Below are 72,089 nucleotides of genomic sequence, written 5' to 3' on the forward strand. Positions count from 1 at the left end.
GCTGCACCAGTTCACATTCCCACCACCAGTGCAAAAGGGTTCCCCTTTCTCCACATCTCCCAGGATGGGAATTTCTTTTATGTTTTTATTTATTATTAATTAATTAATTAATTAATTTATTTATTTATTTATTATTATCCAACATTTGTGGTTTCCTATCTTGTTGATTTTCACCATTCTCACTGGTGTGAGGACATACCACCTCACACCAGTGACTTGTATTTGATTTGTATTTCCCTGATGGCAAGTGATGTGGAGCATTTTCTCATGTGCTTGTTGGCCATGTGTAAGTCTTCTTCTGAAATTTCTGTTCATGTCTTTTGCCCATTTCATGATTAGATTCTTTGCTGTTGAGTTTAGTAAGTTCTTTGTAGATCTTGGATACTAGCCCTTTATCTGATACGTCATTTGCAAATATCTTCTCCCATTCTGTAGGTTGTCTTTTAGTTTTGTTGACTGTTTCTTTTGCTGTGCAGAAACTTTTTATCTTGATTAAGTCTCAATAGTTCACTTTTGCTTTTGTTTCCCTTGCCTTCATACATGTATCTTGTAAGAATTTGCTGTGGCCAGGTTCAAAAAGGGTGTTGCCTGTGTTCTCCTCTAGGATTTTGATGGAATCTTGTCTCACATTTAGATATTTCATCCCTAATGGATGATATTCTAACTGACACACAGACTTTCAGTGTGGGAGCCTCCCAGAGCTCAGTGATTGAACCTCTTTTCTGTCTATACTGACTCCATTTAAGTGCTTCAACCCCTATCACTCCTTTGAATTCATATATCCAGCTGCCTAATGACTTCTCCACTTGGGCATATTTAATGGACATAAACAATTTAAAATGTCCAAAATGTATCCCTTAGTGTTCCCCTCCAAAGAAGTTCCTCCTCTGGTCTTCTCCATTATGGAAAATGGTAACTCCATTCTTCTAGTTACTCAGACCAAATAGACTCCCTTCTTTCTTTCCTTTCTCACATCAGATCCAACACCAAGTCCTCCCAGTTTTATTTTCAGAATTCAACCACTTCTCATCATCTTCATTGCCATCACCCTGCTCCGATCATCATTATTTATCCCCTGAATTATTAAGATAATCTCTTGTCTACCTGCTTCTGCCCTTAACCCCTTTTGTCTACTTTCAATATAGCAGTTTGTGTGAGTTTGTTAAAATGTACATCAGGTCACATTACTGTTGTGCTTACAATCTTCCAGTGGTTTCTCATCCCCTCAAAGTGAAAGCCAAAACCCATGTAGTGGTTTATAAACCCTGTACAACCTGGTCCCCTGTGATCCCCGACCTCACTCACCTCTCCCTCATTTATTCCACTGAAACCATGCCCCCCACTTTGCTTTTCTACCAACACTCCAACATCCTCATCAGGGCTTCTAATTTGCTGTTTACTCTGTCTTAAAACCACTTTTCCCAGATGTCCATGAGGAGAGATCCTTTCCTTTCTCCAGTTCTTCATGCAAAATTACCTTATTAGCAAATGCCTCCCTGTCGCCTCTTTAAAATATCAATGCCACCCAGCTTTGTATCTTCATTGTACACTTTGCTTTACTGTTTAGAATTCATATAACACACTGTACATCTTACTTACTTTGCTTGTTCTACATCCTCTCTTTTACATATTCTCTCTTCTACATCTTTCCTCCATAAACATTTGTTCACTGAACAGTGAGTGTTCCTGTTCAGAGACTCTCGGGGCAATTGCTTTTGGGATATCCATTCCCCTAAATCCCTTTATATCCTCTGGACCGTCCCTCATTTTCAAATATTAAGCTAGGATTTCTGCAAGAGATCAGGAGTAATTTGTTGTCTTTTCAATAAGAAGCTTCATTTTTGGTAAGTGACTATGATTTTTCTTCACCTAAAGACACAGGAAATCATTTTCTCAGTGTTAGTGTTCTAGTCAGCACAAGATGAAGTAGAGACTTTGATTGATTGGTGTGTGGTTAAGACCTCCGTGTTGGCAAGGAACCTCTAGAAATTTAGTGTAGTGACCCTAAGGACAAGCATTTGTTTACTGTTAAGCTTACTTATATTACAGTGGGGCATATGTGTACTTGGGCTGGGGATGAAGGGGAAAGTCACCAAGAATCACGAGGCATGTAGTCCCAGCATCTTCTCTCTGCACATCTGCTCCATTTTCCTCTCTAGGTTAACTTACTAACTTCCGCTGCTTACTCATAATTTCTATTTCCTCTTCAGTTTGCAAAGCCTTTAGTCTACTACAAGGCTTCCTTTCACATCTGCTCTCAAACCTCACTTCTGACTGATTCAGCCTCTATTTCTCAAAATTGGCCACCTCTACTTTCCCATAGGGGATAGTTCATGGATTGCTCTTGTCAAGGCCCAACTCATGTCCAGTCTGTTGATGCCAGGGTTTTGAAAGGGTCCCATACATCAAAATATATCCTCAGGAACTTTGAGAAGAGAAGGTGAATAGAATCCCCCACCCCCATCACCCCACCTTGTTTAATGCTATCTCCAGACAGATTGGTTCTGCTCAGGTTATTGTGTATTTAACTCTTACAGCTCCACTTTTGACTTTGAAAAGCACTCTGGGACACTGATGTTGATTTATGATTTCCATCTTCGATCACCATATCTTAGCACCAAATGTTAAATATACAGCCTGAGTTAAACTTTGGTTTTAGAAACTCCTGCTAAAGTTTGTCCAGCTTCCTCTCAAGCTCAAGGGACAGAGAGTAGTCTCTGTTTCACTAGCGTATTTAGTGTATATTTATTTTTGTACTGTGACTAGTTTAGGACCATAGTTTATGAAATGCCTTGCTTTGTATATTATTGTTTCTGGAAAGGAAGGTTCTATTAAAATTGCTTTAATTTGAATATAGAATGATTTTTTTATGATTAAGGCAAATTTGAAAAAAAAAATCCTGAGTTGAATTCAAAGGTATGCCAATACTTTCCCAGGTCAAGAAATTTTAAGAGACTGCTGTTCTCCATCAGATGGCAGAGAGAACTTTTTGCTATATTCATATTCTCAACACACACAGATGAACCAGTGTTGGAGTCTTGTCTTCTGCCATAAAGAAACAGATATGGTTTAATATATGGATAAGAGCAGAACCCCAGAAATTGGATATCTGAGTGTTCATCACATGTGGTTTTGACTGGGAATATCATCTGAGACAGGAAAATAAAATGAGCTCCTGTTATACTATATTTGATTCCTAATGTTCTGAAAAATGCTCATCTGTGTTTTTCACAGTACAAACTAAAATATATATCCTTTAAGGAAACAGCAGGCTGAACCCAACTGTAGAAATTATATTTACTTTGTAAATCAAATTTGGTTCTAACCTCTGCTTCTGTGGTCAGAGATCGAAACAATTTACTAACTGCAAGAGTCACTTCCTCATTCTTCAGGGGGTGTTAATTTTTATGCCCGCTTATAACCACTGTTTCCCTCAAGTGCAAACACACAGTGTCAAAGAATCTGACATTTAATTATCAAATATTTTACATTGTAGTAAAAAAAATGTTTTTTAAAAAATCCTAAACCAAGCTGAATGATTCCTCAAGTCAATAGTACCTCCTTTTTATGAGGGAAATAAAATTAAGTGTTCTTGGATCATCATGAAGAACTAGGATAGATTTGCTCCAAAAGAAACTGATATGTGGTGGCATCAGAATCGTCCCCTCTCTCTCCCTGTCACTTCATGTCTCTCGGGTGGGGAATATTTCCTTCTCCCACCACAGCCTTGGGTTCCCATCTAACCTTCACAACTGCTTCAACCACAGAACTGCGGTCATTGTTCACCACTGCTTCCTCCCCTCCCCGCTCCATGGAATGTTCACCTCCCACACTGCTCATGGATGAACAAGTCTCCAGTGTTTGTTTGCCTGCTTGCCTGGCTTTACCTTCCCTGGGCTGCAGGCTGCATGAGGGCAGGAGGGGTGCTTACCATAGTCACCTCTGTATACCAGCCCTAGTACAAAAAATATGGGTTGACGAATGAGAGAACAACCCAGCCTTATTCAGCACCAAGCAGTCATGTACTTACTATCTTTCTTTTGAAAAGCTCACCTTACTAAAAACTATTACCATATACACTAAAAATTATTACCAAATGCACATTATTACCATATACACAATTTCTACTTCAGTCAAGTAACCATGAGAGTCTGAGAACAGTTTGTCATATGTATTGCTCTCTGCCCTATTGTTGGCTTTATTTGACTGATCTGGTGGTTTAAACAGGTGTTCATTTCTGTACCATGTTTCTGCACTCTTCCCTCGCTCTTCAAACTGAGCCATACTGGTCTTTCAGTTCCTCATATGTGCCAGCATCTCTCTCGCTTCAGGCCCTTCGGCCTGCTTTTTCCTCTGCTGGGAATATTGCTCTCCTTGACTTGGCTAACTCATACTATTCTTTCGGAGCCCAGCGGAAATGTCATTTTCTCTGAGTTGCTTTGCCAGATACCCTGATATCTATTGCTTTCCCTGTGTTCTTCATCTCACACCTCATTTTTGAATTCTGCATAGCACTTCTCGTTTTGTGATGATATATTTATCTGACATTTTCGTTCTGTCTGTTTAATATCTGTCTCCACTTGGTTGGAAGTTCCATAAGAATAGGGTTGAAAATGCAGTGCCTGGTACACAGTGAGTGCTTAATAAATATTTGTTGGAATAATGAATACACTACTGGATGAAGAGTATCCTCTTCCTCCTTCACAGTTCCATGTATGTTAAAAGGGTTGAACTCCTCTTGGAGAGAGGGAAACCATTTTTTTTTCTGATGGCAGTATATACACAATATAAATCAAGCAATGAATACAAGCAAAATTAGAGTATCAATATCCAAAGACATGTGGCATTTCATTTCAGATTACCTTATTTACTATTAATCACCACCTTAGATGTGTTTCCTCATCTATTTTTAGGAGAAAGCTTAAGCCTTTTCTTTATGGTTTGTAAACTTCCATAGTAGTCTCCATTTCCACAATGCATTTGGCTTTAGTACCAACGAGTATACATAACTTTTTTTCAACTTTAACTATATGTAAGCTAAGAAGGTAACATATATTTATTTACCTATTTATTTAAGATTTTATTATTTATTTATTTATGGGAGGCACAAAAAAGAGAGGAAGAGACATAGGCAGAACTCGATTCTAGGACCCCAGGATGACGCACTGGGCAGAAGGCAGATGCTCAACCACTGAGCCACTCAGGCGCCCCATATATTTAAAATATGTTATTTTACCCTTACTTCCAAATAAAATTTGGAAATTACATACTGTAAGATATTTCCCAGACATCAGAAAAAGCAATTAATATGAAGAGTAAAAGAATGGTCAGAATTTTAATAGAAGTAAATTTACTGCCACAGAAATCTAACATTGTATTACTAATGCAATATAATATATAAATATAATTTAACCTAAACTTAGCAATATATGTTTTTTAATTTCCTGGTAGACCAGACCAAAAAGGAAGCTTAGTGGGTTCTAGAAGTCTCTTTAGATATTATAAAAGAAATACATATATATATATATACATATATATATACACAGTAAGAAAACAGTATTCTTAACATCATATGGCAGGCAGGAATTATATTCCAGGAGGAATTTCTTACTTGGATCCATACAAAGGAGCAGTTGATAACACAGTGGCATTACCTTTAAATATCGTTTTATAGAAGATACAAAAAGTTCTTATGAATGACCATTCTTATGTATTGACCATTGACTGACACTGAAAGCATACTATTAAGCTTTCACAAAGGCTTTTCAGTGAGGAGGTAAGATACTATGTGGATGTCGCTTTCTGGGAGCTGAATTAATCTGAGAGAAAAGCAAAGTTTATTAAGAAAAGAGGTAAGTAGATATCGATATATACTTTTTCAAATATCACTTATGATAATGGAACCCCAAAATGTACAGAAAAAAATCATTCTATTCTATGCCTCCTACTCAACTTTCCACCCTGAATTTCTGGGTTCAGTAGGGCATTGTTCTAAATCTGATTTTGGTTAAAATTATGGTTTAAGAATGATTTGCCAAATACACCATTATCTGCCAGATGAACTGACCTGACAGGTAGAGTTTTCTTCTTATTGTGAAGATGGCCCATGTGGCCATCTTCCTATTCAGAAGGTTGGATAGATAAACATTACTTAACTAAGATCTAAATAATACCCTTTACACACACACCAACATACATGCATACACATAAATCAGAAGGGCTAAAATGCACTCAATTTTAAAAACATTAAAATTAAAACTCTCTTTCAGAATGTTACTACTCTTGTCTATTCTCATTTTGCCAGAATGGTAAGATACCAGCTGGGAAAGAATTCAGGCTAGTTTCTATACCAAGAACACCATTCAAAATTATTAATAAATGCCAACATGATTCTGATATTAATTTGAATATTTCATGAGACTGAAGGGAAAATAAAGTAGTATTTTGTGGGGAGATGGTCATGTTTTTTTCTCTTGCAGAAGAGTAAGAAACCCAGACCTGGCATCTGAAATTTGTAATACACTTTCAAAACAGGAAATGGAAAAACTTATAATTTGGAGTGACAATAGAATTATCTTTTGCATAGAAGAGTAATTCCACAGAGTCCATTCTGAGGAAACTATCCCTGAGATATTGAGAGTAAAGAATTGGCCAGGATTGAGACTTGTCACTTAAGATAGTTTCTTTTTTTTTTTTTAAAGGATTTATTTATTTATTTATTTATTTATTTATTTATTTATTTATTTATTAATGAGAGAGAGAGAGAAAAAAAATGAGCATGAATGGGGGGAGGAGAGAGTGAGAAAGAATCACAAGCAGACTCCGTGCTGAGCATGGAGCCCAATGCAGGGCTTGATCACATGAACCCAGATCATGACCTGAGCTGAAATCAAGAGTTAGACGCTTAATTGACTGTGCCATCCAGGCACCCTTCTTAGATATTATCTAGAGGATTCTATAAGCAAAAGATTACCTTTTGGGTTTCCATTCCTTTTGAGGGGACTGAGTAGATATCACCACTCAGCTGTAAATGTTTGTTCATAAACTATTAAATGGGAAAATGTGTTGGAGCTATAGATGGAGAAGAGACGGTTATGGCCTGTAAAGCTGAGTAAAATCACAGTAAAAGAGGTGGTCAGAATTGGAATTTGTGTTTTCATGATGTTCTTGTGAAAGCCGTAACATGGGAACTATGTTCCTAATCTATCCTTGTTATTGATCCAATTGGCTATATTCAAGATCCTTCTTTTTAAAATATATATAAATATTTGAATTTAATATATCACAACTTTCCTATAAAACTGATAATTTATAAATTTATAAATTACATAATTTTATAAATTACATAATTTATATATTACATACATAGCTATTTATGCTTTTAGTTGTTTGTTTTCTTTCAGATTAATGAATGTTAACAAATTAAAAATTTGTTTCTAACTATAATTTAATTAAGATATAAAATACACCTATTGTTTCTTGAATAGTGGAGAAGCTCAGATGCCAATTGGGATTTTTTTATTGCAAATATTTAAAGTTTGAACTGACTTAGCATTTAATCTTTCTTTTGATAAAATGGAGCTTACTTTAGATTGCTTGATTCTGTGCTCCAACAGTACCACTAAGGTCCATTTTTAGGTTCTACTCTATGGCCCACAATAGATTCACATCCATATTATTCTACTCTTAAATTCTGCAGAGGGAGAATAACTTTCTGTGGCTTCCTCGTAATTCTCGAGATGCACACACACTTTTTCTGTGTCCCACTGTGGGTTACTGGGCCCATCTCATCCTTTAACCAGTAGCTGTGGTTGGGCAGGGAGTATGTGGCAAAATGAGCAGCTTGGCTTAGGCCTCACATCTGAAGTAAAATGGAGTGATTCTTCCTACACACATGTAGGGGGAATGAGTTTTTTCATGCATAGGAAAATTGGGATACTGTTACCTACCTCCATAAGTGGAACTGGATGCTCTAGGCAAAAAGAACAAATATGCACTTTAAGAAGGAATGTGGATGTTCCAGGGGCAGGGCTGGCCAGAATTTGATGGCAATGACCTTATAGGCCTCTTCCTCAACCCCTTCTTCTGATCTAGGTCTTCAGGAATAAAGGACATAAATGTTAGTTGAAATTTTAAATATTGGTGTATCATTTTCAAGAAATAATGATTCAAAGAAATTTTCTTACTAGCTTGAATATTTTTTGGAACACAGCTGTTCTGGAAAAGGTAACCAAGTGTTCCTATGGTAAGAACTTCCATATACATATAAAGTTTCCTTCAACTGTTGAACATGTTTTGCACGTATCAACTAACATTGATACGTGATAGGTATTGTGCAACTCAATTTGTGTCTTGTGGACAACCACAAAGTATCTTAATTTGGAAATATGTGTACCACTTAATCACATTGACAACATTATCCAATCACTTAGAGATGTATTTTATGAGGAAACTAAAGGTCTCACATTTCTGTCATTTTGTCAACAAAGTCTCTATCTGAAGTGTTCACAAACGGGGAGAAAGATTATTTTTCAATATCAAGTTTAAAATGTGAAGCATTGGGATACCTGGGTGGCTCAGTGGTTGACCATCTGCCTTTGGCTTAGGTCATGATCCTGGAGTCCCGGGATCAAGTCCCACATCAGGCTCCCAACATGGATCCTGCTTCTCCCTCCGCCTGTGTCTCTGCCTCTTTCTCTCTTTTTGTCTCTCATGAATAAATAAATAAAATCCTTAAAAAATAAAAAAATTTAAAAAATGTAAGTATTTCTTTCACAGCCATTATTTACCAATTTTTTTCTCATTTTTAATTCTTGACTCCCAGATTCCAAGGATGAAGCAAACAACAGAATTAAATTAGCTGATTCTGCATAAGCCCAAAGAGAAGAGTTTTTTTTTTTTTTTAAGATTTTATTTATTTATTCATGAGAGATACAGAGAGAGAGGCAGAGGCAAGAGGCAGAGACACAGTCAGAGGGAGAAGCAGGCCCCTTGCAGGGAGCCCGATGTGGGACTCGATCCGGGACTCCAGGACCATGCCCTGGGCCAAAGGCAGGCACTAAACTGCTGAGCCACATTTCGGCATCCCGAGAAGAGTTCTATTTTAAAAAAATAATTTAATTCTAAATCTGTGTCTGAAGAAATGTCATGTATAGGTTTTAGCTGTGAAACTGTTCTAAGAATATAGTGGTATTCCCTATGGTCTTGATAGTGTTCTTCCTGAAAAGTTTCAATTTAATCGGAGAAAGGTTTAGGTCTTTTGAAAACAGCAAGAAAATCAATTATCAGAGTTTCAATTTTCTCCAGGCAATTTTCACCATTTCAGCATGCCCAAGAGAGAAACGGCCTATAATTTTGTTATGCTGAAGAATTTGGCAAGCCAGCTAATGGTCTTACTAAAAGTAAAGAAATCCCTTTGGTGGCATATGCAGGAAGTTATGTCTGAATCATTTGAAGCCATTGTAGAGAAGCTTTTGTTCTTGAAGAGATCCATGGGGATTTTCTTGAGAAGAAAGGTGTCTGAATATTCTTAAACCTTGGACAGATTTATCAAGTTTGCTGTTTCATTTAAACCTTTGCCAAATGTGACTCATCTTCTAACAAACAGACCTTTCCCTAGGCGTCTTCATCCTCAAAAAATCAACACTAAAAATCATCTTATGTTTCTTTCATGGCTGCGATGATGAAATCTGTCTCAAAAGAAAAATATTTGTATTGATTTTATCATCTTAGAGGCTATAACATACGGGTAAGGCTGTTACTTAGAAACATACTGTCAGAAAGGTTTTTTGGATGGTTGTTTTGTTTTTGTTTTTGAGGAGAGTCAGGGAAAGCTAGATGGTGAATGGAGTGGCCTGAAAGCATGAATCAAGGTAAAACATGAGAATAAATCAAACTGAAATCATTGAACACTGGTGAATATATAAAGAGATTGAATCAGACTGCAGAAGAAAATGAGTAAATTTCATATCCAGGAATACTTTTAATGGGAAGTTCTAGAGTTGTCTCCCAACAGAAGTACGTGAAGTAATAGTCTTCAAAAGGTGGGGCCATCAGCTTTGTAGGCATTTAGAACTTGTCCAAACAAAGCCCCTGCAAGATTTATGTGACAAATAACACTGTAGACAGGAGCTGAGAAAGCAAGTATAAATATTCTGACTCCCTCTGACTTCCACCTAAACATGTACAGCCCGTTCAAAAATCCTGCTGCCTCTTTCTCGCCAGTTTGAATACAGTTCTCCTTGACTGGAAAACTGATCATTAAGTATGGAAAGCCTCTGGTTGGTTCCTCAGGTTCTCCACATACCACCTGACATTCTGCTAGATGAGTATATAATTTTAAAGAAAAGGTGTTAAACATGTGCTAAGGTCAGATATTTTCAGGTGCTATCTCATATTTCAAGATCACGGTAATCTCCTCTTTTATACAAGAGGCCATGATGCTCAGACACTAAACTGGTGTTTTGGATTTCAAACCCTGGGCTACTTTTTCAGAAAGAGAGAAAACCTGGGTTTGGATTCAGATAGACTTGGATGTGAATCTGGGTTAGATTCCCATTTCTGTCCCAGAGCCTTCAATTCGCTTGTTCTATAACCTCCTTTATCCTTGCAGTGGAATTATTTTAAATTCTAGCCTGAAACCCTTATCTAGGAGCTTGTAGGGGTTATTCTATTACTGTCTGAATGAAACAATCCAGGAGCCTGGTTCCTCCTAGCAGAAAAGGATGCTGTTTCAGTGGATGCAAATGTATCAGTCTGTGACCTAATTGTGCATGAAATAAAGCTTTAAGAATTTTTTATAATCAAAATTAATTTCTGTCATAAATATTAACTTCTACCAGATAATGATAAATTTAATTTTGCCAATTCAGAATAAACCTAATCAAATCAGGACTTTAAAAATACTATTTCAGAGTAAACTCATTCAACTTACTTTTCTTCCCCCAAACCTTGCCCACACTTGCCCTTACCTAATTTTAATGAGGTGTCGTAGATTACATAACTCCCGGTTTGTGCATTCCAGCTTCTTCTGAGAAGGGGGGTAGCAAGGTATAAAGTGTTAAAGCAATGGTTACTAATTATAAAGGAGTGTTGAGAGAGGTCATTGAGAAGATGTGACCACCAGTTGACCCTGAGCTGAACCTGGGAGATCAGTTCCCCCCACCCTTCCTGGAATGCGGGTTCCACTTGCCTTTCTTGCTTCCAGAGGCTGCTCCACGGGCACAGCCTTGAGACAGTGCTGTGGTGTGAGAACATCTGCAGGGTATACATGACTGAACCCACTTAGGGCTTCTTTGTAAACTTTTGAGATTTGGCAGACAGACCGGATCCCCTCATCTTGCTGCCCAGGACAAGCTTTGTAGGTAAGTTCCCTTTGCTTTTTAAGTCTGCCACTTACCAACCTGGAGAGGTCACCTCTTTCTTCACGTTCTTTCTGCCCTCTGAGTACAGGGGCCCTTTTCAGATTTCACCCACGAAGCTCCAGAAAGGGTTTCAAAGCAACAAGGAGTAGGCAAGACTATCTTATAGGATATAAGCCAGTTTGCTGGAAATGTGTATTTTCAGTTAAGTGCCAAATTGTATAGCATCAGTTCCAAGGAAGACCTTGAATCTATGCCAGCAGAAGCCACCATAAATTTGGCAGTGGTTGCTATAGCTCTGAGGCAAGGTAGGGCTTTGCCACTGATCAAAAGAGTTTCTATTAAGCTATGTGCTTTTGGCGTTTCCCCTGTAATTAAAGTTATTAGAGGATTGGAATTTTGTTTAGAAGCTTCTCTATGGCAATCAAAAAAAAGACAGTATATTTAACAGTAAGTGTTTGCACATTTGCTTTAAGATGAGTCTAAGATGGACAATTTTAGGAAATACTAGAGTTCACCCAAAGCGATCACTGTGATTCCAAATTATCATTGATGAAATAGTGTCATTTTGTGAGACATGTGCAAGAATATGAGTGACAGTGATACTGCATATAAGGAACAGTAGGGGCTTGGCAGATGTGCAAACTTGAACTCGAGCTACATCTGGAAAATTATCATGGTAAGTTTAATGTGTTGATTCCATAGCTCCTACATCAAGCCCTAGGCCAGTGGTGGTCCATCTTTGACAATAGTTTTGATGATCTGTGGTCTTCAGCAGATAGAATTGTGGAGATTTACCTCTCAGATTAACTCCCAGGGTTGTAAATGCAGAAAAGAGGAAGAATAAACTTTGTAAAGTTTTTGGATGGTGACCAAAGTAAATTTCATTCAATGGGAAATGTTAGCTTACAAGATTTTTATTAACAGCTTTATTGAGGTATAATTGTCATACAATAAAATGCACATAATTAAAGTATAAAATGTATAAGTTTTGACACATATATAAATCAATGAACTAATCCACAATCAAGATAATAAAAATATCCATCATTTCCAGAAGATTCCCCATGCCCCTTGGTAATAGATTATTATAAATTGAATAGATTATTATAGATTATAGATTATTATAGATGAGTCATTGTTGGCTAAACATTTACATAAATGGCGTATAGTATGTATTCTTTACACTCTGGCTTCCGTCACCGACCATAATTATTTTGAGATCCATCCATCCATCCATCCATCCATCCATGTTGTTGTATATGTCACAGTTTTTATTTTTGATGTGTATCCCTTTATATGGTATACCACAAATTATTTATCCATTCACCTCTCCATGGACATGGGAGTGTTTTCCAGGTTTTTGCTGTTTGCAACAGCAAAAATAAACTTCTGTGCACATTCGTATGCAAGACTTCATGTGCACATATGCTTTATTTTCCTTTGAGTAAATATTTAGGTGTAGAATAACTGCATCGTATGGTAGGTATACATTTAGTTTTTAAGAAACTATCAAGCTGTTTTTTAAAATGGTTGTACAATTTTACATCATTTTACATTTTTATCAGCAATATCTGGGAAGTTTTTTTTTTTAAGATTTTATTTATTTATTCATGAGAGAGAGAGAGAGGGAGGCAGAGACACAGGCAGAGGGAGAAGCAGGCTCCATGCAGGGAGCCCGACGTGGGACTTGATCTCTGGTCCCCAGGATCACGGCCTGGGGCTGAAGTCGGCACTAAACCGCTGAGCCATCCAGGCTGCCCAATATCTGGAGTTTTAACTCCTTTATAACCTCACCAACACTCATGGTCAACGTTTTTAATTTTAGCCATTTTATTAAGTATGTGGTAGAGTCTCATTGCGGCTTTAATTTGCATTTCTCTAATGACTAATGATATTGAACATCTTTTGGCCTTATTTACCATCTGTGTATTTTCTTTGGTAAAGAATTTGTTCAATCAAGTCTTTAGCCCATTTTTTAAATTAGGTAATTATAGAAGGTCTTTATATGATCTAAACACATGTGTTTTTTCAGACATATGATTTGTAAATATTTTCTCCTAGTCTGTGGCTTCTCTTCTTATTCTCGTAGTGTCTGTCAAATAACATAATTTTTTAACTCTTTTAAAAAGCGTATTTTACTTTTGGGGTTATATTTAAGAAATCTTGCCTAAACCGAAGATTACAAAGATATTGCTCTGTTTTCTTCTAGAAGTCACAGGGCTATAGGGGATCCCTGGGTGGCTCAGTGGTTTAACGTCTGCCTCTGGCCCAGGGCTGATCCTGGTGTCCTGGGATCGAGTCCCACGTCGGGCTCCCTGCATGGAGCCTGCTTCTCCCTCTGCCTGTGTCTTGCCTCTATCTCTCTCTGTGTGTCTCTCATGAATAAATAAATAAAATCTTAAAAAAAAAAAAAGAAGTCACAGGGTTGTAAGATTTAGATTTATGATCTCATTTGAGTTAATTAGTATACATAGTGAAATGTGTGGTTTGAAGTCCATAATTTTGCACATTGCTATCCAATTATTTCAGTGTATTTGTTGAAATGATTATTTTGTCTCCTCTGCACCTATGTTGAACATCAGTTATCCATGTGCCTGTTGGTCTCTATTCTGGACTCTTCTGTTCTGTTAATGCATTTGTCTGTCATTATGCTAAACACATACCATTTGATTACTGTAGCTTTGTATTAGGTCTTGAAATATGGTTGTGAGAGTCCTCCAACTTTGTGCTTTTTTCAAATTTGTTTTGGCTATTCCAGTTCCTTGTACGTCCTTTACATTTTGTAATGAAATAAATGTGGCCATTTCCACAAGAATGTCTGCTGGGGTTTTGAATACGGATTATATTGAATCTATAGATCAATTTGAGGGGAATTAACATCTTAGCAATATTGAGTTTTCCCAATCCAGGAACATGGTCTTATCACTTGATGTTTCTAGGAGTTCTATTACATCTCACAGCATGTTTTGCGGTTTTCATTGTATAAGTTTCTCATATCCTATGTTAGACTTCTCCCTATTTCACATTTTGATGCTGTTGTTTGTTAGTGGCATTGTTTTTTAAAATTTCTGATTATTACCAGTGTAGAGAACTTCAACAGATTTCTGTATATTTTTCTTGCATGCTGAATCCACTTGTTAGTTCTAGTAGCTTTTAATTGATTCCATAAGATTTTCTACAGACAATCATGTCATCTGTAAATAGACTTTTACTTCTGCCTCTTCAATTTGGATACCTTTCATTTATTTATTTTTTTCTTTTTGCCTTTTGCACTGGCTAGAATCTCTAGTAAAATGATAGTTTAAGTGGAGAGGGTAGACATCTTTGTCTTATTTCTGATCATAGGGGAAAAACATTTGTTTTTCATTACTAAGAATGAAATTAGCTGTAGGTTTTTCACAAATGTCCTTTTTCCCTTTATTAGGTTGAAAAAGTTCCCTTGCTGTGAACTTTTATTAGGACTGAGAGTCAGGTTTTGTTAAATGCTTTTTCTGCATTTAATTAAATTATCATGTGTATTTTTTCTTTTTAGTTTGTTGATGTGGTGAATTACATTAATTGATTTTTGAATGATAAACATTGCTGCATTTGTAGGATAATTCCCACAATTATCCCCCTTGGTTATGGTAACATTTTAACATATTTTTGAATTCAATTTGCTAAAATGCTTGTTGAGTAATTTTATGTCTACGTCATCAGAGGTATTGCTCTGTAGTGTTCTTTTCTTGTAGTCTTTTTTTTAAGATAATGCTTACTTTGTTGACTGAGTTGGGAAGTACTCCTTCTTCTTCATCAGCCTTCTGCAGTATTTTGTGTGTGATTGCTATTGTTTCTTTCTTAGATGTCTGGTAAATTTTTCTGGTAAAAATACCAAGGCCTAAATTGTCTCTGTGGGAAAGTTTTTAGCTCCAAATTCAATTTCTTTGAGAGATATAAACCTATTCAGGTTACCTATTTTTTTCTGAAGTTTGTGTATTTCAAGGAATTTTTTCCATTTATTTTAAGTTGTCAAATTTATTGGCATAAGGTTTTTCATAATATTACATTATTGTCCTTTTAATATTTGTAGAATCTAGACTGTTATTACATCTCTTTGTGGATATTGGTAATTTTTTACTCTTTTCTTTTTTTACTGATTAGTCTGGCTAGAGATTTTCTAATTTTATTGATCTTCTCAAAGAACCAGCTTTTTGTTTCATTTATTTTCTCAGCTAGATTTGTGTTTCTATTTCATTGCTCTCTGATCTGATCTATTGTTTCTCTCTGTTACTTGGGTTTCACTTTCTAATTCTATAAATTTCCCCTAAGTACTATTTTAAACACATCTCAGAAATTTGGAAGTAGTTTCTTTTGATTTTTACTCAGTTTAAAATACTAATTTTCTTATTGATTTATCATTTGTTTAATGGATTATTTAGAAGTGTGTCATTTTAGTTTCCAAATATTTGAAATTTTCTAGAGATCTTCCAGTCATTAATTTCTAATAATTAAAAAAAATTTCTAATAATTATATTATGGTCAGAGATCATCCTTTGTATAGCTTGAATTTTTAAAATGTATTGAGACACTTTTTCATAGCCCAGAATATGGTCTATCTTGGTCAGTGTTTCATGTGCACTTAAAAAGAAGGCATGTTCTGCTTTTGTTAATTGGAGTGTTGTATAAATATCCTATTAAGTCAAGTTGATAGATTATGTTGTTAATTCTTCTATGACTACAGATTTTCTATTTTTTTTAAGAGAAGAATATTGAAATCTCCAACTGTGGTGGACTAGTCCACTAGTAATTCTAAACAGTCCACTTCTGTAATTCTATCAGTTTCTGCTTCACCTATCTTGTTATCAGTTATATAAATATTTAGATTTTTTAATGCCTTCTTGATGGACTAACCCCTTTTTCCTTATGAAATAACCTTTAAAAAAAATCCTGATAGTACTCTGCTTGAATTCTATTGTGCCCAATACTAATATAGTCCCTCCAACTTTCTTTTAATTAGGGTTAGTACGGTATATCTTTTTCTATCCTTTTCTATGCAGTGCTTACATGCAGCATATAGGTGGCTCTTACATTTTTTTTGAAAATCTGATTTGACAGTCTCTACCTTTTAACTGGGATGTTTTGACAATTACAGTTAATGTGATTATTAATCTAGTTAAGTCTATCATTTTGACATTTGTTTTCTATTTGTTCCAGTTCTTCCATTTTCCTTTTTGTCCTCTTACTTTGCCTGAAAATTTTCCTTTAACATTTCTTATATAGCAGGTCTGTGGGTGATGAATTTTTTTTCAGCTTTTGTACATCTGTAAGTCTTTATTTTACCTAATTTCTTAAAAGATATTTTGCTTAGTGTAGAGTTCTAGGTGGACAGGTTTTCTGTTTCTTTCTTTTCTTCTTCATCTTCTTCTTTTTTTTTGGACAATACATTAAAGATATTGCCTCATTGTCTTCTCTTTGTATTGTTTCCTATGAGAAATCTGCCATCATTCCTCTTTTTCTCTGTATTTGACAGGTTTTTCTGTTTTTCCCTGCTTTTATAATTTTCTATCACTGGTTTAGAAAAAGTCAATTATGATATGCTTTGGTGTATCTTTTTTCCTAAATCTTGTGTCTTGGATTCATTGAACTTAGATATGCAGATATATAGTTCTCATTTAATTTGGAAAATTACTGGCCATTATTTCTTCAAACTTCTTTCTGTCACCCTCAAACCAAACAGAGACTTTTATTACATATGTACAGATATGGTATCTTCAAGTTGTCCACAGCTCACTGATACTCTTTTTTCTCTTTCTTTGCTTTATTTTGGATAGTTTCTATTGCTGTGTCTTCAAGCATTTCTGTTCTGCAATTTCTAATTAACTCTTTAAGATAATTTTTACTGTGCTAAAAAAGCATGTCACATAAAATTTACCATCTTAACTATTTTTAAGTATATAGCTCAATAGTGCTAAGTATATTCACAGTGTTGTGAAACATCTTATTGATTACTTTTTTTCTAACTCTTAATTCCACTTGATTTATTTCTCATCTCATCACTAAATTTTTGTCACTAAAAGTTTGATTTAGGTCTTTTCTTTTTCTTTCTTTTTTTTTTTTTAGGTCTTTTCTATGTCATCCATATCTGTACTTAATTTTTGATCATATGGAAAACATAACTGTTCTAATGTCCTTGTCTGCTAATTTTAACATCTTGTTTGTTTTCAATTGATTGACTGTCTGCCTCATTAAGGGTTGTATTTTGTTTCTTTGCATGCCTCATAACCTTTTATGGGATGCTGGACATTGCAGATTTTTTCCCATTCTGTGCTGGATATTTTTATATCAGTAAAAATATTCTCAAGCATTGTTTTGGGATATAGTTAAGTTACCAAAAAAAGTTTGATTCTTTCATAAATTGCTTTGAAGATGTGTTCAGCAGTCCTAGTGCGGTGTTTAGTCTAGGGTTAATTATTCCACACTACTGAAGCAAGATGCTTTACCAAATGGCTTGTGAATTATGAAGTATTTCAGTCTTGCTAGTGGGAACAGGCACTATTCCCAGTCCTGGGTGAGCACCAACTATTGTTAGTTTTAATCCTTTTGGGTAGTTCTTTCCTGGCAGCAATCTCTAGTACTCTGCCCTGTGAACTCTAGCCACCTTGTTTTCCTGAGACTCTATCTCCTCAATGCAGGGAGTCGGCTTTGAGTTTCTGGGTTTTTTTTCTGTGGTATAGTCTGGAAATTCCTTAAGGCCATAAGCTAAGGAAATCATAGGATTCACCTGATTTCTTCCTCATTTCTCAGCCATTGGTATTGGTGTTTTTCACCTGATGCCAGGATCCTGAAATTTGTTTCTCTCAAATATTTTGTCTATTTGTTTTGGTTGTTTCAGGCAAGAGTGAATCTGGTATCTGTTACTCCATCTTGGCCATAAGCAGAAGACCATGGTGCCAGTTTTTGTCATAGACTTAGACTTTGTTTATCATTCTATATTGTCTTCCCTTTAATCAATGAATAATGCTTATGAGAAGATATAACACAATCGAGTTGAAGAGAGGGAACACATTATCACCAAGAATTTTTGTTCACCAAAATTTCTTTGTAGCACAGATCTCATCAGAAAGTTCAAGACATAAATGAATAAAATATTATTTTCTCAGGAAAAAATATTTTTTAAGTTTTGGAAGCTGCAATGAAATAATATTTTAGATCCACCAAATAATTCATCTCTCCAGCAGAGCCCAGGAACCTCAAGCAGAAGAGACCAGCAAGGCCATGAGGATGCATACAGAAGATGTCTAGCTTGGTGGTCCTGGGCCGTGGCAGGAAAGTCAGAGCTGAAACTTGGTAAGTCCTCCAAACTGTGTGAAGCTCCTCTTTAAATAAAGAAACCAGTTACAGTATAAATGAAAAAACTCTATGAATTATAGAAACAAGGGAGAACATTTCAATTCTGAAATGGCATCTTGTTGGAGGAAATGACTGTACAGTTTTTTATTGTTCACTGTTTGGCTTCAGGATATCTTAAATGGGAACAGTCTTCAGATTGGTTAATTTCTTGAAGTGGTTGATGTAAGTGCCATGAAGTTCTTAATGAAAAAGGAATTGCTATGTGAGTCCTAAGACATTTTAAAGTTGAAATTGGACATAGTTCTTAAAGTTCTCAATTTTGCATGATTGATGGAGGTGGTTGTTCTGTTCTAATCTATTAACACATGGTAAGCTCTGTGTAATGTTAACTATTATTATATATTTAAACAATGAAAACTAACTCAGCAGACTGTAATCTGCACTCATGGCAAGGCACATTTTTGTAGCATGCTATAGATATTCTCCACTGTACTACTCTTTTTGTTAAAGATTTTTTATTTTTAAGTAATCTCTACACCCAACATAGGACTTGAACTTACAACTCTGAGATCAAGAGTTGCATGCTTTACTGGCTGAGCTGCCAGGCACCTCTCCACTATACTATTCTGAGTTGAGTTGACTATGTTGCAACATGGTAGTCTTTCCTGTAGCTTCTCTTTAAGTTATTTATTTTGTACTTGGCAAATAGACTTGAGAACAGTGTTCTAGAAAAGTGAAGCAAAGAAACTTCATACCAGGTATTAAAATTTGAGTTTTACATTGACTAGAGGAGACTTCAAAGATAGAGCTGTCAGGGATTAGTGGTAGTCTATTATGAAGTATACTATAAAGAAAACTGCAACAAGAGAGGTCTGACCAGAAATTAAACAAATGGGGCTGGGAAAAAAAATGTTCCAGAGACAGGTCATGGGGCGAATTGAGAAGGGAAGAGTGAGTACCAGCTGATAATGCTGGGGAATGCATCCCTACCGGGACCATGCAATAACCATGTCAGCCATAGCTGACAATGGCAATTAACACTTATTTCCAAATGTACATCCCTTCCAGTTGATTCAATCATACTATTTTGATCTTTAAAATCCCTGTTTAAGGAGCACCTGGTTGGCTCAGTCGTTAAAATGCCCAACTCTTGATTTTGGCTCAGGTCATGATCTCAGGGTTGAGAGATCAAGCCCTACATTCTGATAATTTCTCTCTGTGTGCCTCTTTTAGTTAAAAGAAAGAAAGAAGGGAAGAAATAAAGAAAGAAAGAAAGAAAGAAAGAAGAAAGAAAGAAAGAAAGTAAGTCTCTGTTTAAGACAAGATCAGTAAATTATCCAAGAAATAAAAAACTCCACACTCTCTGCAGCTGAGCACAATAATTATTTCTTATCAATGCAAAATCTGCTGTGGGTCCAAGCAACTCTCCAGGACTACTGCTCTCCATGTGGTTATTCAGTGATGGAGGCATGATCCTGTAACCTGGAACACAGGGCCTCTTAAAGATTTATTTATTTATTATTTGAGAGAGAGAGAGAGAGAGCAGGCATGCGTGTATTCATGAGTGGTGGGGAGGGGCAGAAGGAGAGGGAGAGAGAGACTCTCAAGCGGATTCCCTGCTGAGAATGGAGCCCGACTCAGACTCATCTCACTGTCCTGAGATCATGATCTGAGCCGAAATCAAGAGTCAGACATTGAACCAACTGAGCCACCCAGGCGCCTCCAGGACCTCTTCAGTTAAAGGTCAGAGGACAAGAGAGATTGCTGGATGTCTTTTCTGCTCCCATTTTAGTGGACAGAATTAATCACATCGCCCTGCCCGGCTACAAAGGAGCTGAGCAGCAGAATCCTCTATGACTAGGCAAGAAAAGGGAGATTGGATACTGGAGAACAGTTGGTTCTTACCTTCTTGCGTCCAGGGCTGTTGCATATACTGCCCCGTGCCTGACTTAGACCTCAGTTTGGCTTTGTTCACACTCACTAATCCTTCTAGCTTCAGGTTAAATATTATTTGCTTCACATGTAGCTCTACCAGTAGACTGTAAACTGCATTACTCATCCTATCTGATTTCCCCAGCCCCTAACACACACAGTACCTAGTATCTAGTTAGTCCAAAATTTGTAAATAAATAACTACTTTGGATAGTAACAGAAGCATCTGCAAATTTCCTTCTTGATATTGTAATTTCTGCTTTTCTAACTATGGAAACATTCCAACATTGTAAAGAAACATGTCATAAGTGGCAGAGAAGAAGCTGGGAGACATTTACAGGCCAGTAGGGCACAGGTGCTGTGGATTGTCAATAGTGATTCCAGTTTCTGATATTGGGTAGTGTTTTGTTTGTTCATCATTCCTCCAGATAATATTGCTGTTTTTTTTTTAAATTTTATTTATTTATGATAGTCACAGAGAGAGAGAGAGAGGGGGGCAGAGACACAGGCAGAGGGAGAAGCAGGCTCCATGCACCGGGAGCCCGATGTGGGATTGGATCCCGGGTCTCCAGGATTGCGCCCTGGGCCAAAGGCAGGCGCCAAACCGCTGCGCCACCCAGGGATCCCAATATTGCTGTTTTTAAGAGAGATAAATTATTTAAAAATTTCCTTCAACTTTTTTTCCTGACCGTAAATATGACATGTATACATCATAGAGAAACTGGAAAGTCCATCAAATATAAGGTCTTCATTCCCATATTCGAAACGATTGTATTTTGACAGGTTTACATTCAGACTTTTATCAACACACATCTTTACATGGTTGAAATAAAATGGTAAAATGGACTTTTATTTTGAATTTTAAAATATTTTGTCATAGAATTTCCACTTTAATTAAGGTCTGCTAAAGCATCATTTTAAATGACAACATTTTTCTTTCATGTTTAAACCATAATTTAAACATCTTAATAGTGGTCATTTAGATCATATCCAATAGCTTTTCACTACATAAAATGTGTAGTAAATACTGTAATGAATAAACATTTCTCTATTTTTTGGACTATTTTCTTAGGATAGATTCATAGAAAAAAAACAGATAAATTAAAAGACAGGAGCATTTATACAATCGTAGTCACTTTAGTCAACAGTGTTAAACAAACACTTAGGGATTATTTAAACTGCTTACTATTTCCTTGGTTAGAAATACGGAATATGAACTCAGAGGATTTAAAATACTTAGTCTTTCTATGTAGCAGTAAAAAAAAAAAATCTTTAAAAGTAGTTTCTGTATGATCAGCATTATCTCATTGGGTGGGACCATAATAACATGCCCAGCATTTCCACACTGCCTTATATAGCGGGTTCTTAACATTCAAGAGAGATACATCTGAAACCCATCTGGAATCTTTCAAGTTACAAAAGTACTTTAACATATAGTCCCCCCACCCAAATTTCCATATTTGCAGTGGCTAAAGCACTAGGTGAAAGACTTTCTTCAATCACCTTTTCTTCTTTCAGAGTCAATAAATATGGCAGTCTTTCACATAAGAGTGTCATTAACCATGGATAAATTCAAGATTCTGCTCTTTAATATGTTTAAAACTTAATTTTTCTGAGTAATAATTATTACTTTCTTAGCTCTCTTTACTCTGTATTCAGTTTTTCCAACAACACTTGCATGTGGCTTGCTTTGGCCTAAGGTGTCCATTTTTAACAAAGAACCAAAGTTTCCATTGCTCAGTGTGAATTTTTGCTGATGAGAAGGGTACTATAAAACCAAACAAATTAGTTATTGGACAGTGCAGGTGCTCAGGCACTCTGAGTGACTATCTCGGGTATCATCCTTAAACATCCACTAATTCAAAATGACAATCTATTGAATATGTCAGAGATTATGTGTGATGCATAGCCATGAAGATTAAATCCATACATTCCAATGATCCCTGCGATCTTTGCGATTTTTCAGAGCATATTAATAAATGGAACAGTTATAATTATCCCCTTAGTCTAGAAGAGGAAGCCGAAGCCAATGAGGATGTAATTGTCTTGGCCAAGGTCATATAGTCCATAAGTGAGATTGCTGGGGTGAGACTTAGATTCAGGAATGGAACACTTTAGAAAGTGAATCTTCATTATATACATGAACAGATGGAATGGAGCTGAGTAAGACATTATTCTTCAGAGTCAATGAGACGTAAATATAGGTGGAAACAAGAGTAGACAAGACAATAGGAAATCAAATCATCCTACAGAATAATCCTTACCGAATAATTACTGCACAAGAGATGACCTCAATACACTCATGAAGAGAAGAAAAAAAATGAACTGATGTTTTTGCCATATGCTGGCTGAAGACGTGTAGAGGAAATAGCAAGCTGATTTGAGTTGAAGGGGCATGGCAGGAGCTGGCAGCCTAATTTCTTTTCCCATTAATTTTTACCCCCATCCCAACCTCCACCCCACAAGGGACCTGCCAAAGTAGACATCCAAAATGAGTGTATCTCAGTTAAGGATAGGATGTTATGCCATACAACTGAGTGGAAAAGGAAATAGGTTTCTGATAGAATCTAGCTTTTATCTCCTAGGGAGTTGTGCAATTATAAATAAGATCCCAGATAAAAGGTAAAGAGATTTATCACTTAGAATGTAATACACATATTTATCTGTCCAAATATGGGTACAATTAATTCAATAAACTTCTGTTTTTCTAATTCAAGGCTTATGTTCAATTACATCACTTCTGAATACTATATGCAATAATACAAATTCTGCTTGGTTAAGATTTACTGACCTTTACTGACTCCAAAACTCATTGTGCTACTGGAACTAAAAATATCAATTATATTATTACAAAATAACCTCAATTGGTAGTCTTCAGAGACAGAACCCCATGAATAGTCTCTGTAAATTCTAATCGTTTATAGGACTGCAATGGAAGTAAGACTTCACTTTAATTTCTGTTCTAATATGTAGGACTCTAGACCTCGGTTTCTCCATCTGTGAAAGGGGATACGATGATATTTATCCATTCTACCTCCCAGGATGATATGAGGATCAAATAAAGCAAGAATCAGGTCCATAAAACACTACCATGATGTAAGAAATTATTATTACGTTGGTATGATCATTACTGACTATTAGCTCTCTTTCTCGACAGATTGGTTGTGAGGTGGGAGTATGTTTGGTTCACTTTGGCCATCCAGAGAGTATGTTAGAGATTAGATTTTAGCACAGGGGCAAAGGGCAGGCTCTTTCTTCCCCAAATCCTCCCAAACCAAAGCAGAATTCCTAGTAGGATTTTGTGTGTTCACTTGGGTTGATTATTCTATTTTTTGATGTGAAAAGTAGGAGATGATAAAGGACATTAACAAATAGAAGAAGGGTGGCAGTGGCAAATATAAACTGGCTTCACCTACATTTTCTGGTCTATCCCAGCTCACATATATCTCTTCCCATTCATTCTTCCATCTATCCATCCACCAATCCATTCATCCATCCATCCAATGAATATTTATGAACCATTTACTGTGTGCCAATTTGGGCTTCCTTTTAGCTTTCCTCATCTGAGCACACTGCTGAGTTGTATGAAAATGATTGCTTAAGTTGCATGTGTCCAATGAGACTGTGAATTTCTTAAGGGCAGGAGATGTGCCTTATACTTTTATTCTGTCCTCTGTAGTGCTTAGGATAGTGCTAGGAAAGTATAAGGAGCCATTAAATAGTTACTGAGTTTTTCTTAAAGGGCCATGTAGTATCTTTATGGTTGATGATTTTTAAAAAGCACTGTGTTGCAGATTGGGTTTCTCAGGGGGTGGCCTCTGAGATGGAGATTAGCATGCTGGGAGTTGAGTGGGAAGTCAATGCCTGTGGAAGGGAAGGGAAGGGAAGGGAAGGGAAGGGAAGGGAAGAGAAGGGAAGGGAGCTGAGGGGGTGAGGAAAAGACAATGCAGCCCCAGTGAAGTTCTCAGCCCACCCCATGGGAAGCTCTGATACTAAGATGGCCTTTCAGGGTTGCCCTGAGTTGGAGTGAGGGAGCCAGGCCTTTGTACCTAACATTAACCGGTCATTGGAGGCAGGCTGCCTCGAGGAAGGGATGTGACCTTGGGCGAAGTAATGAGACCATTCTGAAAGAGAGTTGTCAGCTGTAGGCTGTCTTCTGGCAGCATTCTCGGCAACTGAAGGAATAGGTTCTTTAGTCCTGGAGGGAAATCTGGACGGCACCCATTGCTAATTTTAATATTAGTAGAAGAGGATGCTGTAAGCTTCATCTGAGAGGAAAAAAGTGAATTTTAATGCTGGCACTTTATATACCTTATGTTCATTAAAAAGATAACATTTTTAAGTCGCTCACTAGTATAGTTCTAAAATAAAAGTTCCCCCTCAAACACATATTTCTATGAAACATTTAAAAAACAACCCAAATTAAGATGAAACTTGTGTTAGTATATATTAGTCAGAGTGAGTTTGTTTCATGTAATCGAACCCAACTAAAATTAGTTCAGAAACAGGAAATTGTATTGTCTCATGTAACCAAACTCCAGGAAAGGCAAAATTGCAAGTAGGCGTCAGGGACTTATATGGTAACAGATCACTTCTTTGTCTCTGCTTCTCTCTTCACATTGCTTCTTCCACAGAGCTGGAAGTGAGGCTCACAGCAGTTTCCAAGCTCAATTTCATCACTAGAGGGGGATTAAAACTTGATCTGTCTTTTGTGAAGTTAAAAACTCCCTGGGAAGGTTTTTACTGGATCCATTGTTATCTGTGGACAAATTAGCTGCAGCCAGGAAGATGAGGTATGATGATGGGTTCAGTTGAGTCAATCTGGGTAGCTCTCACCAGTCACTGTGGCCAAGTAAGATTAAGGGAATTCTCAAGTGGAATCCATGACTGGAATGCAGACCAGGATATATTGTGGAAAGGTAGGGCAGGCAATGAGAGGATAGAACAAAAGCTGTTGCGTATTAGATTTCTCTTATTCCCTGTTTCAATCTTACCAGACTAATATTATTCTGTTTTTGGCTTTGGCATATGGGCCAGTGCATCTATTCATGGAAATAGACCATATACATAGCTATCAATAAATTGTTCATAAATATTAGGTTCCACTCATTTTGCACTGAGATTAATCACCTGCCAACGTGTACATGGTTTTCTTGGCTCAGAGAAATTGTTTATTAGTCATATTAACAAGGGAATTTTTAAGGGCTAGAAATGAAGACATAATGATTATATCTTATTTTTAAGAGGATATTTATTTATTTATATTAACAAATATATTCACAATATATTATATATGATTACATTTATATTAAAAATGATTATATTAACAAATAGAAGGCATTTGAACCTTTATCAAAAAAACTTACTCTGAGTGATTTATAATATCATTTAGTTGGCTATACATCTTTATTATATGAAGAAGACTTATTTGAAAATACAACTTGAAAAATAGTCCTGTTCAGTTCCAGTAAAAAATCTCTGCCTTCAATTTCAGAAAGAATCAGCTTACCTTTTAACTCTTCTAGTGTCAGAGTTACTGATCCAGTATTTATCTACTCCACCCCAAGTGATTAGTTACAGTCAACTCTTACTCCCATCCCATGGTAAATCCAATCCCAGTGGTTGGTTCAGAAAGGGGTATGTGGTATGATACACAAGAGAATGAATGTTTCTGTGAAAAGTTTTCCTCTTCCACAGAAAGATGAAAAATTTTCTTTTAGAGATTGTTGGGTCCATATATCTCAATGCTCTGCTAATATTACCTGTCACTAGTCCAAGGTGAAGCCAACAGTGAGAATATCCCAATAGAAAGATAAGAACCGGGGCATCTGGGTGGCTTAGTGGTTGAGCATCTGCCTTTGATTGTGATCCTGGGGTCCTGGGATCGAGTCCCACATTGGGCTCCTCACAGGGAGCCTGCTTCTATCTCTGCCTGTGTCTCTGCCTCTCTCTGTGTCTCTTATGAATGAATAAATAAAATCTTGAAAAGAAAAAAAAGAAAAAGAAGAACCCAAGTCCCTGTAGACATTGTTGAATCAGTGAATTAACCAGCCTCAGAGCCTTTCCTTCTATTGACTGAGGATGGCTAATACATCTCCTTATGGTTTAAGACAAAATCAGGTTGTTTGCTACATATAGCTGCATATTTCTTAATATATATACAGTCTCCCCCATCTATGGGGAATATGTTCCAAGACCCCCAGTAGATGCCTGAAACTATGAATAGTATAGGATCCTATATATATATACTCATACATACATATGATAAAGTTCAGTTTACAAATTAGGCACAGTAGGAGATTAGCAACAATAACTGCTAATAAAATAAAACAAGTATAACAGTATACTGTAATAAAAATTATGTGAGTGTAGTCTCTGTCTCAAAATATCTTACTATATTATACCTACCCTTCTTCTCTTGATGATGTGAGATGATAAATGCCAATGTGATGAGATGTAGTGAGGTAAATGACATGACATAGACATTGTGACTTAGGATTAGGCTCCTGTTGACTTTTTGATGTATCATCATCTACTTCTGGACCATGTTGACTATAAGTAACTGAAACCATGGACAGTGAAACCCCAGATAAAGTGGACTACTCCAATTGCAAAGCATAAAAGAGGAGCTTATGAAATAATTGTAGTACTGTGTGATAAATACAAATAAATAGGGGTATCTACAAGGTATAGGGATGCCACAAAGTAGAGAGTCCTATGAAAAGATCTTTTGGAGAGAAGACACTTGAAATGGATTTTGAAGGACACTTCAATGAGAGAATGAAGTGAGGAGAGCCTCCCAGGCAGAAGGAGCAACATATGCAAGAGCACAGAGTAATAGAATAGATGTTCCTCTTTAAATCACTCAAGTTAGAACAAATAAAGAAGTCTGAGGATATCTCATAGGAACAATGCACAGGTGAGTGTCAAGGGGACTGAATTGGGGGGTTAGAAATCCATTGGGGACAGATGTATTTTCTCTCTCCGTCTGTATTTGGGGTTATATGGTCTTTTAGTATTGCTCTGTTCTGACCCAGTGTCCTCTCCTGTGGACTTCTACAGGTTATTTTCTCTGGTCTTCTTCTTCTTCTTCTTTTCTTCTTCTTCTTCTTCTTCTTCTTCTTCTTCTTCTTCTTCTTCTTCTTCTTCTTCTTCTTCTTCTAAATTAGATTTTATGTATTTATTCATGAGATACAGAGAGGAAGAGGCAGAGACACAGGGAGAGGGAGAAGCAGGCTCCCCGCAGGGAGCCCAATGTGGGACTCCATCCAGGCATTCCAGGGTCGTACCCTGAGCCGAAGGCAGATGCTCAACCACTGAGCCACCCAGGTGTCCCTCTCTGGTCTTCAATATGAGTATATGACCCCCAAAGGACATCCTGGAATCACCTCAAGATGATTTGTTTCAACACCACTGTGATCTGACTATAGTTTCTCTGTGTCTTGGTTGGAATTTCCTGGCCAGAATTTTTTTTGGACAGCTACCAGTCTATGGTCCAATGATTGGTGTTACTCGGAGACAGGGTCATTATAATATGAACATGGCTGCGTATATGAACTGTGTTAGTTGGGCCTGAGTAGTAGGATCAAATCTGTATCTTAGAATAACTCTTCCTGAAGCATGAAGCTTGGATGGTAGGGGGTAAAATCGGGGTAGTGAGACCAGATAGGAAGTTATTGCAGTCTAAGTAAGACATAGGATCTGAACTAAGACAATAGAAGGGGGATGGAGCAGAGAATGATACAATAAAGGTGAAATGAATTCATTCACTCATCGACTCATTTGTTTATTCAACAAATATTCATTAAGCACCTACCAAACACCAGTATTCTTCTGGGTATAATGAACAACATAGGCAAAATTTTTAATCCTCATAGGACTTATAATTTAAAGTAAGGACAGAAATCAAGAAATAATTTGAGTAAGCAAATTACATATTTTGAGAGATAGTGATAAGTACTATTCAGTTTTGATAGCTATTTATCAAATCACCCCAAACTTCCCATTTTATGATACTCATGGATTCTGTGGGACAGGAATTCAGAAAGGGTACCAGGAGCATGGTTGGTTTCTGCTCTATGATGTCTAATGTTTGGGGCTTTTGCTGAAAAGACTTAATAGCCAAGAGCTACTCAATGCTGGAGAGTGGAAGCACGTGGAGGTTATCTTCACTCACACTGGAGGTCGTTACTGGCTCTCCGGTGGGAACGTGTGTGAGCGCGCGCATGTAGGAGGCAGGATGTAGGAAGGAGGTTGGAGCTAAAAAGATCCAGGTATTGGAATCCTCAGTTTTAGAACCCTTTCTGATCATATCAGAACCTTTAGGAATTTATGGAATTGGTAAGTGAGGGTGAGATGAGAAGTCTGGTGAACATCAATACTTAACGGAAGAGCAAAAGGCTTAATAGAAGACATCAAACAGCACTGGCTTGAGAGATAAGATGAGGAACAAGAGAGAGGAAAGATTTAAGGGGCAGAGAAAGGCAGAGAAAGACCTAGCAATCTTTCAGATTGGTGCACAGAAACCTCCCATTCAAAACACTCCTTCAGTGTAAATGTTGTACTCTCTCCAGAGTTTCTCTCCTAAGATATAAATATCCCCAGTAGGACAGAAAATTGAGCCACTGGTATCTGAGTGAACAAAAGGCTGGGTGAGAGCACTTTGGAAAGGGAACGGGGATAAAGGGGGGGGGGTGTTGGAGAGTTGGAGAGGAGTGCTGTTCAAAGATACCATTATACCATTTGTCCATTTCCAATTTCTGTCAAACTGTAGTGAGCAATAGTGTCTAGGCAGAGTATGTTGAGGTGTCATTGGCTTACCTTTAATTTTGAAAGTTATAATAGGTCACATGGAACATTTTACATTTCAATAAGTAAAACAAACACCAGGTCAGGAGGCAAGTTCTTTAAACTTGGGACAATCTGGTCTGGCGGGGTGACTGAAGTGTAAATATAAACTTATGGATCATCAGCTACACCTAGTGGCCAAGCTGTGAAAAGAACGAATGTTTTATTGTAATATTTTAACATGGTTCTTCAGCTACTTCACCTTTACATAGTCAATAATTGTTTCTTGGGTAGTTCTGTATTATAGTGCAGTTTCCTCTGTATAACTATTTTCAATGACTCTGTTTGTCATCGAGCTAAATATTCTCCAAACGGGAGGAATGCGGTGGTATAAAACAGAAAGAGATGGTGTGTTGGGAAGGTGGGGAAAAGGAAATGAAAGGGCACAGTGGCTCAGTTTTTTGCCTTACCTGCTTGATAACTCTGAAGTATGAACTTACAGTGTTTAGCACCTGCTAGGTTCCTGTACTTTAACTTTATATAAAGGATTGTCTTTTCCAGAAAAGAAATAACAATGGTAGTGATGATGATGGTGGTCCAGGAAGAGTTGTTTGAAGGAAAGAGAGCCCAAATATTTATTCTGCATCTGAGATTTATGAGGTTGCAAAAATGAAATTAACCTGTAAGAAAATGGAGCAGAACCTAAATGAAGAATTGATCAAACTGTTTTCAGAACATATATATATACTTCAACCACTGCATCAGCCAAGAATGTTACATAGTCACCTGTGTCTTTGCAAGTGGTAATTTTTTTGGCATTTGCTTACAGTTTGAGAAATCCCAGTAGCCAACTCTAGTGTTTCTTATGGCAGTGAAGGGAGACATGTATAGAGATGATTCCAACCATTGAAGAGTTGACTTGACTGGCAATACACCTGTGGCACATCCTCAGACTCACATTTATCTTGGAAAAAGAATGGCAAGGAATGATGCAAAGATTTTGAAGGGGTTTTATGACATTATATTGCAGTTTTCCAGAGGAAGAAAATGATAGGAATTGGTTTATGTTTCCTTCATGAGAATCTGAATACAGGATATATTAATTAAACATATATCTTCATTTTACTGATGGAGAAACTTGAGCCAACAGTGATTAAATTACCCAGCTATTTAATTGAAGACTAAGACTACAACCCATGGTTTTTACTCCTGTTGTACTATTCTTTCTATTATAATTATTAATGGAAAAGTTTTCTGTTCCCAAAGAAGACCAAAGCAAAGGAAGTGGGCTTATACCTACATCAAGAAAGTTTAGATAGATTGAGGAAGCTTATGTAACTGTAAAAGAACTAAATACTATATTTTCTTTATTTTGAGATGTGTCTATTTTTTGCATGCTAATATTCTGAAATCACCCTAACTCTTACAATGTTAAATCATAGTTGCTTCCAGGCAGTGTGTCAAGTCGTGAGGTGGTTCTGTTTACGTGGAAGAATTTAGCCATTGACGTTCTCATTTAGTAGGTTATGGAATTGGCAAGGCTAAGGTGTTGCCTTAATTTGCAAAAGAAACTTTTAATTCGCAATGTGTAATTCAATCAAGAAATAAAAAAACAAAATCAAACTTTAAATCGCTGGTACTATTTCATTTGGCTGGAGGTGTGAACGTGGTGACGCTGTTTAGAAGGAATGGGGCAGACTCACCATCTAAGCTACCCTTACACTGTCAGGGCCAAAGTTAATTTAGAAGAATCTTTAGACTGGATGTGAAAAATACAGACCCAAATGTTGTGAATCCCAAAAAGAAATAGTATGTAACTACGTGTATTTCCAGGTCTCAGTTATGTTAGTATACTTCATCATTTGTGTATTTCTAATGTAGTGCTTTTATTTCTCCCCCTGAAGCACGTTATTAAATTGACTGATGAGCTTCCAGTTGTGACATCCAAGAATAAGAGGAATTTGGTTTACAACGGTAGTGTTATGTACCAAAAGCAAGATCTGGAAAACCACTCTGGACTACCAGCTGTATTGGCCTTGAGTAATTTACTTCCTCTGTAAAAAACAGTTTCCTTACCTAATATTGGAATAGTGACGTGAACCTTGCAGGAATATTGTGAGAATTAAATAAAACTCTGCATATAAAGTGCCTACCACCTTGCCTATCACATAGTAGATGTTCAGCAAAGTCAGCTCAGTCATGGGAAACTCAGTTAACAAAATGATTTGTCAAGTAGTGCTCGCTGAAGGGTGAATTTCTCCGATTTGGTAAAAATCATGTAGCCTAAACAGTGTTTCTCACCATTTTAGTCTATGCCCCATCGGTTGATAAAGTTTTTAAAAAGTCCTACTGGGATACCTGGGTGGCTCAGCCGTTGAGCTTCTGCCTTCAGCTCAGGTCATGATCCTGGGATCTGGGATGAGTCCCACTTTGGGATGCCTGCATGGAGCCTGCTTCTCCATGAAGCCTGCTTCTCCCTCTGCCTATGTCTCTGAATCTCTCTCGCTGTGTCTCTCATGAATAAATAAATAAATCTTTTTTTTTAAAGTCCTACTGAAATAATATGTATTCAAACATGTTTCCAAATACATAATAGTGTGGGATCTGTTTTTTCAAGTTACTCCCTATACCTTCTGCCCCATTCTGATCTGCCTCCTAGAGGGGTGGCCCCACCTAGCTGAGAATCTTTGCCTTAAAGCATGGTGGCAGACAGGGATCTAAGAAACATTTGGATATTTATTTTAGGTTCATATTAGGGGCATAGCAGTTCAATCATTTTTGACCTACCGGCTCCATTGTCCATATATTTGCTAAATACATATGGTAAAGAGAAGAAATATGGAACTAGCCATCATTTTGCATCCAGGATCTTCCTTTCAATAGTTATTCAAAATCAATGTAACGGGGCAATGTTTACAAGGTGACCTAAAGATTATTATGTACAACTTAAGTGCTATGTGTTTGCCCGCATGAAGATATTGTCATGAAGCAAAGGGAGAACAACAACAAAAAAGGGTGGGTTACCAGAAATTTTAAAGTTCTGTGATCCAGCTAGTTAAAGAACCTACAAGGCTGAATTTTCTATCAGTCCCTAGGGAGACACAAAAAGAAAAGGCTGCAATAGCCCTGATCACATTTCCTCTACTCTAGCATCCTGTCCCCTACAAGTGTTCATAAAATAATATCACACCCTAGGGTTGGCTGACCTCTGACAACTTTTTTTCTGGTATTGTGCCCGTTTGACTTTTACTCAAGCCTAATTCTTGCTCCCCCCACCCCCCCAGCTTTCTAGAATAGACCAGCAGGATTCTCTAGCACTATTAACTTTTCAAAAGCCACTCGCCTCTTTGCATATCTCCTGCAAGGCTTACCGCACTAACCTACCCTTGCCACAGGCTCCTTTGGAGTCAGAATCCCTTGTCGGCTTTGTTCAGCAGCCTAAAATGTGCACATTGGTGAGACCGCGGGAAAGTTCCAGGAATCCTGTGAACCACTGTTCTCACCCACGTTGTTCCCTGCCTCACTAATCTTTCAGATTAGTTCAGCCTAATGAAAACCAACAACATATAAAGCCATAATACTACTCATCGTTTGCCTTGTGTCTGCTTTAGTTCACTCTGTGTGTCTCGGTTTAACCAAGCAGAATTCTCAAAAAGCACCACCCACCGGCTCCTGGGGCTGTCTCTGACATCGGTTAATGCTCATGTGGGGGAAAGAAGTAGCTGATAAGGATCCAGGCACTAAGGAAACCATCATCTCTTCCTAGATCGCATGGAAGGTGTTGGTTGATACTCTTTTCCCAAGGACCAACGTGGATTCAGTTCCAACTCAGTAGCAACCCCGATTGCTCTTAGCTTTTCTTTTATTATGTTCACCCATAGCAAAATACTCTGGAAAATCACACCAGCAACTCAGAATATTTTCAGTTCATTATTTAGCATTCCTTGTGAATTTAAGTTCTCCAACGAGGGGGGAAAATGTCTTTATTTCAGATGCCTTACAATCTTTCAAAAATATATGTGAATCTTATTTACTATACAGCAAACTACAACTATTTATGAACAGTACAAGTATTTGATAGAGAAATATCCTTATATTTCTTTTTCCAATTTAAATTATAAGTTTTGCTACCAGACAAAACAGAATCATTTCTCTCCTAGCTGGGTAAAAATAGGTCAAGTAATTTAAGCCAGTCCATGGCAATTAAAATTCTGACATTGCCATTGTTTCTTCTATTCTGGGGGGAAAAGACAAACAGAACACATGATAATAGGGGTTCATTGGCTAAGTCACTTGGTGTGCTACCTATTGTTCTCTTGCTTCAACCTGCCTGGGAGCTCTGATTCTGATGATTGTGGTACAGTACCAAAATGATAAATACCATCTCTGAAGCTGTGTAATACCTCTTTTGTGCTAACAAAACAATACGGTTGGAGAGGAGAAAATTGCCAATGGCTTGGGTCCTAAATTCCTTGAATTCTAAATTTATTTATTTTTTGGAGACAATGTTATCTGCCAAGCTTATTTTAAAGTAAATTTTACTGAATCAATTAGACAGCAACACTCATTCTCATTAAACATCCTGTGGCCCTTTCACAAGATTAGAGCCTGTGGCTTGGTCACATTCCAACACAGATAACTGCATTCTGCATTCCTAGATATGGCTCTCCACCTTTCCAAACCCTTACCATCAGACCCATTATTATTTGCACTTGTCCCAAATCAACAGTTCTGTTGTGAGGGTGCAGAGTATCAGCTTCAGCTGACAGGCTAAAGCACTGCTCACTATACTTTTATTAAAGAAAATTCCTTAACCAGTGCATATTTTGAAATGTGAGGCAAATCTCAATTATGTACATTTCCTTGTAAGTTAAGTAAAAGCCTCTTATTTTCATAAAGGGAGTTTACTTAGGATTCTTCTTTGCTAAAAAAATTTGTTGCTCAGATATGTGCTGTTTGCTTCAAGAAAGAAAATGAAGCATTCAGAAATGGTAAACAAACAAATAGAGCAACAAAAAACCCCTCTTGAGCAAATGGTTTTCCTTTGACCTTCTAAATAAATTCCACAAGGGGGCGAAAACACCTAATAGTCTGGGACTACAAAGTTTATATTACAAAGCCGGCCACCCATAATAGATTAGTGGATTAATATTTTGCTCTAAAGGATCTGGCCTTTAATGTTGACATCAATTTATAGCTATCCCAGGCATTTACAGTAGTAAAAGTCATGGAGACCATAAACTTCACAATAGATGTCAGCCTTCTGGTACTAGTGCTCTAGCCTAGCACCCCATAAACAGTGGTGATTAGGTAACTGTCCTTCAAAGACGCATCCATAGTTGTAACGGCTTTATCAGCTCCAGCAAAAACCCGGCCCCAGGATTTTAGCAGCCACAAGGCAGAGGGACAAGTTTTTATCAATGTGTTATTTTTCTGACATGTTCTATGATGTTCTTGCTTATCATTGATCTCATCTCGAAAAATCAAGCGTGGAGTGTCTATTTGTGTGCAAAGCTTAAAGAACAGAAGCTCTCTTGTACCATATTAGAACTTTTTGAAAAACAGCCAAGGTACAGAGGTCAAATTTCCCCATATGCTATAAGCAACTTAGTAGGAAGCAAGACCACAAAAGGTTTTGCAAATGTCCGCCAGTAGCCCGGTGATCTAGGTCACTGTACAGGTTTCATTAATCAGGTTGTTCAAACAAGGAGTTATTTTCCTCTGCTTAAGAGACCTGCAGATATCCCATAGAATCTGCTCAATTGTTGATCAAGAGAGAGTTTTAATGAAATAGATCATTCAAATGAATGGGGGGTGGGGGAGGCTTGTATTTGCACTGAGGAGAAATTGTGCTTTTAAACCAGCTCCTCTGTTTGAGTCCTCTGTTCTGGTAGAGATGGGCTCAGGATCTAATAATAGTTCCTTGGGCTCTGCATCTCCACATACGTGTTCCGGTGTTAGAGCAGCAGGAGGAATTTAGTGACAGAGCAGGTGTTGTGGCTTATTTCCTGGCAGAATAAATGGTGAAGGGTGGTGGCAAGACTATTCTTCTGCGTCTTTCTTTATGCAAAAAAACAAAAACAAAAACAAAACAACAACAACAAAAAACAATGCCTCCAAAAGCTTTCCTTTTTTTCCTGGCACAAGTGAAAAAGAACAAGAATTGCTGTATTAATATGTATGCAAACATATTTTTTCACTTGAGCCTCTGGGGCCGGGAAGGGGGGGGGGGGGGAAGGAAAGAAAAACTTACTGTGAAAATGCTTAGCCAGAAAGATTTACTGCTGATTGCAGATTTAGTATTGACATATTTTAGCTGAAGAAAACTTCAGCTTGAACTATTAATGTGGGAAATCTGGATGGGTTTTTAAAAATGGGGTGAAGAGTTTGAAATGATTTTGTTTTCAGAGAAATTATTTATTTAGAACATAATTTTGAATAAGAAAGTGTCAATTATAGAGGTATAAAAAGCCCAGTGGAGTGTGCATCTTAATTTTAATGGCTTGCCTTGGAAATAGAATCATAGTGTAGGTGATCTGAATTATACTGAAATCAGCCTTTACGCCAGACTCACTGTAATTTAACACTTCTGTGTTTCCTTCTCTGATTTTTTTATTATGAAATATGGGATTTAAGATTAGAATCTAAGAGTCTAAATGAAATGCTCTTTTAAAGTATTAGTGTGATTTCCCTCAACCTCTATTTCTTTACTTCTCCAGTGGGTCAAATATAAAAGACTGAATTTTTTTCTTGAATGTAGATGTATTGCTCCTACAAGCTAAGCTAAGGAAAACATGAAAGGGAAAACAAAACTCCATCTTCAAACTGGGATAACTTGAGATGTTAACAATACTTTTTCTTTTACTTGATTATATAAGGCAAAACTCGACACCTACTTAGCCATAATTATGTCTTCTTGATAACACGTTTAGGTAAAATTAAAACAATCTTATCCCTATGTCCTTTGCACCCCTTTCCTGTAACAGAAAAGGCTCAGGAATTCTGGAAAATAGGGCATGCTTGAGAGGGAACATCTTGTGAAGACTGTAATTTGACCTTTGAATCAACCTCCCTGTGTAAATTTTAAATATTATAGAACAAAATAGAAAGCCTCAAGGTGGAATTCTGGCCCCCTCTTCCTCTTAGGACTATAAACCAGTCAGAAGCTATTTCAGAGATTAAGCTAGAAAATGTGTGCCTCTCCTTAGGACTTTTGCTGAGAAATAAAATTCGTCACTAGAGATAAAGGTAGATTTATGTCCAATGCCATCCTCATCAATCTCCCAGTATATTATTCCCGGTCTCCCTTCATTTGTGTAGTTGAATCAGGTATAACCAGAAACACTTGGTTTTCCCCCTCCCAGACTGTGAAAAAAATATATTTGGTGTTACAGACCTTTCTAACTCTGGAGTACACTCGAATATGATGGCAATTAAGAAAAAAAAAATGCTCTTTGACAACTTTGCAGCTTCTGATTAAACCACACCAAGAGGCATGTTACAATGATAACAATGAAGCATTATGCCAATTATGTTAAATCCTGCTCTCCACTTAAGCTCATCATGACCTGTTTTAGTGTCCTGTAATTTATCCTTTGGAATGCTTACTCTCATCAATAAAGTGTTCAACTTAAAGAGGAGGAAAAAAAAAAAAAAAGCCACCAAAAGGAACAACCACCCCCCAAATGACTTCTAGAAAACAAGTATTTCTTAACTTTTTATTGACATTGGCAAATTAAAATAGAATAAATTAACAAGTATTTTTTCAAAAAAATGTTTTGTACAAAAATACTGTCAAAATTTCCTAAAAAGCTTTCAACACAGTAGTATCTTTTCATGTACTGAATATAACTATTAGCACAGTGTCAAAAATGTTGAAGACAGAAACAAAATAAAAATCTGTGAAATGTTTGCCACTGACGACATTCCACACCCTATTATTGTCTGTACATATGGGGGAGGGGGGACAGCCAACTTGAAAGTGAACAGTATGACTTTTCCTGATCCAGAACGGTTTGGCCCACATCTGTTTAATCTTCCAGTTTAGCATATTAAAAAAATTAGTCTGTACTCAAATGCATAGTTAAAAAAAATGAAGCGAGATGGCAGAGTTTGTGCAGTAATATCTGCCCTTCAAAGTTCATGCAACCAACTAATGCAATTTTTCCTCTCACTCGTAAATCTGAATGCAGTTCAGTCATTTGAAACCATCTACAAAATCCACAAGATTAAGCAGTTTGCCAAGATTAATATCTAACAGTTGAGCACTGGAGAAAGTGAGGAAATAAGGAGTAAACACAAACAACAAAAAAGACCAAGTTAGCTAGATTATTTCAACTACATAAGGGAGGTGAATGTCAAGGCTACAAAAACGAAACAAAAACAGAAAAAAAAAAAAAAAAAGAGTGGCAGCAAATTTCTTTTAAACCAATTTGTACAAGTTTATAGTTTTACTTTGTCTCCAAGTTCTCAAACCTTTCAAGATCTGAAAAGCGAGATACTGTGTCTAAGGGAATGTTTTTTTAATTCACACCGAAGTTGGGGGTGGGGGCGGGGGTGTTTGATTTCTTCTGGCCGGGGTGGTTTCGAGCAAGTCAACAGCTTACTCTGCTGGGCTGCTGTTTGCACACGAAGTCCGTCATGAAATCAAACTCGTTCTGCCCCAGCCAGAGTTCGGGCAGCTCCTTGATGCGGTCCAAACCCATTTCTATCACTAAGGACATAAGCACTTCCTCGTCGATGAAATCAGTGTCTATGACATTGGGCGGCAGCATTGCAGCAGGGACGTGGGCCACGGAGGCGGGCATGTTGCCGCCGCTGCCGCCGCCGCTGCCGCCGCCGCCGTTGCCGCTGCCCGCGCCGCCGCCCGAGGTGCCGCCGGAGCCGCCCGGGGTGCTGCCGCCGCCCGAGCCGCCGGGGGTGCTGCTGCCGCCGCTGTGCTTGGGGTTGCAATCTCGGAAGTGCTGGTTTGTCCCGTTCATCTGGTGGCCCGCAGCAGGGTGCAAATCCGGCATGTAGTGGTTGTGGGGGTAGGGGTGATGGTTGAAATACTGGTTGTTGAGCTTCTGCAGCTGCATGCTGGCCGGCAGGGAGCCTCCCTGGCTGGCCACCGGGGGGCCCATGAACTGGGAGTTGTTAAACCTGGCCGCGGGGGCCAGCGCGCTCGGGGGGTGCCCTCCGTTCACAGTCCCCGGCCCCATCGCGTGCCTGATGCCGCTCGTGGCGTTCATGCTGCCCGCGCCGTAGTGTATGTGCTCGCCCATCAGGGCGTTGAAGGCGTGCTGCGGCTGCTGCTGCTGGTGGTGATGGGGGCTCGGGAACTGCCCCATGCCCATGCGATGGGCAGGGTGGTGGTGCAGCCCGTTGGTGCCGTCGGGGAAGCGCCCGTGGTTCATGGCCATCATATGGTCTGCCATTTCCAGTCCTGGAAGCGAAAAGGGCAGGCGGTTAGCACCCGCGCCACACGTGCCGCCCACCACGGCGCACCCCGCTCTTCCGCGCCTCTGCCCCCCAGGCTGCCCGCACGCACGTCGGCTGCGCAACCCCTCGCCACTCGCTCTCCCCGGGATCCGGCCGGTAGCCTGTGCAGCCGGGCCCGCCGCGGCGGGGGACCTGCCACCCACCCCAGGGCCGGGCGCCGAACAAACAGCCCCTTCCCCGGCGCTCGGGCGGGCGGACCCGGGCCCACACCCCCCTCTGCTCCCCGAAGTCGCCTCATAAAGGAAGTGCCCCGTAGCCCCGCCGCGAACTTCAGGCATTAAATCAGCCCTCCTCATCCTGTTGTTGCACATCCTGTTGTTATTCCCCAGCTCCGCCTCGCGCTCTTCCTCCGGGCAAACCCAGCCCTCGGAGGACGGGGCTGGCAGGCGCCCCAGCCAGCGTCGCCCGCCGCGCTTACCTTCCGTCTTGGCGATTTCTGCTCCAAAGACCGAGGGCGGGATCGTCGGGTCCAGGACCGGCTCAGCAGCACATAGAGGGGGCCTTCCCGGTGTGCAGGGCGCTCGCTGTCGCGACGTCGGCACCGAGGTCCTGCAGCGGCCGCTGGGGCAGAATCGGAGCCGTTCCCTTTTATTTCCCCTCCGCTGCCCTCACTGCTCGGTAAGGCCGCCCGGCAGCTGCCAACAATGAGCTGTGTTTCTTAGGGCTTTGGCCACAGTTAATATAAGGGTTTCAGGAAGGGCGGAGCGAGAGCCTCCCGGGCGGGCGGCGGCAAAACGCGGACTGCGGAGCCCCGGGCACGCCGGACCGGGTGGGCGAGCCGCGTCCCCGCGGCCGGAGGCACGTGCGCAGAGGCTGCGGGCCCGGGCGCCGCCTCGCTGCCGCGGGGCTGTGCTTTCTTCCCGCCGCACGCACGGGGGGCCCCGCGCGGCTGTGCCCGGGGCAGGGAGGAAGTGCCCCTGGACGCCCCCCAGCCCCGGCGCAGCGCCTGCCCTGCGAGGAGCGAGGAGCGAGGAAAACCGCACCGCTCCCCTCTGGTCGGATCCCCCGCCCCCAGCTCTCCCGTTCGGCTCTCCTAGCGATCTCAGGCGCCTTCTACGGGGAAAGGGGGTTCGCTCAGCGCCCCATTCCTCCACAGTGCCCTTCTGCCTCCCCGGCTTTGCAACACCCGCCCCCCCCCCCCCAAACACACGCACACACACACACACGCTCCCGGGTTGCAAAGAATGGCTGTGTTTTTCCGAGTGGGGTTTTAAATCCCCGGACACATAATGCCCCTTCCCCGAACGCACTTTCCCGGGCTGCGCCTTTGTGCTTTTACAGGGGCACTAGGTAAACCTGATCTAGATATTTCTGCCTGTAAACGCGTCCCCCCCCCCCCCCCACTCCTTTCAAGGACAGGAGCTGGGGGCGGGGAGCGGCAGCGGCTGCAGGTGGACGGAGCGCGTTCGCGGGCCCGGCCGCCTCGGCTCCCGCGCCGGGGAGTCCGGTCCGCGCTTTCGGGCCCGCTCGCCGCTCCCGGGGTACGTGTGCTTCTGCTAAGTTTGCGTTTGCAGCTCTTGGTAGCTTTGGCATCCGAGCTGAGGCGTCTCTGCTCTGTAAACAAACTCAGCGATCCTCGTCCCCAGATCCACCTTTTTGCACATACACAGTTTCTTGCTTCTGCTGTTGCCCTTGATCCGGGGGGTGGGGGTGTGTGCAAACTTGCACAGCCTCCCTCCGGGCTCTGCCTGACGATTTGGGGTTGATTTAGAAGCGAACGGGTTTGTAATTAAGAAATTCGAGGGCTGAGTAAAGCTGCTGTTGCTGGAAAAGGAAAACAAATAGATAACATGGTAATCGCTTTGTAAATAAAGTCGTTCTGGAGGTGGGCACGTAGCTGCACGTCCCGTATGGCACCGCGCGCGCACACACTGCTGGGACTCTTCCCTTTTCAGGGAAATTGTTCAGCGGGGCAATAGGCGATAATCGTAACCTTGCTTCCCAGGACGCGGCACAAGTAGCCCGGGCGTCCATTTGGCTCATTGACTTGCAAATAAAACCCCTTACGCCGGTCTGGGCTCCTACCCGGTCGGAGCTCTCCTGCTTTCTCACTTGGGGAAGCCGAGCTGTTTCCCCAACACCGTGGTGACGCTGCTCCGAGCTTTTATATTGCTCTTTATGTGGCAAAAGCGAGTTTAGCGCTCCGAATAAGGACTTCTGTTCAGAGTTGTTTCTTCATAACTCGATAGCCATTGAGGACTTCCTGCTGCGAAGAGCCAGTCCCCCGCCCTCCACTCCTCCTTTTCTCCCTTCGTGCTCACAAGACTTTTTTTAGGCCCTATTTTTTGAGGCTTGGAAATTCTGATACATTTACCCTTGCAGGAATTTTGCAAAAGAGAGCGAATCCTGATTACGTTAACCTCTTGCCCCTCTGTCTTCCTCTAGTTAGATTATATAGAGATATATGCCTAATATGCAAATATACTTTATTTAATAGATCTATATTTAAACATTGTTAATGTCTTCCTCTCTTTCTTTTTCCCAGCTCTTCAGCATTTATAACTGTGGGTGCAATTATTTCTTTTGTTATGTGTGTGTGTGCAGTAATTTTTAAACCTCAAAAATATTTACTTTTTGGAGACTCGTGCACAGGACACATTGCATTGTTGGTTGCAGTAATCCCCTCCTCTCCTGTCCACCCACCACTTTTACCTGTAGGTCAGGGACTTGAAGTTACAGAATCAGAGCCTGGGAATAAACTTCAAAGTGCCACTGCCTATCAAAAAATAAGCTCCAAAATACTGGTCAACCTTAGACTCGGAGGGATTGTTTACTTCCCTTCCTTCTACTGCAGTGTCTTGCGACACAAGGACCAGCTCTTGAGTGTCTAATCTAAATTTTTCTTGCAACCATTAAGGAAAGGTGCAGTTCCATCCAACTCCACTGGTTCCACATGCTATTGGGAAATCTCTGGAAAGGTCACCTCCCCGTCCCCCACCTCCTTAAAGGGAAAAAAAAAAATTTAGTTCTGGGACCAGCTGGTTAAAACACGGCATGTTCTGTTCATTTATTCATCTGTCCAGTGAATGTTTCCCAAGAGCCAGGCACTTTCCTAGTGCCCAGAGAAACAACCAATAAAGGAACTCATGTTCAAAAAGAGGAGATGGACAAACAGGCCTTGGGCCACTGTAATGAATGCAACAACAGCATTCCACACACAGACTTCTGAAAATACACAGGAGGGACAATCTAACCTGCCTTAGGGGCCTTCAGAAGGCTTCCTTGTGTAGGTGGTAACTAAACTGAGGCCCCAGTCCAAGTTAGGCCACCAGAGCAGGGGGCAGAGATAAGAGAAGCAAGGTTGGAGAGGCAAATCCGGCCGGACCATGTTGTCTTTGGTTCCCGAGATGAGAAACTTGGATTGTATCCTACAAAGAGAAGCAGGTGAAGGTTTGTGAACCAGAGAGATGATCACATTTTCATTTTAGAGAGATCAGAACAGAACTGTGTAGAATGGATTGGAAAGTAAGCCTGGAAGCAAGGTATCCGGTTAAGGGGTGGTTATAGTCATCTAGGAGTACCCAGAGGCCCATGTAAAGATAAACCCCTTCTGAACGAGGCAAGGCAGTGGTCTACGTGTGACCTTCACAGCAATAGACAGCTACGAACTTCGTATACACCACTGAGGCTTAAAGAACAGGAATTTATTGTCACAGTTCTGGAGGCTAGAATTCCGATTTCAAGGTGTGGGTAGGGCTGGTTCTGAGGGCTATGTGGTTCTGAGGCCTATGAGTAGATTCTGAGGGAGAATCTACTCCATTTCTGTCTCCCAGAGTTGGTCATTCGCTGGCCGTCTTTGGTGTTCCTTTGCTTGTACCTGCGTCACCCCGTCTCTGCCTTTATCTCCACCTGGTGTTTTCCTATGTGCCTATCTCTGTATAAAATTTCCCTTTTTATAAGGACAGCAGTTATATTGGATTAGGGCCTAGCCTGGTGACCTCTCTTTAACTCAATTACTTCTACTTAGACCCTATCTCTAAATAAGGTCACACTCAGAGGTACTTGGGGTTAGGATTCCAGCATATCTTTTTTTTTGGAGTGACCCAATTCAACCTGTAACAGTAGAGGAGGAGTTGAATAACACAAGACCCCTGCCACTGTGGGGGGGAAAAAAAAAAGATGTTTCCTGGAACTCTCTTCCCAGATATCCTGCCAACCTACATTCATTCCTTCATGTTTCTGTTCAGTCGCTACCTCAGTGAGGTCTTTTTGACTGTCCTACCCAAATAGCAATATCCCCGTTTGCTTTCTTACACTGTTCCATTTTTCCTTTTAGCATTTGTCCCCACATGGTGTACTGCATATTGAATTTTTTGCTGTCTCTCCCCCTCCTAAAACGGCAGCCCCAGAAGAGTGAAGACCTTGCCTGTTTGTTCATTCAGTGTCTAAAATAAGTCCTAGCATGATTAGTCTTTTCCTAAATAGATGAAGGAAGGAAGGAAGGAAGGAAGGAAGGAAGGAAGGAAGGAAGGAAGGAAGGAAGGAAGGAAATATATCAGAGATATTGAGGAAAACTAAATGAAGGATTTTTTTTTAAGATTTATTTATTCATGAGAGACACACACAGAAAGAGAGAGAGAGAGAGAGAGGCAGAGACCCAGGCAGAGGAAGAAGCAGGCTCCTCTGAAGGAGCCCAGTGAAGGACTCAATCCCAGATCCTGAGATCACAACCTGAGCCGAAGGCAGCCACCCAACTGCTGAGCCACCCAGGGGTCCCAATGAAGGATTTTATTTTTAAGATTCTATTTATTTATTCATGAGAGACAGAGAGAGGCAGACACAGGCAGAGGGAGAAGTAGGCTCCCTGTAGGGAGCCCAATACGGGATTCCATACTCAGGTCGTGATGACCTGAGCCAAAGGCAGGTGCTCAACCACTGAGTCACCCAGGTGCCCCCTAAATTAAGGATTTATGAGGGGGAATGTCAGAGAAGATTTTCTGGTGAAGGTTACTCTCAAGGCTGAAGGGAGAAGAATCTAGTGGAAAGAACAGCAGGGTACCAGCAGGGTACCACTGTCTGCCTGTGGCCTATCATGCACTTGAGCAACACTGTGATCTCTTTGGGAAGACAGCTCATCTGGGGGTCACTGACTATTGAGGTATGGAAGTAGGCCCCTATTGGTGTGAATTTTGGATCGAAGCAGAGCTTTTGTGAGGTAAGCTTTGGGCTTCAGGAAACCTTGAGTCGAGGAAAGTCTAAGTGACTAAAGGACCCAGCTCCAAGACCTCCGTGGAAGAGTTTATACATGGTGCTGGTGGAGTGGGGGTGGGGCTGGGGGAGAAGGTGGAGTCTAGTACTAGATTTTGTACTTTACATAAATGACCACCTTCTCAGAGCAATTAGGGAAAAGGGGAGAGAAACAGACAGACATATCTTTTTTATTACACTTATTTATTATTTATAATCTCCCCTCCCCTCCCCCAGATCTTAGCTGGTGAGAAAAATGCTACTGTCATCTTATTCCACCATCCGTGTGAACACCGTAATAAGGCAGGGTCATCTATCTGAGCATGAGGTGTGGTGACAGTCCCTATTTCTGCCTTTTCCCTCTTCCACTTCTGTTCTCCCTCATTTGCAGTGTCTGTGGTAGAAAATCCAATATTTTATTGGTCTGTCGCATAATTTGGGTTAGGACCTGTCACTGGATCCATAGTTCTTGATCCAGACTATGGATGGACTTTAGCGTCAGGGTGAGGACTCCTGGTTAATAAGGATTTGGAAGCCCTATATGCAACCTTGTATTTCTGCAAGTTGAATAAATAATGTCTTACATGCATGTGCTTCAGTAAAAATGATATTCATATCAGTTTTAAACCTGTAGATATGGTTCTATGTAATAAAATACAAATTCACTTGAAGTCATCACTAAATTCATAATAGGTTTTTTCTGTCTTTATGTATTTTCTCACTCAATAGAAGAAATACACTAGTTACCGGGGGAGAGGGAGCAGGCACTCAGATGTTTTGATTAAAAGGGATCCTTAGAGGCCCCTGAGTGGCTCAATCAGTTAAATGTCTGCCTTCAGCTCAGGTCATGATCCCAGGGTCCTGGGATTGAGCCTTGCATTGGGCTCCCTGCTTCCGTGGGGAAACTGCTTCTCCCTCTCCATGCCACTCCCCCGCTTGTGCTTGCTTGCTCTCTGTGTCAAATAAATAGATGAAATCTTTTTAAAAATTTAAAAAAAATAAAAAGAGATCTTTAAACTTGATGAAGTTGATACAACTTACCTGAGAAGTTGTTTAAAATAAAGATTCTAGGACATTCTCTCTAGAACTCCTGATTCAGCACATTAGGAGTGGGGCCTGACGATCTATATTTTTTGAAAAGCTTCTTTTTTGAAAAGTTAGTTGTGATGTTTAGACAGGTTTACAAACCACCGACCTTATCCTCAGGTGTAGCATGAGTGTAGCTTATACTCGTAAAATTCTGTCCCCTTCCCCAATTGCCATCCTCTTGCCTTGCCTCCCATTATTGGAATTTTCCTGATCTTTGAAGGAGATTCTGCTCAGGTGATGTCTCCTGTTTCCAGCCTCAATCCCCCAATGGAAAAAATTCTGGCTTCCTTGTTGCTTTCAGGGCACTTTGCTCAGATCTTCCCTTAGAACTTGTTCTGGCTTGAGTCATGTGTGTTTTTGCCCTCCTGTAGCCTTCTCTGTAATGGCAGAACTTCCTTGGTGAGCCCCAAGGAGCTGTACAATGTCATGCATAGAATAGCTTGTATTAGTCTGCTTGAGATGCTGTAACACACCACCACACATACTGGGTGGTTTCACCAACAGACATTTATTTGCTCACAGTTCTGGAGTTCTATAGGCTGGAAGTTTAAGATCAAGGTGTCAGTAGATTTGCTTTCATGTGAGGCCTCTCTCCTCGGCTTGGAGATGATCACCTTCTTGCTGCTCTATACGTGGTCATTCCTCCACTTATCTCTGTGCTGAAGCCCCAGCTGTCTCTTTGATTAGGACCTACGCAAATGGCCCAGTTGTACTTCAGTCAGTTCTTTGAAGACCATATATCCAAATATAGTTACATTCTGAGATACTGGGGGAAAAGGCTTCAACATATGAATTTCATGGGATGCAATTCATCCCATAACACATATCGCATGTAGATTCTTTTTAGATAATTGACATTTGATTAGTCTACAGCTCCAACAATAAACTAGGCAACATTCACATTGGTTATGAAATTGGGTGAAGTCTGCTGGAAGGCAGAAGAGAACTTCAGTGACCTTAACTAATTAGGGAAATGCTCCATTAAAAACAGAATTATATTCAATAGGAAATACTTCAAAGGGCCCATGAGGACAATAACAAATTACATGAGTATTAGGTGGGATATTATTTGACTAGCTATAACAAGTTTAGCAAAAAAGAAAAAAAAAAAAAAAGAAAAAGAAAAAAAAAGAGAGAAAGAAAGACAAAACAGAAAAAAGGAAAAACAAAACAAAACAAAAAACAAGTGTGGGTCCCAACTGAGCTGTTGGTTGAATGGGAGGCAACCATGGAATGTCATTATTAAAAAGGAAACAACTTGGAGTGTGTTGGGAGTAAGAAGATCACATGATAGAGCTGGAAGTAATCCTTTTTCTACACTTGGCTCTTCTCAGAGATTGTGGTTGGTTTGTAACCTTACATTTTAATAAAGAATTACAGAGGCTAAAGAAGGTTCGTTTAAAAAAAAGAGGGGGAATGTATTTTAAAGGGATGGGAAATGGGACTTATAATGGCCTTTTAATCTGGAGAAGAAAAGCTGACAGGTGACTTAATACATATGTTCTGGTGTACATATAGGGAAACTAATATGGTGGATCCTTTCCAGATGTTTTCCTTTTCCACTGAGACAAAGAAAAAAGAAAAGCATTTTGAAAAGAGAGCTTTAGATCAGTGGTTTTCAGATTGTGTTCTGCAGACCTGGAGTGGTCTCAGCTTCACTTTTACGTGCTTTATATATTAAGGATTTTTTGTTTGAATTTGTTTTAAAACATTGTTCTGATATTACACAGTTATGAAAACTAAAGCTTGAGATAATACAAAAATCATAGCATTCTAATTCTAGAGGGACTTTAAAGAGAACCTTTTCCAAACCCCTTCATTTTCTAAATGAGAAATCTAAGGTCCTGAGAGGTTAAGTGACTTGCCCGTAAAAGACTTCCTTAATATCAGGATTTTAAAACACTAGAGCAGATTATCAGAGGGAAGTAAGTCTTTATGAAGACTTCAGTGAAATAGGATAAGAGATGTGTTGAATGGCTTAAATCAGCATTTCTCAACTGGCACTTGGTATTATAGGTGGGTGCATTGTAAAAGCAGTAACAGAATCTGTATCAGTTTCTACTTTTTAAAAAGTGGGAAATAAAATGATTTAAAAGTGTTTTTGCAGTTCAAAATGGGAGTTTAAGTCTATGAGTGTATGCTGAGTGAGCATACCGAGCTCATAGACATCCCACATCTGATGAGCAGGCACTTAACTCATTTTCTCTCTAGCTTAATACCCCCATCAGAGGGATGACTTTTACTGTTGTACAACTTTGAGTTGCTTTAATTCTTATTCACGTAGGGATTGTTCCCCTTTTTTCTTTTATACTTTTAAAATTAAATTCAAGTTAGTTAACATACAGTGTATTATTAGTCTCAGAGGTAGAATTTAGTGATTCATCCGTTGCACATAACACCCAGTGCTTATTCCATCATGTGCTCTCCTTAATGTCCATCACACAATCACCCCATCCCTCCACACACCTCCCCTCCAGCAGCCTTCAGTTTGTTCCCTATAGTCAAGAGTCTCTTATGATTTGCCTCTCTCTGTTTTGTGTGTGTGTGTAAGATTTTATTTATTTATTCATGAGAGACACGGAGAGAGAAGCAGAGACATAGGCGGAGGGAAAAGCAGGCTCCCTGCGTAGAGCCCCATGTGGGACTCCATCCAAGAGCCCCGGGGATCATGATCTGAGCCAAAGGCAAACACTCAACCACTGAGCCACCCAGATGTCCCTCTCTCTGTGTTTTTATTTTATTTTATTTTATTTATTTTATTTTATTTTATTATTTTTACTTTGGGGATTTTTTTTTTAAGATAGAAGAGAAATGGCCCTGAATAAAATAAATCAATGAGAAATAGATTTGTGGTAATTTTTCTACCTATGACTTAGGATGATGCTCACCCCATGCAGAGGTTATACTCTTATAATGAAAATTCTTATGTAGCACTAATACGTAACTCTAGAACTCAAAACTCAGAGGGCAAAGAGAAAACAGTTGGCCTTTAATTTATTAGAAATAAAGATTCAACCGCTACATATAACAATAGTAGAGGTGTGTTTACAAATAAGAGCCTCAAACTCTTTTCATCTTATCTCATTAATTACAAACAAAACAAATTCTTTTTAGAAACCCCAGTTGGTTTTTAAGTACAAAGTACAAGAACTAAAAAGCACTAAGAAGTGAAAGTATTTTGTGTCATTTTCTGATGTTATTGTATGCAGTTGATGCTTTTCCTTAATAATTGATTCTTAAAAAAAAAAAAGATTTATTTGTTTATTTCAGAGAAAGAGAGCATGAGTGGGAGGGGCAGCGAGACAGAATCTCAAGCAAAATCCACACTGAGCAGGGAGCCCAAAGTGGGGCTTGATCTCACAACCCATGAGATCACAGCTTGAGCTGGAGCCAAGAGTGGAAATCTTACCCAACTGCACCACCCAGGTGCCCCTCCTTAATAATTGATTCTATAGAAATCATGCAATAGAAGTCTACAACATAAGACAAAAATATTTTGTTTTTATATTTTTCTGTAGCAAATATTATTAAAGATTGGCTTAAAATAAATGCCACAAAATATAGTTCAATAATATATTTATTTAAAACATAACAGTTTCTATGAACTCTCTTCTTTTTATGTAGCATACAAAAAAATTCTAAATGACTAAAGAATGCCTAAGTAGCTCATGAAATAATAGAGAAGGAAACTCACAGGACAGAAATATTGAAAAAAAAAATGCTGGTTTAAAATAATGTTTCTCAAAAGTAATATATGGACCTCTTTCAAGAGAAAAACCTCTCTAAGGCTTTCAATGCTTACTTAAATAATTTTTATTAGATTTCTTAAGTATGTAAAAATAGAAAACAATATGTGATATACTTGTGTTTATAGCTCCTTTACAACTGTAAGACTAAAACTCATTTACATGCTAAACAAAAAATAAAACTGGAGCACCAGTAAAAATTAAAATCAACAGCATTTCACGGCAGATTTTGTCAAAATCAAATTGTTGCTTTTAATGTGAATCTAGCAACAAGAATACATTTTTATTCTATCAAGTTTGATTCTCTAATGGATAGCATGCTGTGCAGTGAAATTCTCTATTTGAACCATTGCAAAAACTTGTATGGACTGCACCATGACTTCACTTGGTTTCCACATGGTATGAACGTATCACTTACATTTTAAAATCACCTCTATTCTTTTCTTTTTAGTGTTTAATGTTTGAAGTAATATGGCTTGACACCACACAGTTGTAACCACAAATCCAAATTTGAAAGATAGTCATTTGGATGATGCACAATATGCCTGTAATAACTCATTAAAAATTACCAATAAAATGAAAGCATAAAATTAAAGAGTACTTGAAGAGGAAAAGAGACCCCCCCAATACTTTAAATAGTATGAAGGGTTCATGAACTCCAGTTGCAAAAACAAACAAACAAACAAACAAACAAAAAACTGGTTTTAATGGTATCCAGCTTTAATATCAAAAGTACCTTGGATCATATAATTATTGATTATAATAAATAATTTGAGTCAGTGGTTGAAGCAGGGGAGGGAATGGAGAGTTTAAACTACTGGGATGTCTGAATGTTATCCATTTTCTTTTAAAAATATAGATTTCTTTAAGAAACAAGTTTGGTGAGGATATGTAGAGAAAAGAACCCTCCCGCACCGTTGGTGAGAATGTGAACTCATGCAGCCACTGTGGAAGATGGTATGAAGGTTCCTTAAAAAATTAAAATTAGAACTACCCTATGATCCAGTAAGTGCACTACTGGGTATTTACCCAAAGAATATGAAACACTACTTTGTTTTTTTTTTTTTTTTAATTTTTCTTTTTTTTTCTCTTTTTTTTTTAAATTTTTATTTATTTATGATAGTCACAGAGAGAGAGAGAGAGAGAGAGGTGCAGAGACACAGGCAGAGGGAGAAGCAGGCTCCATGCACCGGGAGCCCGATGTGGGATTCGATCCCGGGTCTCCAGGATCGCGCCCTGGGCCAAAGGCAGGCGCCAAACTGCTGCGCCACCCAGGGGTCCCTGAAACACTACTTTGAAGAGATATATACACCCCTATATTTGATGCAGCATTATTTATAATAGCCAAATTACTGGAGCAGCCCAAGTGCCCTTTGATAGGTGAGTGGAGTGGATAAAGAAGATTGGGGGAGACATATATATATATAATTATATAATTAAGTCCTGGAAAAGAACTATATCTTGCCATTTGCAACAACATAGATGGACCTAACATTACTTTGTATATAATGTTACACAAAATAAACCAGTCAAAGACAAATACCATATGATTTCACTTATAATTTAAATGGAATTTAAGAAACAAATGAACAAATGAAAAAGAGAGAGAGACAAACCAAAAAGACAAACTTTTAACCATAGAAAACAAATAGATGGTTACCAGAGGGGAGGTGGACAAGATGGGTGAAATAGGTGAAGGATATTAAGAGTATGGTTACTATAATGAACACTGAGTAATGTTGAATTGTTGAATCACTATATTGTAACATTGTATGTTAATTACACTGGAATTTTTAAAAAATACAGATTTCTTTACTATATCAAATAAATACATGACCCTAGAGTTGTCTGTGAGTTCAATCTTTTGCTTGTTGGTTCATTAGTTCCTTCTTCCATTCATTCAAATGCCTGTCTAATAACTAGATAAGAACGGTTTGTATTAGTGTGTCAATTATTTGTATTTTAAGTAGTATTTTTGGGGTGCTTTTAAGTACTTTAGTTCTTTAAGTACTGTAAACAATCTTTACACCATCAATTTGTAGTGAGCAAGGGATTTCTAAGCTAATTTGCTATGTGGCCTAGTTTCTGGAATTGGTATATTGAGGCACCAGAGAAGCACCCTCAGAACTTTGAGAGTAGATAATCTTCTGGAAGTGAAATAAAGGAGTATGAACATGTACAAGAGAAGATCAGCATCTTCATCAGGAAAGCCCCAGCTTCGTAGGCCTGCTAGGTATCTTGAGAGTTAGTTGCAATGGGAATTCCAGGCACTAGAAGGGCATATTCCTGTTGTAAATTAAGAAGCCATACTTCATCTGTCTCTTCTGGTCTGATGAATGTAGGATCTGGTACAGCTCCAGATGGACAGACCAGCTAAGCTGAAAACCAGTCTTTGGTGTCATCACCAAAGAAAAAGATACCGGTGCTGTGGCTGATCCTCTGGCCTTCCTCCTTTCCTCTTATCTGAATTATAACTATAATGGGTCTGTTGAAATAATTTGAAATTCTGAAGTGTCAGAATCCTACTTCCTGATCTTTTATAATGCCTTGCTATTCTCCCCCAACACCCCCACCCCCCGCCCACCGCCCAGCCCACCATTATTGGTCCTATTATGTATAATGCCTTGTGATTTTCTTTCATGGGCCTTCTCACAAAGGTGGAGTTATACATTTATTTTGTGACTTTTTGATTACTGTCCCCATGACGGCAGGGACCTTACTTTTATTTTATCCCAGTGCCACAACATTGTATCCTCAGTGAAAAAGCAGAACCTGGGGCACAGTGGGTGATCACAAACTCAAAAATTCTATTTCCTTTCACCCTTACAGTTAAGCGATTGAGATTTAATTTAAAACCTCCTTTAAAAAAGAAATTGAAAATGTTTTCCAGTTTTCTAGTTGACTACTTTGTGGACCTTCTCAAAGTTTTCTCCATAATTGCTAATCTATGCTAAATAATTTAGAAGGCTCTTTATAAAATTACTATTTTGTTGTCAAAATGTTTTTAGTCCTTGTGTTCACCATCTTTTCAAGATTCCAAACTCCACCCCCCACCCTGAATTTAAGTTCTCCTCTCTAGGCCACTGATCCTGGATTTTTTATTGGCTTTATGGGTCTTTCATGGTATCATCAGGTGGAAGAGAATTCTGAGCAGGAATCAGTTCTCTGCCTAGAGAGGAGGGCTCCTCATTCCTGTTTCTTTCTATGTTTGAGAGGATATTATAAAAGTGGATTCCAGAGAAGATGAACCAGCATGCAGTATGTTTAGGTAATCCCATGTTACCTGGTGCAGTAGTAGGGCACAGTGATGCTTTCTAGGAAGTAGTCATTTAGGTAGAAGTTCCCAAGCATCATAACACAAACAAGGAGTGATTTCCATGGTCTTTTTTGCTTAGCAGGGAGCCTCCTTAAAAGGGAGGTAGAAGAAAAACTACAGACATAAGGAAGAAGCCCAGAGTTCATGAGGCTGGGTGAGCTCTGCTTTGTGAGATCTGAGGCGATTAGATACAAGCTGCAAGACTGGAACCACAAAGTGAAACTCAGGTCTGACAGAACGGTTTTCCTACGTGTCACCCCCTTACTGCCACTGCCACTGCCACCACCACAACCTTCTTTAGCCTGGGAACCATAACTTATTTTTCACTGTGTCCTGATTTTTGGCACAGTGAGAATTCAGAGCAAGCTTTGCATGATCCTCAAGCCCATTCCCTTTTTACTAGGCTGAAGGATATTAGTCCAGGGGAGGAGAGATTTTGGTAAGTAAAACTACTCTCAGGAAGTAAAAATGGTTTCACTCATAGATCAGAAACTATTTTATTTGAAGTATAGGCCTAAATTCAGTATAGGGTAGAAACTATGTTCAGATATATATTATTTTGATAGACAGCAGACTGGATAAATTGGATTAACAAAATTCTTTAGGAAGAGACTCTTACATTACTAATTATGCTCAGAAGCTCCAGAAGTTGATTGAATTATGGGTCTGTGTCCAATCTGTTATTCTCTGGTCATCACTGCTGGTTCTGTTAGACCCCCTCTTTGCCACCAAGAGTGTACAACTGAATCATAATGGTAATGATTCAACTTGATGTAGCTGTGCTTCTAAAATTGAAAGAGCCTAGGCAGCTAGAGCCAGAAAGTTTTTAGTTTTCTTTAAATGCATCAAGTTACCAACATTTTCAAAAATCTTTACCCTAGTGTCTATCAATGAATGAATGAAGATGTGGTATACCTACATATACATTAGAAATTTGAGGGCATTATGCTAAGTGAAACAAGTCAGACAGAGAAGGAAATACAATGTATGTATGATCTTGCCTAAATGTGAGATCTAAACAAGACAAGACTCAAAACAAAACAAACCCGAACTCATAGATACAGAGAACAGACTGGGGGTTGCCAGAGGTGGGGGATGGGGCAGGGGTGGAGGGTGGGTGAAATAGGAGAAGATAGTCAAAAGTCACAAACTTCTAGTTAAAAAATAATAATAAATCCTGGGGTTACAATGTACAGAATGGCAACTGTGGTTAATAATACTATACTGTATATTTGAAAATTGCTAAAAAAAGGGGGGGCCTGGGTGCCTCAGTTTGTTAAGTGTCTGCCTTCAGCTCAGGTCATGATCTCCAGCTCCTGGGTTGGAGCCCCTGCATCAAGCACCCTGCTCAGTGGGGAGCCTGCTTCTCCCTCTTCTTCTGTTGCTCCCCCTGCTTGTGCTTTCTCTCTCTGTGTGTCGAATAAATAAATAAAATCTTAAAAAAGAAAGGAAGTTACTAAAAACATAAATCTTAAAAGTTCTCATCAGAAGAAAAAAATTTGTAACTGCATGTGTTTATGAATGTTAACGAGACTTACTGTGGTGATCATTTTGCAATGTATACATATATCAAATCACTATGCTGTACACCTGAAACTAATGTGATGTTATATGTCAGTAAAAAATGTTTTATCTTAGTAAAAAAACAAAAACAAAACCAAAAACAAAACCTTGACTAGTTTATCTAGTAATCAGTGCACAAAGTGCGACTATAAAATAAGGGGAAACTTTTCACAAGCCACATGCAGAAATGTGCTTGATTCTTACCACAGCTTGAATGCCAATAATGGAACTTTTGAAGTAAACTCATAAGGTCATGGAATCACAGGAAGCTGCAGATGGGAGGGCCCATAAAAACCATCTAGTCCAACCCTTTACATCTAGAGATTATAGAAATCGTGACTAAGGGAGGTGGACTTTCCCACAGACACAGAGGGACTCAAGAGCCAGAAAGAGGTGCACGAGACCATATGAGCTGTCTTCTGGAATCTGTGCCCTGCCATGTATGCCTTGCTGATAAACATGAAGAAAACAACTGGCACTAGAGGAAACCTACATACAGCTGAACACTTCCCTCACATACAAACCAAAGGCTGCCATTGTGAGACCACCAGTATTCTTAGCTCTCAGAAATCTTTAGAAAGCCAAATCACTATCAGAACTTGAGCCAGCACATGCATGTAGGTCACACTGGTGGCTAGGAATAGCCTCTGAGGCAGAGGAAACACCAGGGACCCCTGTTCAGACAAAGATGTAGAATTAGCCCATTGATAACATCTTGATATTCTGCTTTCAGATTATTTTATGGGAGCCATTTGCAGTAGGCAGAAGCACTGGTTTGGAAAATACTGGCAGGCAAACATAGTGCTCTAGAAGATGGAAATAATGGTCTATACCTGGGCCTCTAGAACACCTGGAGGTAAGGTGACAGTTCTGACTCAGGTCAAGACTGCTCAGTGGACAAATAGAATCTGAAAAAGAGAAGTGCCCAATATGGATTATATTGACAAGTTAAACAAGCAATTCTCTCAACTCAATTGTGTCCCTTTATCAGTGCCAGAGAGACCACTTGATCATTGTTCTTTTCAAACTCCCCTGTTTATTACAACATTCTTTTAATTTTTAGAACATAGAGTGAGGTAAGGGATAACTGGAATTTTGAAGTATAACTAGACAATGAAAATGAGTGAAACTAGGAAGGACTATGTATATTGTGTAAGATTAACTATCTAGAGAAATACCCCAAGAGATTATTTATACACATTTGGCTGGGGAGAATAGGATCACCCACATCTATCTAGTCAATGTTGACCAGGCTATGAATCTCAGGGAAGCACTCTCAGAACAATAGAGCAGTGATACAACTTTGGAAAAGCCAACAAGTAACATAAATGATTAGAACCAACTATGAAACCTGTGGTCTAATAAGTTGTCTGAAGGTGTTAACTGAAGGTCAGCATGACATGTAGATGACATAGAATCTAAAGAGTAAGAATTTGGCTGTGTTAAGCTGCCTTGAACCAAAAACGCTAACTTTGGTACCTTGAGAAGTGTCCTTTCCTGTGTGGGAAACTTTGCTCAGTGACTCTACCAAAGTGTCTGTCAACTATTTCTCATGATCATTTTTTTTTCCCCTGTGTTGATTCTATGTCTACCAATGAAATTTCTGATAAGTAATTTAACTTTTAAGGATTAGAACAAGAAAAAAATATAAAAAATCATTAAGATTTTAGAATAGGGAAAAACTTAAGCAACATATAAAAAGCATTGATAACTTTGATTATGTTAAATTTAGCTTTCTGAATGACAAATAAGATTATAATATTGAGAGATAAATAGCAGACTGGAACAATATATTTGTAACATACAATAAGAAAAGGATTATTACCTAAAGTATCTAAACCATGTAAATATGTAAAAATGTTTAAGAAAAGCTACCAGGTTAATAATAAAACACCCAATAGGAACAAAAACAAAAACACCCAATAGGAAAGTGGGCAAAAAAAAAAAAAAAAAAAAAAATGAGCAAGCAATTCTCAGTAAGCCACAGGGAATCCAATGATTAATAAATATGATGCTCAAATTCACTTGTAATCAGGAAAATTCAGAATAAAATACCAATGAGATTTAATTTCACTTTCATAAGTTTGGAAAAATTTAAAAGTCTAATATTATTTGTTGTTCAGAAATATGCGGGTGAAATTGTGGGGAGGCAAATGTAAATGTTGCTGCTAGAGTGTGGACTGGTACAGTCATATCAGAAGTCCCACACCCTACAAACCAGAAATTCTACCTTAAGATGCATACATTAGAGAATCTCTTGTGCATATGTACAAGAAGGGAATGAGTCAAATGTACTATAGCAGTACTATAGAAAACTATGGCAGTTAAAAGAAATAAGCTAGCTAGGCCTATGTAGATCTACATAAATGGTTCTCAAAAGAACGTTTTTTTTTTTTTTCAGCTTTATTGAAGCATAACTGAGAAATAAAATTGTAAGATATTTTAAAACAAAGAATAAAGATAGGGTAATAAATGTAAAAAAGATATTATACTTGGTGGACCTAAGTATTTCAGCCACTGAAAAAGCATGTCCCTTTCCCATTAAACATTAATAAATTTAGACATGAATATACATTTTAACTGAATCTTGATTAGGACGTGTCAGACCATAGAGTCTGCTAAGCACCTAAAAAATTGAGTTTCTGTACCTGAGAACTAAGAATCACATTCTTTTTTTTTTCCTTTTTAAAAAAATTTAAATTCAATTAGCCAGCATATAGTACATCATTAGTTTCAGATGTAGAGTTCAGTGATTCATCAATTGCATATAACACCCAGGGCTCATCACATCACGTTCTAAAACAGTGACCACTGCCTACAGCTCTTTCTCTATGAAGACTGCACCTTTTGCTTCAGATGCCACTAAGATTAATCTCAGGCCTGGTAGATTTTCTCAGAAACAGCTACCACATTAGCTACCATAGTAGTGATGCCCCACTGGAAGCTCTCCAGACCCCTATAAGTTAGCCAAGGTAGTAAGACAAGCTTTCTAGTGCGTTTTAATACAACTAAATCCTGAAAATCCTGAACCCTATAGGCCGTAATACTGTTCAGGCTATTTAAAAGGTTTAGTTGTTTTTGCTTTTGACTTCATTTATTTCAACAAATGTTGATAACAATGGGAATGTCAAGTTGCCATTGTAACTTGGCAGTTATGTATTATTTTATTTAATAAGAACAGGAAAGTTAATGATTAACTTATTCAGTTGGCTGCGGATCCCTCTCCCCTCCCCCCTAAAAACCCCACAGAGGCTCTAAGGGAGAAAAAAATAAATAAAAAAAGTCTTTAAGGGGATCCCTGGGTGGCGCAGCGGTTTGGCGCCTGCCTTTGGCCCAGGGCGCGATCCTGGAGACCCGGGATCGAATCCCACATCGGGCTCTCGGTGCATGGAGCCTGCTTCTCCCTCTGCCTGTGTCTCTGCCTCTCTCTCTCTCTCTCTGTGTGACTATCATAAATAAATAAAAATTAAAAAAAAAAAATTTAAAAAAAGTCTTTAATGCTGGCTTTTGGCTGTCATCCACTGCCACACTGGATTCTCCTCCTTAGACAACACTGTGTCTGATGACTTAGAAATTGAAAAAGAGGGTGCCCTTGGGGGAAGTAAAAGGAAGAAGAAAAAGGACACAGACTTCACTTGCTGAGTGTCTGTTACGTGCCATACATACAGTATTCCATGCACTTCCATCTACATTGTCTTATTTAATTTCAGTATCAACTCTGCTAAAAAGGTATTATTATCAGAGGCCTAAAGAGCAAAGTGGTTTGACTGAAGTTATTCAGCTGCCAAATGGCAGAGCTGGCCTTTCACATCAAGTCTGCCTGACCCCACAGTCAAAAGACTTTCTATTATTAGTTGTCACTTTTAAAAGACGGTGGGATGGAATATGACTCCAGACCGAAGTTAAGTTTTGCAAAGCAAGGGTTGTGCTTTATTGTTTCTCCAAATCCAGAAAAACTGCTCCAAAATCCTTTGGCCTTTCATCTCCCTTTGCTCCACTCTGAGGAAAGGACAGTAATCGGCACTATCCTGAATGGAACAAAACAAAATACTCATTATTCTTTTTCTTTCTACTTTCCACCTTCCAACTTCGAATGAAAGAACAGCTTTCAAAGGATACAATAAGACAATCTTAACACAAGAATAAAACAGTGACAGATAAACATCAAAGGAAGAAGAACAATGAGTAATGATATCAGTAAACCCTGGGGGAAGCAAATTTTCTCAGAGCTTCCTGGTAGCCCAGGCAAAGGAAGAAATATGTTGTGTTCCATGCCTTTCATGGTCAAATAAGGAAAGGACTACTAGTTCATCAGGAGAGAGACACTTTTTTTGGTTGTTACTCTGAAAGGAATTTATTGTGTAGGTTATCCTAAAAGGAATATTGAATGACATCAGTGAGAAAATACTAGAGAATAGTTTTATTTAAAAAAAAAATAAACCTAAGATAAATTTTTTGTTCATTACAGATGAAAGACATCTCTTTGACAGACAACTCTGGCTGAGAGGTGAATTTCCATGTTCTGGTTGTTTATTCAACATGGTGCACTAACTTTTGATATATTGATCAAAGAAAGCCTTTAATAGCCTTCTTCCATGATATTGCTCAGACTATTTCTCCCATAAGTTTTATAGTGTAGGCCTCTTTATTCTTGTCCTGCCACATTTTAGATTGAAAATTCCTACGAAGAAGGACCATGTTGGCTCCTTGTGCTTTGCATAAAACACATACACACTATATAACACATAAAGGATCTTTCCATGGGGACTAGATTTTCATGTTTTATTCTTTTAAAGGTTCACTATCAATATTTACTTTGGAAATAGCAACAATGCAAGACATCTGAATTTTACTCCTTAAACCATGTCTCTTCATTTGCCCTATGACCCACTGATATGTTTCTCTCCTTAATATAGCTCCTATTTGTACTTCCAGATTGAACCATTCATGAGTATTTTATCTGTGTGTTTTATTTCTTGTTTCCTGTGTCAAAAATCAAAACTTTCCACAGAGTGCTTACTTTTGGACTTGAGCGAAGTGATCCATTCCTTCTTTTTCACATTTATTGGAATCAACATGACTATTTTTCCTATTAGAGACAGTTTCTCAGTTGTGTTTCTCCATCTACTTTCTTTGAGGACAGCTTCTGTATCCATGGACTTTGTGTACCTCTGACATTTATATAGGGATGTAACTTTTTTTTTCTTTCTTTTGCATGTAGATTAAGTTTTACTGAAGTTTGCTGGAAGACCAAGGGAGAGATTGTATTAGAAAAGTGCAATCAATTTACAGCTGATTTCTAGTAGATTTTTTATGATTGTGGTGAAAGCAACAGATGTAAACACATTACAGAAGAGTAAAATTATAGGAAAATTAACCGTGGTTGTAAATAAATAACTTTCATGGAAAATACAGAAAGACATTAAAAAGAAACAAAATTGCCATTTTCCTTAAATTGATGCTGTAGGATTTTTTCTTTCCACTACTTCTTACAAGGGGTTTCCAAGGACTCCAGAGAAGACTAGGGTGAAAAATACATGACTCTCTCCAGCAGTGGTGTCCACAACACTATGTACCTTGAACTTACATTTGACTGGAGTTGCCCTGTGGGTTGCTTCTAACTCCCTGGGCTGTAGACAGCTGCCTTTCCCAAATGCCACTAACACGAGTCCAACACCAAATGATCACAACTGGGTGGTCTACAGTATGGAAAAGAGCTGTCAGTTAAGAGGCTGTGAAGAAACCATTTGGGCAAAACATGCTAGCTTCAATTATGGCACTTTGCTTTCGCCTCTAAGGGTCTTCTCCTTCTGGCCAAATACTTTATTCCCCCACCCCCCTTGCCTAAGAACATTTATTCAAAGCTGTTTTGACTTTCCCTTTGTAAGTATCTATCCAGTAAACATTTTTTTTTAAAGATTTTATCTATTTATTCATGAGATACACAGAAAGGCAGAGGCACAGGCAGAGGGAGAAGCAGGCTCCCTGCAAGGAGCCCGATGCGGGACTCGATTCCAGGACCCCAGGATCACGCCCTGAGCAGAAGGCAGATGCTCAACCACTGAGCACCCAGGCGTCCCTCCAGTAAATTTTTTAAAGGACACCCTTTTCGAGGAATGGGGCAACTGATGGTAGAGTTATATTCCAGGTGAACAGAATCCCTTTGGCATCCTCTCCTCAAGATTCCTTAGCTTTGGTGGTCCCATATTTCTGGCTTACACTTCTCAAGCTCCCCATCTTCCTTGGTGGCTTCTATTAGCTGGAAGTCGGAGATTTCTGGCAAAAGGTAGTTTACAATCTGTACTCTTCTTAAAGCCCAGCTGCTGGGGGTGGAGACCAAGCTGTGAAGACCCAGCACTGCTGGTGTTCTTGCCTGGCTGAAAGAACCTTCTTCCACTGATCCCCAAGTGGGGACTGGGAGAGGGAAACTATTTTTCAAGATGCTTGTGCATATCAAATACGACTTCCTAGAGGCTCTTCGAAGCTTCTTCTGCATTTCAAAGGGGGTTTATTTATCCCATTAGTTAAGTCGTCACATTTAAGGCAGAGAAGCTTTTTACAGGTGTGGAAGTCTTTAGAAAGGGCTTTCTATAACATTCCCCCAGCGCTGAGCTGACAACAAAGTTCCTACATTGGTTGCTATGCTAATTCAAAAGATGCTTTGTTGCTCTAAGGAGAAAAACAAACACTTCAGGAAGAGAAGTTCTCACAGAATATTGTAGACCTGGTGTGACTGAGTGAAACTAATATTTTTCTTTCCTTAGCAGATTCAACTTGGCAATCACAGTTGTAACTATTACCACTTCGTGATACTGAAGTGCCACTGGTTTCATTGCAATAATCCCCTAGTTGGCCATGTGCCTTCAGTCTCCCATTTCTTAAATCCATCCCACACACCACAGCTCAAGTGATCTTTCTAAATCATCTCATGTCACTTCTTATTCCCCACTTAAAATTCTTCGAGGACCCACGGAAGGCAGTGCCACCTTTTAGAGGTGAAACAAATGTGAAGTCATTAGCTTCTAAGTGGTGGAGCCCAGAGTCTCTCCTAGGTGATCTGATGTCTCAGTCTGTGGGTTTAACCACTAGACGATACTGCTTCACCTGCTGAATTGCTAGTTATCTCAGAACATCCCATTCACTCTTTTCCATGACTTATGGCTTTTTATGTCCTGTTCCCACTTCCTGGAAAGGCTTGTCCCGTTTGTTCAACTAGCTGGCTCCTTCTCCACTGTAATGTCTCTGCTCACTTGTTAACTTCTTTGGAAAACTTCCAAGGCTCCCCAAGGCAGTGTTAAGAAACAATGTCTCTGCGGCCGTAGTGGTGAATTAGTGTGTGCGGTCGAGCTCTTTTTAAATGGTATTGGGTTTGTTCACGTCTCTATTTCTCTAGCTAGACTGTGAGCTTTTTGAGGGCAGGGAATTTTGTCTTTGTATCGCCAGTGTCTATTTCAGTGCCTAATGCGTGATTGGTTGTGCTCAATAAATTCTTGTCAAATGGAATGAATGTAAGAATGAATGGACAGGGGTTGGAGGAATATAATGCATACAAGGTTTGCTTATTCTTTTTTTTTTTTAAAGGATTTTATTTATTTATTTATGAGAGACACAGAGAGAGGCAGAGATATAGGCGGAGGGAGAAGCAGGCTCCCTGCGGGGAGCCCTATGTGGGACATGATTCCAGGACCCCAGGATCATGACCTGAGCGGAAGGCAGATGCTCAGCCATTGAGCCACCCAAGTGCCCCAAGGTTTGCTTATTCTTAATCACCCTCTGGAAGTCTATTATCTGGTGTGAACATTCCAGTGAAAGGCTCCTACATCCCTCAGGGTCCTTAAACATTGGAATGGACACCTTGAGCTATTTTCAGTATTTCAAAAAAGCTAACAGAAATCATTACATCAAGCTGAGATAAGTCCCTATAGGTTAAAAAAAAATGTCAAGTTTCTTTGCTTTTTGCTAAAATTGTATCAATTTCGTGTGGTGACAGAGATTTTCTTTTATTTTTTATTTTTTAATTAAAAAAGATTTTATTTATTCATGAAAGACACACACACACACACACACACACACACACACACACAGAGGCAGAGACACACACAGGCAGAGGAAGAAGCAGGCTTCATGCAGGAAGCCTGATGTGGGTGGGACTCGATCCCACGACCCAGGGATCACGCCCTGGGCCAAGGCAGGCGCTAAACCACTGAGCCACCCAGGGATCCCCGAGATTTTCTTTTAATGATCAGAAACTTTGATTGGCAGGAAAGGCTATGTGTGATAAAACAATATGAAAATAAGTTATTTGTTATGTTAAAAACTGCTAATTTTGTAGAAGAAATTTCTCAAAGGTTGGAATCATAGGGGAAAACTCCTAATAGAAGTTAGCCTTTATGGTACGAATATGGGAAAGTCTGTGCTTTTGTTAATGGACTCATGTGGCCCACAACCTTCTTATCTGCACAGAATCTCTTTTTCAGAAAGCTGAGGAAATTATCTTATTATTAGGGATATATGGCTTCTCTGTTGAGCTTTTTTTTTTTAACCTTTCATTGACAATTGGACGTCAGAGTGATCTGGTTTCTTTATCTGCCATCTGCTGATCATTAGATTTAATATAGCTTATTGAGTTGAACTTATGTTCGTTTAAAAAATGTCATTGTTACCATCTTCCAAAATAAAAGGAAGAAAAAAATCAAAGGTAAGAGAGCAGAGGAGACAAATGAGTTTTTCTCTTTCCTATGGCTCTGGCCAGTCTATTTTGGTTATGAAAACAGCTAGCAGGCTACTTTATTGAAATAAAATTCAAATTCCCAATTTGCCAGATATTTCACTAAGTTTAGAATACACCATTATTAAAAATGATTTCATCCCTTTCAGTGAAGGCAAAAGTTCCTAGTAGTTCTGGCTCTGTCACACACCTTTCCATGGGCTCATTTGGTCTTTTGATTTATTATAAAATTTATATGTGTAAACATTGCCATAACCTTTAGAGTAGTAAGCTCATCAAATCTTTTATAATATCTCCTCAATCCCTTGCACTGTTTGAATGACACATCTTCGTAGGATTGTAAATATTCTTCCATTTCTTGCTTACCGTCATTCATAGATACGGCTATTCTTTTCTTCATTTCTGGACTCCCAAAGTCATAGTAATCAAGCTTCATAGGAGATCGCAATCAGGCTTTGAAATTTGCAGCATCGAATTCCATTCCATCTGAAGTGCAGCCATTATCTATCTCCTCGCTCTAGTTCATCCTCCACGGAGAAGCTGGAGTTTTTGATTCAAAAGCCAAATTGGATCCCATTAGTCCCCTGATTAGAAATCTTCAAGGGCTCCTCATTGCTGACATTTTCAACTCCAAATTTCTTGATGTGGTGTTCAAAGGCCCTTGACTACTTGTCTTCAAGGCTACCTTTTCAACTTTAATTTGCCACTAGAGCCACGGAGGTCCTTTCCCTTCCAACCACATTGGATACTCACCTTTCTGCCACAAGGCATGACCTTTTATGCCTCGAATGGTCTTGTATTCTTTTATAATTTCTATTTGTCCTCCAAAGCTCTGCTCATATGTTGTCACTTGTGGGAGTGTTTACTCATTCTTACAGCATATTATCATTTTTTTTAGCATATTATCTTTTAATTTGTATTATAAGTAGTTCTTTCTGAGTCTTCCTCTTCCAATCCTGTGAGCTCTTAGAAGGCACAGATCAGATTTTTTTTATATTTGGATCTCTAGGGCCAATCGCAAAGATGATCACTCAATCAGTCTGGGACGCCTTTGAACATTCTAGGAGGCACTGTTAAGAATTATTTTGAGGTTACAGTTATAAACTGGGTTTACCTGAGTGGTACAGGATATATTTCCACCTACCAATCTTTCAAGCCTTTCAATGTTCCTCCCTTCACCTACTTTCTAGTTTTGCCTCTACCCAATCTCCTTCCCTGCCACCCACACAATATGGATGCTTTATTCCACCCTCACCAAACTGCCTTGAGTGCCATGGTGGTTTCTGCCACTGCTCTCTTTCTGTTGTGTTCCTACCTGGAAAATTCCTCTTCCTCTTTCAGGATTTGCCTATGCATAATCTTCAGAGAAGCTTCCTCCAATTTTCCCCAGATTGGATTAGGAGATCATTCTGGGATGATTGCCAACAATAAGCATGCACTGCTTTGTATTATACCAATTTGCTTGCTTATTTTCTTGCCTGGCACAGCAAGGGTAAGTTGGAGCTCTGTGAGGCAATGACTGCATCCTATTCATCTCTGATTTCCAGTCACTCTGTGATATTGTAATAAATGTCAATTGGATTAAGCATAATTTTGGAATTGCCATAGCTTTTAGGTGGAAAATTCATGAAACTTTTTGTAGCATGCCCCTTCACTATTTATTTTACCTGTATTTCCAAGTTTGAAATTGCTTTTACATTCCAATAAATGTCACAGTACTGTTTGTTGAAATTAATACATCTGATATGAAATGCTAAATTGTGATTTTATTTGAAATGTAACCTATGTTTGGTTTTTAAGTCACCATTTTTTAATAGCTCCTGGATCTAAAATCTTCTAACTAGTATTCTGGCTTTGAAAAATTTTGAGGGGATGTCCATGATTATTGTTATTTGAAGAGCATCAGTTGCACATGAAATATCCTGGGGACTTGGGGGAAAATTCTGTGTCCGTATGTGACTCAATTAGAAAACAAAGCAAAATTTCTTCTTACCTCATAATTATTCTGTATCTTCTTGGCTTAATTGCAGCCAGTCTTCCTAAATCCTTAGCACTTGAAGGACTGAAATTTTAGAGCAAGCATTTGAAGTGGGATGAAAACAGAAATGATCTATTTCCCATCAGAAGAACTTCTGAATCACATCCATACACCTTTATCCTGGTAAAAGACCCTCCAAGTCACCTCCCTCCCCCTCTTCTCTCACTTTGGTCTACAGCCAGGAAGTGACACCAGTGGCAAACAAAGAGTAAAAGCAGGTCTAATGTGCTACCAGGCCCAGAAGAAAGGGTACTTAGAGAGCAGATGATGGGTCTGTCCCATTTCCTCTTCATGGTCTGTGGTTTCTCTTACCCATGGGAACACTCATTGAATGAGCAAGAAGAATCCCTGAAATGGGTCACAAATTTTGAGCAACTAGCACTGTATCTGTCACACTCCCACCTGCTGACAAATACTGAATGAAAAAGGCATGAAAGCATGCTTGGCAATTGTCACCAAGTATTACTGGTTGAGGTTTTTGGAGATCACAGATCTTGGCCAAAAGATGAGGAAGGTAGGGAAAAGAAGGAAAGAAACGTGTCAAGGTAATACATCCTGAAGAGAATGAAGGTTGACTTGAAGAGAAGTTTCTGAAATGTTAGTTTGTCATTGCTTTAATCTAGTCCCTCAGATTCTTCCAGATGTTGCTTCTGCTCCCGCCCCTTGCACCTTGCTCTTTTGTACAGTTTATTCAGGAAATACCTGAGAAAAAAAAAATATGTTCCTGGGTCTAGGACATTGCCAGAGGCGCTGGGAAAACAGATGAAAGATAGGCCTCCTGCCGCTAGCTCAGAGCCTCTGTTCTGTTTATCCAGACACCTGGTTAGAGATATCCTTCATTTCAGGCCTTACCTCAGTGCACGTGGCTTCAGTGTGGGTTATCTTGGCTGCCCTGGATGTTTTATGAGCTTCTTTATACCAAATAACAGTGAGAGTCCCAGAAGGCCCAATTAGTTGAGAGGTTAGTATGTCCTAGGTGCTGTGATAAACACTGTACAAATATTATTTCACTTAATTCTCATGTCAACCTGAGGTAAAGATTATTTTTAGATGACAAAACTCAGGTTAAGAGAGGCTAACCGAGTTGTGTGGCGTCATGAAGTTACAGCTGGAAAGAATGCTGATGGCAGCCCCCTGCAACCAGTGCCTCAAGCTGTCACCCTCTTCAGCCTGCATCTTCTGCTTGCATCTGGCAGAATGAATTAGAACCTTCTCCAGCCCTTTGCCTCTGAATTTATAACTTGTTCCTTCCTGAAAATCTCCAATCTCCAATCAGGAGAGTAAAGATCCCTTTTCTGAATACTCTGAACAGATGAAGCACCACTAACAAGAATTACTGCTGCTCATGGTCCCTAGGCACTCCTTCCACTGTCCAGCCATCATTGGCTAGACAATGGCAGGAGGTGTTCCATTATACCCAACTTGCTGCTCTGCTCAGGACCTTAAAGAGAGTCAAATACATAGTTCCCCCCACTTTGCTTCTGCCTCCATCTGCCCAGGGCAACTGGACAAACATACATGACTGAATTATGGGGGGTGGTACCCAGCCTTCAATGGAAATCCCATAAGAGTTAGTATAGAAACAGACTTCTATTATACAGTCTCAGATAGAAACGAGGTAATGTAGGTTTTGGCAGGAAATTATTATTTTTGACTGATTCTCAAACCCATAGTTTATGCCAAAATTCACTTCCCCACCCCCAACCTACTCCACTTGCTTTTACAAGAACTTTGGACACCCTGAATTATTTTGGAAATTTGGGGAATATTCTGTGTTACTGTGTGCAATAGGTTCCTGGGAAATTACTTCAAAGTGTAACTCAAGCAAAGAACAAGTTTTACTTGGATGTCAAACAACCTCCTCAACCAGTGTACATCGTAATTCCTTCTTGCTATTTTTCAAAGATCTCAACATCTAACCATCTAACAGTATTTAGATAACAAAAATTGAACAGTGCTTATAATAGCAGTGTCTGCTCATTCTCAGATAATGCTTCATGCAAAGTTTTTGAAAAGGTGCTATGGATATGGGGCTTTTAGGTTCTAGGTCATCGGTTCAAATGCAACCCAGATTAGTGACTATCATGCAATATTTATCTTTTGTAAAATGAACCACGGTTCTAACTTGAAATCTAAGATGTGGTTAGATAAATTTTAAATATGGCTACCACCTCTGATACCTCGGCAGAAATGCTGTTTGTTGTGAGCTGGGGTAAAATGCACATTAAATGTTCATCTTTAAAAAAAAGAAGTGTTCAAATTTTATTAGACCAAATCATTTAAAAGACATACACACAATATCCATACACATGATAGTTTCTTTTTGCTTTTACAATTGCATGTGCTGATGTGAAATGTTTTACTCAGATGAAAATATCACCAAATACATAATTTTTATGATCTACATAATTTCAGAGACTCTGCAGTTTAATATTTTCTATATGTAAAGAATTATTGTGACTGGTTTATTGAGTTTTATAATGTTAATATTTACTTTTCCCTCTAAGAATTTATAAAATATTTTCTCCTTAATTGGTTATTATTTTTTCACAGAATTGTCTCTCCTTAAAAATAGTTTTCTAAGATAGAAACTTTCCTAGGTGAAGATCAAATTTTCTTTAAACATTCTCATTAATCATTCTTTCATTCATGAAGCGAATATTAACTTTGTTCCTACCATGAGCATAGTATTTGCTGAATTGGGTGCTCTAGGAGGATACAAAGCAATTTAACACATAATCCTCACCATCAAAGAGCTTGGAGTCGAGGGAATACAGTGCAGACACGCAATGCATGTTAGAGAGTAATGGAAGAGTATCTGAGATGTCACAAGGCTGTGTGTGACTAAGTATAGAATGGATGCCACTGGTAGTACATAAAGGCTCTCGGTTCCTAGGAAGGAGAAATTCTGTGGCAAGGAGAGGTTAGACAAGCTCCAGAAGAGGTGGGTTGGTATCTGGTCTTGAAAGGTAAGAAGTTCTTAGGGAGTGGACAAAAAGCTGTTACTGTGCATCCAGATCAGGGCCCAAGGTTTGAGCAAAAGCCCAGTGGTAGGAGTGAGCCAAATGTAATTTTAAAGAATCAGGGTGCATTCTACTCAGACATGGCAGAGGGCTTGGGTGTTGGAGTGTCTCTGGGGCTCAAAATTAGCTGTGAAGACTATTCCCGAAGCAACATGACAAAGTGTGTGAACAGTGTGCGGTGTCGGGACCTGGAGAAGCATGGATAGTTGGTGGAATGTGAGTTGCCATCTGGTCTCATAAGGAAAAGTGATGATCCCTAAACCTGGTGAATAGGTCTTCCCCTTCTGCACCTCCCACCACTTGCCCTTTAAAGAAAAGGGGGAAAGACAGATAAACAGGAAACACCATTTTTGCTTTTGTTCTCTTACTCAGGTAGTCTAATCTTCTATCTACTTATAAAGTTGTTCCCCAAATCAAGGAAAGGCCCATTCTTTGAAGTTTTCAGGGATGCATATGCATGTCTGATTCCAATTGAAATACCCTCTGGTTTTTCCACAGCTTTTTTGGCTAGGAAGATTTTCTAATATCCTTAAAAATTATTTCTTTCTATTTTTCTTCTTCTTTTTGGTCTGAAAATGGTGAGCTGCTTTCCTCAAACTCTTTTGGGCTAAATGGTTTTATCATTTTAGTTATTTTCTGCAAGGGCTGTTTTTCAAACTTGTAATCAAGAAGAAAAAATTGATTTCTTCTTAAACTCCCACATTCTCCATATCTCACTGTAAAAATGTGGGGTTAAAGACACTACAGAATGCTCCAGGATAGCCTGTATCTACTGGCATCAAGGAAAATCCTCATGCTTTTCTTTTACTAAATCAATCATGATTTTAAGGCTGAAGCAGAAACACCAATAGTTAGTGTTGACTGTGACCTCCAGATCGTTTTCTTTATGACATCACAAAATGAATCCTGCAGTTGTGTGCTTTGTTTTTCTTCCCATGTGAATTATACTATAGAACCTCAGTCTGTTTGTGTCCACCCACTTCTCCAGCTCATCAAGATCATTTGCACTTCCATCCAGTTTTCCAAAGTGGAATGTACCACACCCGGTTTGATGTCATCCCTGAACTTAATAACCATATTCTCTACCACCATCTAAGTCCCTACTAAAAATAGCATCAGGTAAAGACCAATTGCTTTGGAATCCCATGAGGTATGCATCTCTGGTCTGACACTGGGCCATTAATAATTACTTACTGAGAAAGGCCTTCTAAACACTTAAGAGTCCACCTGATGAGAAGATGATTTCAGGGTGTACTTCTTTAATTGCCCAATATCAAGCAAGACAAAACTTAAAACTGCACAATAGTCATACTATTTCATATCTTTGCCTTCTACTCAGCGTCATCAATCTTGTCATGTTTCTGAGGAATAGCATTTGACTAACGTGATAGGGTTTCTTTTTTGAACAAAACTGCCTTGCTTTTTCACCCTGGCATGCGACTGTGTGTATGTGTGTGTGTGTGCACATGTGTGTGTTGATATGATTATAATGTATTTCTGGATCTGGATGTGAAGGTGTTGAGTCTGATTTCTCCTTTTAAAACACAAGTGTACATTTCTCTTTTTGAGTCCGCAGACACCTCACCTTAAGTTTGCAAAGATAATTGCTAGTGATTCTGTGATGACTTCATTGAAATGCCATGCCATGGTGTTTGCCAGTAATTGTTTATTCACTCTGCCATCCGAGCTTGCAGGTCATGCATTAGCATATGCATTTGTATATAATAATGATTTTCAATTTATTGAGTAGAGTCATCATCTGAAGCACTGTAAAAACACAAGGATAAAAGCAATTCCTACCTCACATGTTTGTCACTTAACTGGAATAGACATGACAATTAAAAAATAAAAACATAGAGAAAGGAAAGGTCAGTCAAACTGCCAGACATTGCTGGCAGCTAGTTGAATTTTTCTTTGGCACAACCTTTGGACTGGAGCCATTTTGATTTAGAGGAGACTCATTGTAGAAAAAGCCTTCCTGGAATGTGAGAATTTTGACAAGAGGTCTGAAAAAGAAAAGGCAACTCGCTAGAATAGTTGGAGGGAGAGCATACGTTAATATAGAAACAAATGGATTGTTCTGATCCCTCTGTTCTGTGACAGGGATTTTCAGTGGCTTCAAAAGGAATTCTGTGTATGATGGGTATGTAGGGGAAGGGAGATTGTTTAAAAGAGTCGACCCTTGTTTTACCTGGCTGGCAAACAAAAGAACCTTCCAGCCACATGAACTTGGTTGCACAACTCACAACATCTTGGTTATGATAAGGGTTGTTGCTAGAGACTGATGTTTCTGGTACTTGAATTCTAAAACATTGTTTTCTACAAGTCATCCACTTTGTTGGGTGTTGTGACTCAAATGTTGGTTGTGGTTAATCTGCACAGACATGGGAATGGAAATGAGTCCCTCGGGGAAGGCTGGCTAGGTTTCTGTTTGGCCATCTGCATACTGTTGAGAAAGGTCCATGTTGTTGTGGCCAGGTCTAGCCATGTAATCTCATGTCACCCAACCTTCCCTTTGACTATTTCCATTCCAGTGGCCAAGGATGAAGCCTGACATGGTGTCATCTTTTCTTACAATCTGCGCTGGGAACTTCACCTCTGGAATCATTCTTGGGGTAAGTCAATAGAGATGGCCATCATCGCCAGAAGGCCCAAGGTAGCCGTTTGAATATTCCTACAGGAGGATGAGTGGTGCCATCTACTTTATTCTTTTCCCATTAGCTCATTGGACTAATGTATTGTATTTCTTAACAACCAAAAGCCTGGCCCTAAGGACATGAGGTTCCACATGGCTAACCTACAAAATGGAGCATGAGAGGAATAGAGGGAAGATGAAGAGAGCATGGTATGATGAAAGCTGGTATAGAGTGTTTTAATGTCCAGGAAAGCAGTCTTAGTTATTGATGGGCCATCCACAGAAGGTGGACATGGGTGCCAATAATGTGGGCTATGGAAAAGGGGGGGGGGGTCCATCACTGCTTTATTTTGCCTTTTTTCCTTTTATTCCCCTGCATGTCTACTACTAAACCTATAGTCATGGCAATATTAAGTGTCAAAGCATTCTGCTTTGTACCAAAGAACTCTGAATGAGGCTACTGTTTATTGTATTCTTTGTTGGGTGAAAGGTTAAAGAAAAGCGCATATATATATTTTTTTTATCCAGTTCATTCAGGTTTTAATATAGAGCAGAGCAAAATACAATGAAGAGTATTGTACATTAACAGCCCCAGCTTCTTGAAGATATTGAGAGAATATAGCTGTATGTTCTTGCCATAAGTTAAAAGTAGAGCTTCCAAAGCCTTGACTGATACCTTTCTTGGGTTGTTTAGAGAATTGAACCCTTTTGGACATTGGTATGTAGTGAGGTTTGAGCCTTGGCTGGCATAGAGGTAATTACCAAAGCTTGGTTGCTGAATTACAAATCTTACTTACCTAACAAGCATACAAGAGCGGCTTCCATAATGGAAGTAATATATTCCACAGTGAGTGCCAGGGAAGGCAAAGGGAATGTGTTATCCTATGGTGGATCAACCCACCTCTTTGATACGGGTTGGAAACAGAAGTTGAAACTTGCCACTGATTGCATAAGTGATTCCTTCCATACAATTTGTCTAATTACAAATTTTTAAGTATAGTGATCATTAGCTTCTGGGTGGAGAATTTGGTGTTTTATTTGAATACAATCCTGGTGATGTTCAGCTCCAGAATATACTTTCTCTTCTCCAAAAAGTGTGGTCAGTTGCTACCTTGGTTTTTGATGCACAGTGCAGGTTGGGGGGAATATTGTCACATAATTTATGCTGAAATGGGATTTCCTGCATTTTCCCATAAGATTCTTCGCTAAGGTAGATTATCATACTGACTTTGCAGGTGGGAATGCATGAACCAGGGGCATGCAGAATTGATGTGCATGAACTGATGCCCCTTGTGCAACCCTGGCAGGGGCTGGGCTGGTCTTGGCAGGAGTTCTTGATGAACATGAAACTGGAAGGGACTGCCTCTAGATTACTCAGGGCCACTTTCCATACTGCTTGGGGAGCTGGAAAGCTTTGTTTGCAAATTCTTGTCTGACTTTTGGCCTTATCACTTAACAGGCCTCTGTCCATTTGTCTCTGGTGAAGCTGTAGGGAGCTGCTTCTGGGTCTGAATACCTTTGTATGACACTTCACTTGCTCCTTGATGTCAAGGCTTATGGTATTCCAAAGGAGTAAAATATCAGAGTAATGGATAACTCTCCTTCAGAAGTACCTTTAATCCAACTTAAGAATTGCTTTTGACTAACTTAAAAGTGAGGCCTGATTTAATATACCAGGGAGGACATAGTCTTTGGAAAGACCAGAATGGATTTCCTAGCTGTGTCTCCCTGGGCAAGGTTATACAATCTTTCTAAGCCTCATTTTGTTTGGAGGGTGAATACACTTATTCCTTCTTAAAGATGGTTGAGAGCAGTAAATGAGGTAATGTATGTAAAGAGACTAACATAGTGTTTAGTTTATATAAGTCACACA

At 39.1% G+C, this 72,089-nt stretch overlaps 1 protein-coding gene across 1 annotated transcript; it reads right to left on the reverse strand.

Moving 5' to 3' along the window:
- Positions 1-37,115: 37,115 nt before the first annotated feature.
- Positions 37,116-39,549, reverse strand: CITED2 (Cbp/p300 interacting transactivator with Glu/Asp rich carboxy-terminal domain 2). The gene is made up of 2 exons (XM_072825652.1): positions 39,310-39,549; positions 37,116-38,835 (listed from the first exon to the last, which is right to left on the reverse strand). Exon 2 carries the CDS (start codon positions 38,825-38,827, stop codon positions 38,006-38,008), a length of 822 nt encoding a protein of 273 aa, XP_072681753.1. The 5' UTR covers positions 38,828-38,835; positions 39,310-39,549; the 3' UTR covers positions 37,116-38,005.
- Between the last annotated feature and the right edge of the window lie 32,540 nt (positions 39,550-72,089).

The sequence above is a fragment of the Canis lupus genome, chromosome 1, assembly GCF_048164855.1.
Source record: "Canis lupus baileyi chromosome 1, mCanLup2.hap1, whole genome shotgun sequence".
Taxonomy (NCBI): Eukaryota; Metazoa; Chordata; class Mammalia; order Carnivora; family Canidae; genus Canis; species Canis lupus.

Coding starts and splice junctions, on each gene's coding strand:
- CITED2 (XM_072825652.1), bottom strand. CDS start 38,827: ATGGCAGACCATATGATGGCCATGAACCACGGGCGCTTCCCCGACGGC.